The sequence below is a fragment of the Artibeus jamaicensis genome, unplaced genomic scaffold, assembly GCF_021234435.1.
Source record: "Artibeus jamaicensis isolate MK-2021 breed Jamaican fruit bat unplaced genomic scaffold, CSHL_Jam_final contig_447, whole genome shotgun sequence".
Taxonomy (NCBI): Eukaryota; Metazoa; Chordata; class Mammalia; order Chiroptera; family Phyllostomidae; genus Artibeus; species Artibeus jamaicensis.
In genome coordinates, this window is record NW_026521834.1 from 4,489,705 (window position 1) to 4,561,626 (window position 71,922).

The 71,922-nt window shown below is 46.4% G+C and overlaps 2 long non-coding RNA genes across 5 annotated transcripts; one reads left to right on the forward strand and one right to left on the reverse strand.

Annotated features, from left to right (window-relative positions):
* Nucleotides 1–31,878: 31,878 nt before the first annotated feature.
* On the reverse strand, nt 31,879–40,318 carry LOC128627569 (uncharacterized). 3 transcript variants are annotated; one of them, XR_008391822.1, is made up of 3 exons: nt 40,262–40,318; nt 35,177–35,282; nt 31,879–32,257 (listed from the first exon to the last, which is right to left on the reverse strand). It is a non-coding gene; the product is annotated as an uncharacterized LOC128627569 (long non-coding RNA). The 3 variants fall into 3 exon arrangements; XR_008391823.1 differs by lacking the exon at nt 40,262–40,318 and adding an exon at nt 40,009–40,210; XR_008391821.1 differs by lacking the exon at nt 40,262–40,318 and adding an exon at nt 36,902–38,063.
* LOC128627568 (uncharacterized) lies at nt 32,630–33,938 on the forward strand. Of its 2 annotated transcripts, none has more exons than XR_008391820.1 (3): nt 32,630–32,858; nt 32,952–33,176; nt 33,451–33,938. It is a non-coding gene; the product is annotated as an uncharacterized LOC128627568 (long non-coding RNA). The 2 variants fall into 2 exon arrangements; XR_008391819.1 differs by having other exon boundaries at nt 32,631–32,858; nt 32,952–33,137.
* Nucleotides 40,319–71,922: the final 31,604 nt, after the last annotated feature.

Genomic DNA, 71,922 nt, shown 5'->3' on the forward strand with positions numbered 1-71,922 from the left:
AGAGATTTTGAGGCTTTATTTCCCCACACTGGGACCCTGGGTTGCGTGGTCTGTCTCGATCCTCTGTTGTTCCTCCCAGCTTATCTGCACAGAAATCTGGAACCACCCACTCCACCAGCTGCTGCCTTGCAGTGAGTCCTCTCTACCCTGGCTGCTTGTCTCTCCCCCTCCTACTGGTCTGGGTGGATGTTCCTTCTTTAACTCCTTGTTTGTCGGACTTCCATACAGTTTGACTTTTCTGGCAGTTCTGGTTGTTTTTTTGTTTTTAAAGTTGTTATTGTCTTTCATTTGGTTGTTCGAGGAGGCAAAGTGTATCTACATATGCCTCCATCTTGGCCGAAAGTCACAATTATATTCTCTTTTTGGAGTAAATGTACCAATTACGTTCTCTTCTTAAAGTAAATTACCTGAAGAAGTATTGCCTCAGACCAAAAAGATGAGACAAAATTAAGAACTTAGAATTCTTGATGATAAACAACAACAACAAAAAACAAACAAACACTTAAACACACAGGCCTAAATTATCAGAATATGATAATACAATATACTGAAAGTTTGAAAATAATTATTTCAAGAAAAAACACAGTGTATCACAAGTCATATTAATAAATACAGTAAGTGGAAGTGGGTTGAGAAAGAATAAAAGTGTATAGTAGTCTTCCCTTACCCATGGTTTCAGTTACCCGTGGCCAACGTTGGTCCAAAAATATCAAATGGAAAATCCCCCAAATAAGCAATTTATAACTTAAAAATTTTGTGCTGTCCTGCTCTGTCCCACTTGGGATGTGAGTCATTCTTTGGTCCTGTGTATCCACGTTGTCACTGCTCCCCACCCACTAGTCACTTAGTAGCCTTCTGGGTGATCAGATCAACTGTCAAGATAACTCAGTGCTTGTGTTCAACCAACTCTTATTTTACTTAATAATGGCTTCAAAGCTCAAGAGAAGTGATGCTGGCAATTTGGACGTGTCAAAAAGAAGCCATAAAGTGCTTCCTTTAAGTGAAAAGCTGAGCACAGCACCTTACCTTTTCACTTAAAGGAAGCACTTTACCTCATCTCAAAAAGAAAAAGATATTTCAAGAGAGAGAAAGAAAGAGAAACCATATTCACATAACTTTCATTACAGTATGTTGTTATAATTATTCTATTTTATTACTAGTAGTAATTGTTCATCTCTTATTGTACTTAATTTATAAATGAAACTTTATCACAGGTATGTATGTATAGGAAAAAAAAACACAGTGTATGTAAAGTTTGGTACTATCTGTTGTTTCATGCATCCGCAGGGGGTCTTGGGAATGTATGTCCCAAGGATAAGGGGGATACTTTTCTGGCAGCACAGAAGAGAAGATAAAATGACAAGCAAAATAACCAATAAAGAAAGTGCAGACAAAGGGCGCCGCCATTTCCCTGCTCTGACCCCACCTCCAAATACAGCGTCATAACCCAGGGACTCTGAGTGGCCCGGCCCAGGTGAACCACCTAAGGTGCTGCTCCTCACCCAGCTGTGAGACACAGCAGAGGGGGTCTCCATTTCCCTGCTCTGACCACGCCCCCACATACAGCCTCACAACCCAGCAACCTGGGAGTCCAAGGCACCGCTTCTCACACTTAAAGGGCCAGAACAGACCAAAAATGTCTCAAGAAGATCTCAAAGCCCCAGAGCCCATAGATCTAAGCGATGAAGAAATAGCAAAACTCTCAGACGCACAGTTTAAAACACTGGTCATCAGGATCCTCATAGAACTGGTTGATTATACCCACAAATTAGACAAATATATGAAGGTGAAACTAATTGAAATGAATGGAATTGCACAGGACACCAATAGCAATGAAAAGGAAACTGGACTCAAATCAATGGAGTGGACCAGAAGAAAGCAAATAATGGCCAAACAGAAAAGAGTCAAGAAACAAGAATTCAAAGAAATGAGGAGAGTCTTAGGAACCTCCAGGACATCTTTAAACGCTCCCACATCCGAATTATAGGGGTACCAGAAGGGGGAAAGGCACAGCCACCAGTGGAAAACTTATTTGAACAAATAATAAAGGAGAATTTCCCCAATCTGGCAAAGGAAATGGACTTCCAGGAAATCCAAGAAGGCCAGAGGGTCCCAAAGAAGTTGGACCCAAGAAGGAACACACCAAGGCACATCATAATTACATTAGCCAAAATTAAAATGAAGGAGAGAATCCTAGAAGCAGCAAGAGATAAGGGGACAATCACCTACAAAGGAGTCCCCATCAGACCATCAGCAGATTTCTCCAAAGAGACCTTACAGGCAAGAAGGGGCTGGAAAGAGGTATTCCAAGTCATGAAATCCAAAGACCTACAACCAAGATTGCTCTATCCAGCAAAACTTTCATTTAGAATGGAAGGACAAATAAAGTGCTTTTCAGATAAGATCAAATTCAAGGAGTTCATCATCACCAAGCCCTTATTATATGAAATGTTAAAGGGACTTATCTAAGAAAAAGAAGCTAAAGAAACATGAACAGTGAAAGGACAACAAACTCACACTTATTAACAACCACACCTAAAACGAAAGCAAACTAAAAGGACAGCTAGATCAGGAGTGGAAACACAGAAATGAAGATCTCAAGGAGGGTTAGCAACAGGGGAGTGGGAGGAGGAGAAGGGGAGAGAAGGTACAAAAAATAAGTAGCATAGACAGTAGATAGAAAATAGATGGGGGGGCAAGAATAGCATGGGAAATATAGAATCTAAAGGACTTGAGACACATGGTCATAAACTAAAGGGGGGTAATGGTGGGGATGGGGGGATAGGGTGGAGGGGAATGAAAGGGGGAATAGAACAACTGTAACAGCATAATCAATAAAAAAATTTAAAACAAAACAAAAAAAAAGGAAGTGCAGAGAAGAAAGTGCAGAGAAAATGCTGGAGCCAGAGGAAAACTACATCTTCAAAGAGGTTCAAACAAGTGGATATTCAGAAAAATGACTTAAGTGAAAAAAAATTATGTAATGGAGTTAGAAGCTAGAAAACATTAGTAATATAATGTAAAAAAGCATAGGTTCTTTTTTCTTGACCAGAGAAAGAGTGAGAGAAAGAAAGAAAATACAGAGCAGCCAGGGACTTCAGAGAAAACAGAAACAACATGAAAATCATGGTCCAGAGACAAAGCACCCTGAATTGTGGCATGATTTTGAGTAACTTGCAGTAAAAGAAAAGAAGAATTTATTTGATTTTGATGTTTGGACTCTTCTATAGAGATCAGGAGCATGACCCTGGACCATTAGATCAAGCAGCATCTTCTTAGTAATGGCTGGCTACAGAGTAAATGATAATTATGCTGCCATAATAATGTAAATACTATTTTTATGGTTTTTAATTATTTTAATAAATCTATAACCAAGGCCTTAAGGTTTAATTATAATTCCAGAACTCAATGTTTCTGTTTTATGTGACAATGTAAAAGTAAAGGTGTAAGCAATAGGAGGTGGGAGGAGAAAGGTGGGAGACAGGGGAGGCATAGGCGGGGAGGCACTTGTTCAAACCAAACAAAGGGAGGCTTCGTTTCTTATTAGAAGTTACATAGGCGCAGGCCTGCGAACCACACGATCACGGTTCGATTCCCAGTCAGGGCACATGTCTGGGTTGCAGGCCAGTTCCTTGCAGGCCGGTTCCCTGCAGGCCAGTTCCCAGCAGGGGATGCACAAAAGGCAACCATATGTTGATGTTTCTCTCCCTCTCTCCTTCCCTTCCCCTCTAAAGAAATAAATACAATCTTAAAAAAAAAAGAAGTTACATAGGTACTCGAGAGAGTGAAAATAATAGAATACTTGTCGAAATTCAGAAGAAGAGAGGTAGAGGAGTTGGGAAATAGAACAAAGGCAAGGTAAATCTTTACCGTTCATTGTAGGCATTCAGCTGGTAATGTCTAAAGCCAATGGGTGAAGGGATGGAAGCATAAGCCACAGTGTTAGAATGATGGTGGTAAACAGAATGAATACAAAATAACTGAAAGAGAAATCATGAAAATGATTGCATTTGAGGAGAGGGGAATTGTTCTTATTTTCAAATTTATGTGCTTTTGTACAGATCTTCTGTGATGAGGGTGGATTACTCTTTATAATTAATAAAATGAAGACTGAAAACACAAAAGTGAAAAATGACTTCAATCTCAGACTGTACACTCTGGGAGGGCAAGGATCCTATCTGTCTCATTTGTCTGTGTTCCTCCAGTACCAAGGGCAGCCTGGCCACCAGCGGGTGCTACGTGGAGTGAATGCAGGAAGACAGATCTGGGTAGAGGGACATTCAGGAGAGAAGGGAGGCAGTAATGGGCCTCAACTTTGATCTGGGTTGGCTGGAGACTTGGGCCCTTCCCTATTGGCCTCTCAGAATCTAATCACCAAAACTGTTTTGAGGTTTTTGGATCCTCCATGCTGGATTTGGGGTGTTGGCTCTTGCTGAGAGCCCTTGAAGACATGGTACCTGTCTCTACCATGACATTTGTGGCTAGCCTATGACATCGTCTGAGGAGCCCAGAGGAGATATGAGGAGGCAGTGGACTGTAGTTGGTGATGAAGCACAGGTTACTGGGGTAACAACTGTCTTGTGCTGTGGGGAGAGGTGAGGTCTGTGCCTGCTCTCTTAGGAGGTGGGTGGGGAAGCCATAGCAGCAATTAGAAAGGAGCTATGTGTTCTGCACTTTAATAATGGGATTAATCTCTGGAAAATTTTGACACACCTTGGGAGTGGATCCTCTTTGTCTCAGTGAAGTTTACAGCAGGCGTGACCCCCTCCTGACCCTGGGACCAGCCTGCCGCACTAGCTAGAAACTCTCCTACTATGTTCACCCTCCCTTGTTGCTGGACAGTCATCCTGTGATCACTCTGTTCCATTAACCCCCTAGCTGGCCTGAGGAACCCAGGAGAAGGAGGGGCTATGGCCCTAACCACAGAGTGACCTGCAGGAAGTTCCAAATTTAAGCAGGGAGGGCCCTGTCCTGCTCTGAGAGGGAGACAGCCCCTGCCCACTGGAGTTTTTGGCCTAATGGTAAGGTAGGGGTTCTCTCTGGGGGGGTCATAGCAAACCCAAAATGGATCCCTCCTTGTTCTTCCAGTCTGATGCCAAGGAAATAATGTTTCTTTGGCCTCCTGGGAGGAGGAGTTGGATGGTGGGACAGAAAAGCAGGCAGGACAAAGGGAGCTGGCTGTATATAGTCCAGGGTCATTATCAAGATAGGCCCAGGATAGGGGCTGGCAGCAGTATTCCTTTCATAGGAGAGAGAGCACGTGGATGAGGGAGGAAGTAAGAAGGGATGTTGGTGTAGATCTACCTGCTCTCAGAAAGAGGGTGGAGAATGGTTTGGTGAGAGCTGTTGGACACAGAGGTGAAGGGAGCTAGCAAGGGTCCCCACCCCCTGCTTCACACCTGGGGTTGGCAGAGGAGGGTGCATGGTTTTCTGGGCTGCCCCCTGCAGGGCTCTGCTCACCAGAAATTTGTAGTCTTTGTCTTACTGGATTCTGGGTGGGGTAGGTTGACTTTTCTTCCACCTCCACCCACTCCTAGTAACACCTGGTTTTGATGAAGAATATATTCTTCTAGTGCATTCTGTTTTTTCTCTGACCTCAGGAAAGTCTGCTGGCTTTCTTTCTTGACTGTTGAAAGCCCTCCCTGAGACTCCCACTTTGAAATATTTAGCAATGTCATTGGCATTCCTAAGTACACTATGTTTTTCATGTGTTGTGTTTTGTTATGGATGAAAATTGAGAAAGATATTGAATTTTGCACATAACTCATGGTATAAGACAGACATTTCATGCATGAAAACAGCTTCCAGAGGCAGAGATTAACAAGAGAATGTTAAGTCTCCTAGAATTTATAGGAGTCTTGGGGAGTTCTTTGGACATATGTGTATGGAATCCAGATAGGAGTGGTGCTGGCAATGGACAGGGAGACCCCTTTTGACACTTAGGCAACAAATGTAATTTAGAAATTTTACTGTATAGATTCTGGTTGAGTAAAATATATAAAGACAAAATATTTTGGATGTAGGTGCTGGAAAAGATTGAAACAGCTAGAGATGATGCTATTTGTGGTATTACAGATGGATGATGTTCTAAGACAATTTTCAACCTTTTTAATCTCGTGGCATACAAACTAATTACTACAATTCTGAGGCACACCAAAAATATATTTTTTGCCTATCTGACAAACATAGGCATAATTTTTATTCATTCTCACCAGGTGACTATTGTTATGTTGGCTGTTGTCATTTTTTTTCATTTAACAATCTATAGGAAAAGAGGTCAGTGTCCCTGACAAAATAAATAGTCAGGTATTGCATATTTTAAAAATTCTTGTGGCACATTGTTTGAAAATCACTGCTCTGCTCTATGACCCATGAGCAGCAAGTTCCAGAAGCTGCCCCTGGTTTGTTAAAGACATTAGTTGTTATTTACAAGGTGTGTTTCTTTGGGTGAGGGCAGATTAGATCTGCATTGGGAAATTATTGGAGAAGTGTTGTTCACAGATAAAATAGTTGTGAACCTGTCCTTCTCTGAGTCAGGGTTGAAACAGGCAAAGACTACTCCCACATGCCGGAGAATCTGCAAGCCAGGGCGACCTTTATGTCCTCTGTCCCATGGGGCTATGACTCAGGGAGTAGGGTTCTGGTTTTTGTGATAGGCAATAAATGTTTGTAGTAATTAAATAATGATGATTACAATCATGGGCTTAATGATGAGGTGAAGGAAGTAAAATCTCAAGCTGTGGTGAAAGAGGTTAAGAGGAAGTTGCTGTGGTTAGGGAGGCTCTGCAGAGCAAGTGGAACATGATATGAACTTGGAATGTGGAGGTCCTGGGTGGGCAAAAGGCAGACAGAAGGGCATCCCCTCAAGGGCACAGCCTAACGGAGGGCATGGGGTGGGATTGTGAGACCTGTCACACCAGAGCAGAGTGAGCTGGAGTGGGCTGTGAAAGGCCTTGGGTATGGGAGGGGGTTAGAACTGAAATGGTCAGAAGTAGCGACCTAAAAAGGAGGAAGTTACACAGTAAGAAGTCACATTTAGAAGATAGTAGAAATATATTTATATTACTTAGAACATAGGAAGAATATGATACCAAGTTGCATCAGTGGAAAAAGCCAAACTGGATAATTCAGGGGTCACATTTCTGTCTATCTCATCACCCCAGATATCTGTCTGGAATCTGATGATTTGATTCAAGGCTCAGGTTCCCATGTGTTTGCTCTAGCTATTCTTTGGTAAGTGATATAAGCAGGAGGCAGGAGTAGAGCCCAAGTGGACCCCTTGGCTGGAGAGTGTTTGGTTGGGACTTCTAGATGATGTCTGATCTCTGGCTGCTATAAGGAGGGCTGATAGAGATCGAGCGTCCCCTTATAACTGGTCTTGGTAAGAGGAACTTTGACTGGGGACTCAAGAGTTAAAAAATTTTAGTTTAAGTAATAGCTAATAAGCTTAGTAATCAATGCATGTAAAAGTTATTGTTACAGGAACTGAAGGTATGACCCATCCTGACTCCAGGAGATCATAAGCAGCCCCACTTTTGTGCCCCAGTAGGATTGCAAACAATTAAAGATGATATCCAGAGTGAGATGACCACTGCCCAGGACACACATGAAGACCACCACCAAGGGGAGAATACTGCAGGTTTTTTTTTAATCCAATTAACTTTTCCCTGAATTTTGAACTCCTTATCTATACTTTGTTCTTTTTATAAAAAGGGCCATTTAAAAATGGAATTTAAGATGGTCTGTTAGGGTATGAACCTGCCGTTCTCTCAGATCCCTGGCCATCTGAATAAAGTGCCCACAAAGATTCAATCCCTGTCTCTGCTTATTGGATTCAGTATGTGACAGGCAGCATGAATGTTGGTCTTTTCTGATTTCAATTTTATCCAAATTGGGATCCTTTTGGTTGCAAAACCACAGAATAGCTGATTTAAGGTGAATTATAAATAGAGACTTATTATCTCATATAACCAAAAACCTAGATGTCAGAGGTTCCTGGTTTGGTTAATCCTGCTGTTCAGTTATGCCAATTTCTCTGCAATCCTTTGTGCTCAGCGCAAGAAAGACACTCCTGCAAATAGCATAGCTCCTCCAATGACAAAAGCTAAAATAAGAAAGGAGGGCAGGAGACATATTCTTCCAGTATCTTTTTCTTACTAAAGTGGGAAATCTTTCTCATAAACTGTCCAGAAGACTCTTCTTTCATATTAGTGGCCAGATCTGGTTCTATCAGCCCCTTCTAGATGCAAAGGAAGCTTTGAAATGTTTTTGGCATTTCAGCTTTTGTGATGGAAAGTGGGGTCCACCAATAAGCAGGAAGATGGGGGAGGGGATTGGTGGATGGTTGGCCACTGATGGTGACTGCTGCAAACCCCAAGGACAAAGGGTTGGTGGAATTGCTACAGAAAAGAGGAAGAAGACCAAGTCTTTGGGACTTGCAGGAGGAAGAGAGGGAGAGCTCTTGGGGTTAAGAATGGCTTATATGGGGTCCACAGCATAACTGTGGATTGTGTATTGGGTATGAGGGATGCCCCACCTGTGCATCACCAGTGCTAGGGTTTACTTAAAATCTGAGATCAAAGCTACCACAGTCTCTGTTTTTCTTCTTGCTAGTTTCAACCTCAAGGGCTCCCCTTGAACCCACAGGGTGGAGGCAGGCATTTTATTATTGTATCCTCCTCTGTGGGAAAACCCCCTGGATGCCAGACACTCCTGCAAAAGGGTGGAAATGAAGAACTGGGACCAGAACACATCTCTCTCCTGAATTTTCAGATACAAACATCTTGCCCTTAGTAGCAGGAGGAGAGCAGTGCAGGTAGAGCAAAAAGCAGAAGACCGGTGGGAAAGAAACAGCCACACACTCAGGCTGTGTGGTTCTCATGGGGACCCAGTGTTCTGATAAGGCTTGGGCTGGAAGCCAGGGGCCTCACTTGGGGAGGCTTTGGGGGGACTGAACATCTAGATGGGGGTCCTAGACAGAAGGAGGGGATCAGATGTACTCAGCAGGAAAAAGGCCTGACAGGGTAATTCAAGGAATGGATCAAAAGGGTGAGAGTTTAGGCAGCAAAATAGTGTCAAAGTGAGAAAACTACAAATCTGTAACAATTTTATGAGTTTGAGACAGACAATTGCCAGGAAGCAAAATCTCAATGGATTGAGAAAATGCTCCAGAGAATTGTTAGGCAGAATAGATAGCAAACCAAGGCAGAGAGGGGAAGAGAGACATGTGTCACCAATTAACTTAGCAGCCTACAACCTGATCAGATAAGATTTCCAGGTGCTCTGAGGATCACGAGAGGGACCATGATGGTGTAGGAGGAGGGGAGCCTTTGAAATTCTGTGTGTGTTGTTTCCACTAACTGGGAAAGGAAGCCTTTGAAACTGTATGTTCATCCCAAGGTCCTGAGAAGGGAGAAGGAAGGGGAAACTAGAGACTGGCTACATCATAAAATTCCACCTGATGGTGCACTCAGACTAGCTGAGTGCCACTTGCATCTTTGTGCTCAACAGTATTTCATAAATAAATGTGCTGTCTCATTTCCACTATTCATGTTGTCTCTTGCCTAAATTTATCTCTCACAAGCAAGACAAGAACCAAGGAGGGGGAGCTCCCTAATTCTGTTACTCCCTGGTAATAGAATTATGTTTTGAACCTTATTTTATACATTACAATTAAGTGTAAGGAAGGAGGTTACATGAAATTCACTGGTAATAGATTTGAGAGGCAAGAAAAAGCAAATATGGGAAATCTCTGGGATTGGATAAAAAAATAAAATGAATAGACTTATACTTCTTTTATATAGGTGGCTATAGGATAGTTAACAGTCAACAATTAACAGGAATATGAACAATGAGGGGATTTGTGGTCTCTGCTCTTGTGGTTGTTGTGTCGTGAGGGGTTACTGGTGGAGGGAAAAAGAAAATTACCCTGACATTCAAAATGTCTGTTATGTAGATGCAAAAAAGACAATAAACAGGCTCAGTTAAGGTGAAGAGTGACTTTTGTCATGGAAGATACTAGCCTAAGACATGACTACTCCCTTGATTTGCTCTTATTTAAGAAGTTTTAATCTCAGACCATTCTATATTGTTACTTAGGTCTCTGAGTTTGTAAGCCCCACCATGCAGGCTCCCCTGAGCTTGTCAGGTTTACAGGTTTAGTACGTGGCCCTTTTTTGTCCACAATAGGAAGGCTCCTAAAGTCAGTCCATTTTGCCATCTCAGGAGTTCTCAGAGTCCCTGTGAGGCCAGTAGGCCTGGGTGAGGACCTAATCCTCACTCTGCACCTAGAACAATGGGTGTGGCTGTGCCCCCAGGGCCTGGGTTGAGCATGGAATTGGGTAAAGGTGAGGTGAGTCACCTTGAAACCAGGCAGCAGGAGATTCAGCTGCTTGTTGCCTTGTATATGCATAACATGAATATTTGTGGGGAAGGAATAGGTTTTTATTAACAAGGTTCCCAATTTGAGGGGGCTGGGAGCATTCCCACTCCAAGCTGACTGAGCCAACCTCTCCCATAAAGCACAGAAAACCAGCCAACCCCAGGAAGATTAAAGTCCAAATCCAAGCCCAGAAGTTCCCCATTATTGCTTATCTGTAGCCAATGGTTGTTACTCAAACGGCCTCTGGCTCTATAGCTCCAGGCTCTCTCTCTGGTGCCACAGTTGCCATTAACTCAACAGCTCTCTCTCTCAGGGTCTGGGGTACACTGCCAGGTTACTCCAGCAAGTCATGCAGGAAAGGCTCCATTCACTGGGAACTTCCCAGCTCATGACCCCATGTATTGCTCTCAGGACAAGAGAGTAGAAGCAGTCCAGTACCCATGTGCCATGCTACACTGCATCATAGCATCCTAAGGTCTGGCACCTGGTGAGACACACAACCCAGTTGTAGGACCCTGCCTCTGGGAGCTGGCTTCCAACCTTGTGAAGCCTAAGCCCCAAGTGGTCCTGGTGTCTGCTGCTCCTGCCTGTGTGGGGCAAAACAAGAGTGAGGCTTCTGCCCACCTTCAGTTTAAAAGTACTCTCCCAGGACTTCCGCCAAGATGGAGGCATAGGTGGATAAGCCGTGCCTTCTCACACAACCAAGTTAAGAGACAACTAAATATTAGCAACAGAAAACATAGCCAGAACACAGAAAATTGAACTTTTCGGAAGTCTGTTAACAACAAATTCTTCAGCCTGACTGGTAAGGGGCGAAACCAGCAGCTGGTGGAGCGGGGTTGCATGGGAAAACTCAGTCAGACGGACTCAGGCGCGTGGAATCCAGGTGCAGGGTTGGACCTAGTGAGAGACCCAGCGACCACCAGGAAACAGCGAGGGAGCAGGGCTGCGGGTTGACTGTGGTCGCGCATTTGTGCACGGATAGACAAGCGAGGGAGTGGGAGATTGGACGGGACCCAACGGGTCCCGCGGCAAGTGGCAGTGGAGGGCGCCGCCATTTCCCCGCTCTGACCCCAGCTCGACATACAGCGTCATAACCCAGCGACTCTGAGTGGCCCGGCCCAGGTGAACCACCTAAGCCTCTGCTCCTCACCCAGCGGCACAAAACGGCAGAGGGGGTCGCCATTTCCCCGCTCTGACCACGCCCCCACATACAGCCTCACAACCCAGCGACCTGGTAGTCCAAGGCTCCCCTCCTCACACTTAAAGGGCGCGAACAGACCAAAAACGGCTCAAGAAGATCTCAAAGCCCCAGAGCCTATAAATCTAAGCGATGAAGATATAGCAAAATTCTCAGATGCACAGTTTAAAACACTGGTCATCAGGATCCTCACAGAACTGGTTGATTATACCCACAAATTAGACAAATATATGAAGGCGAAACTAATTGAAATGAATGGAATTGCACAGGGCGCCAATAGCAATGAAAAGGAAATTGGGACTCAAATCAATGGAGTGGACCAGAAGAAAGCAAATAATGGCCAAACAGAAATGAGTCAAGAAGCAAGAATTCAAAGAAATGAGGAGAGTCTTAGGAACCTCCAGGACATCTTTAAATGCTCCAACATCCGAATTATAGGGGTACCAGAAGGGGGAAAGGCACAGCCACCAGTGGAAAACTTATTTGAACAAATAATAAAGGAGAACTTCCCCAATCTGGCAAAAGGAAATAGACTTCCAGAAAATCCAGGAAGCTCAGAGAGTCCTAAAGAAGTTGGACCCAAGGAAGAACACACCAAGACACATCATCATTACATTAGCCAAGATTAAAATGAAGGAGAGAATCCTAGAAGCAGCAAGAGCTAAGAGGACAGTCACCTACAAAGCAGTCCCCATCAGACTGTCAGCAGATTTCTCAAAAGAGACCTTCCAGGCAAGAAGGGGCTGGAAAGAGGTATTCCAAGTCATGAAATCCAAAGACCTACAACCAAGATTGCTCTATCCAGCAAAACTTTCATTTAGAATGGAAGGACAGATCAAGTGCTTCTCAGATAAGGTCAAATTCAAGGAGTTCATCATCACCAAGCCCTTATTATATGAAATGTTAAAGGGACTTATCTAAGAAAAAGAAGTTAAAGAAACATGAACAGTGAAAGGACAACAAACTCACAGTTATTAACAACCACACCTAAAACGAAAGCAAACTAAAAGGAGAGCTAGATCAGGAGTGGAAACACAGAAATGAAGATCTCAAGGAGGGTTAGCAACAGGGGAGTGGGAGGAGGAGAAGGGGAGAGAAGGTGCAGAAAATAAGTAGCATAGGCAGTAGATAGAAAATAGATGGGGTGGCAAGAATAGCATGGGAAATATAGAATCTAAAGGACTTGAGACACATGGTCATAAACTAAAGGGGGGTAATGGTGGGGATGGGGGGGTAAGGTGGAGGGGAAAGGGGGAATAGAACAACTGTAACAGCATAATCAATAAAAAATTTTAAAAAACATTCTTAAAAAAATAATAAAATAAAATAAAAACCCTATGAACAGTAACATGACAACAAACTCACGACTATCAACAAATGAAAATAAGAAAAAAAAACATAAAAGCATGAAAACAAAAATTAAGCAAACAACTAGGACAGGAACAGAATCACACAAATGAACATCACATGGGGGTTTTCAGTGGGGAGAAGAAGGGGAGGAATAGGGGAAAATGTACAGGGAATAAGAAGCATAACTCATAGGCATAAAAGAGACAGGAAGAGGTAAAAAATGCTGTAGGAAACAGAGAACTCACAGAACTTATATGTACAACCCATGGATATGGACTAAGGGGGAATGCTGGAGGGTTGGGTTGCAACCCCTGGGGTGCAACCCTCCAGAGGGGGGATAAAGGAAGAAAAATTGGGGGAAAATGTAAGAGTATAATCAATAAAATATAGTTTTAAAAAGTAGAATTAGAAATTTCAAGAAGAGCTGATCTTAAAGAACAAAAACTTAAACACGAATACCCACAGCAGCCACAGAGCAGAAACAGCCCAGTGACCACTAACCGATGGATGGACGAACAGACACCGTGGGGCATGTCCATCCAGTGGAACGGTACTCAGCAATAAGAACAAATGAAGTACCGACAGATGGGCATTAAAAACATGCTAATTGGGAGGAGCCAGACACACAGACTTCATCCCTTATGATTCCGTTCTATAAACTGCCCGGCACAGGCACATCTGTGGAGACAGACAGTAGATCAGTGGTTGCGGGGGCTGGGGGTGGTGGGGAGAATGGGGGGTGACTGCCCATGGGCACAGGGTACCTTCTGAGAATGAGGAAATGTTCTAAAGAGAGCTGTGGAGTATAATAAAAACCACTTCACTGGGCACTTGAAATGGGCAAATTGTGTGGCAAGTGAATTATATCTCAGTAGCACTGTTAGGGACTTTTGAGGGAGTGAGAGAGAGAGAAGGAGCTGCAGAGAGAGCCCCGTGCTGAGCCTTTCACTATGGCCACCGAGGAGAGAATCCCCTAGTGTGAAACTGTGAAGACCCCGGCTTACCTTCTCCCCCTTCTGTGTAAGGAAAACCACCCAGTTCTTCCCTCTTGTGTCTCTCTTCACTCTGGCATGTCAGGTCACCAAATGTGACCAAGCCTTTCTCCCCAACACCACCTGGGCATCCTGCCATTTAACTGGGTTCTGACACTGTCTGCCTGGAGCTAGCCTCAGGTCCCGCAGGCTGGGGGCTCAGTCCCACAGGCCAACTGCCAGCCTCTCTGGACGCCAACCACAGGGCACAAGTGCCCAGGTGAGCCACAGCTTCTGTCCCAGTTGGCTACAAAGCAGAGGTTCCCATGACACCCTCCTCAGCTTCAGTTAATTCGCCAGAGCGGCTCACAGAACTCAGGGAAACAGGTTTGCCAGTTTACAAAGGGATGTATGTTGTGAAGGGCACCGATGAAAAGCTCCGTGTAGAGAGATACACAGGTGAGGTCCGGGAGGGTCCCAAGCACAGGGGCACCCGGCCAGTGGAGTTGGGGAGGGTCACCCTCCTCGTGCAGACGTGTTCACCAGCCTAGAAGCTCTTTGAACCCCGTACACCCGGGGTTTCATAGGGCTTCCCCATGAAGGCACAGGCAATTATTAAGGCCATTTCCAGCCCCTCTCCCCTCTCCGGAGGGTGGGGTAGGCTAGAAGTCCCAAGTTTCTTACTGTGGCCTTGATGGTGAACAGCCCTCCCCAGGAATCACCCAGGAGCCCACCCGGAGTCCCATCAAAAGAACGAAAGATGCTCCTCGTGCCTCTGTCACTTAGAGAGTCACAGAGCAGTGCCAGGAGCTGGGCACAGAGACCAATGTATACTTTCTTCCATGGGGGCATTTCATACTGGTCCAGGAAAACTCATTCTGTCTCAACATGCAAAATAAAACAGGGGCGTGTCCTTCCCGTTTTCTGGCCCAAAACGTTCATCACAGCTCTGAGGAATCCACCGAGGAATTGTGAGTTTTACAAAATCCCGTGGCTCACTGATTGAGAACTGCCAGTCTGGGCAGTGAAAACCAAAGACGAAGAAATTCTACAAAGTTCCAAGAATAAAGAAACATCACATACAGAGAAACAAAGACAACGGTTACAGTAGACTTTTTATGTTTTAATATATATTTTATTGACTTTACTATTCCAATTGTCCCATTTCCCCCCCTTCACTCCCCTCTGCCCTGCACAACCCCCCCACTCACATCCCCCCCTTTAGTTCATGTCCATGGGTCATACATGTAGGTTCTTGGCTTCTACATTTCCTACACTATTTTTGTACTCCCCTGTCTATTGTGTTGTGGCCCGGTTTTAGGTTCTAGGAGTTGTAACTTGACCCCCTGTGACTAAGGGTGAGCGACGACCATTAGAATGCCAGCCACAGGAGACAAAGCTTGTGTATGGTAGCAAATGCTGCCTCAGTTTCCTCTCCCTGCCCCTACAGCTTGGTCAGAAGCCAATGACGGGTAAGACCCCCTCAGAGCAGGGGCAACCTAAGCCAGACTTGATCACGTGGGAGGCCATCATGGAAGGACTCAGGGGGCTGCAACAAAGAGGGAGCAATGGACTCTCGCTACCCCCCCCCCGCCCCAGGCTTTGACAAAGCTGGAAGCATTTCCTGGTTCTAATCCCCTTAAACCTGAATACCTGTTGGGAAAGGGTGCAGCTCCTTGCTTTGCCAAAGCCTGGGGCAGAGGGGGGAGGCAGGTGGTGGAATCTGGCATCACGAAGACTTCCTGATACACCTGTGAAGTCTCCTCCGCTAAGAGTGCTTTCATTCATGTTAAGGGTACAAGCAGGAAACTCTAAAACTCTGTTCCTGACAGACTCTGACTCATACTAAGCCCTCAGATTTAATTGAAATGTTATCTACTGTTTGATCCTTGCCACCCTGTATTCCTGTGTGTTAGAACCCAATAAAAGCACTTGGAGGAAGGGGCTCAACTCCTTTTTCCCCTGAGAAACTGGCCACTGCTAAAGGCCTTTTTCCTCTGGGAAAATGGCCATCTCTCCTCCCCAAGCAGTTCACATTATGTCTCAGTCATGTTTACTCTCATCCATGGAGGCTTGGGGAACTTGCAAAGAAAGTTGCCCCCACACTGTTTTCTACCCACTCTCTATGCTACTTATTCTCTGTACCTTTCCCTCCTCTCTCCCCCTCCCACTCCACTGTTGATAACCCTCCATGTGATCCCCATTTCTGTGGTTCTGTCCCTATTCTAGTTATTTGCTTAGTTTGCTTTTGTTTTAGGTGTGGTTGTTAATGATTGTGAGTTTGCTGTCATTTCACTGTTCATATTTTTTATCTTCTTTTTCTTAGATAAGTCCCTTTAACATTTCCTATAATAAGGGCTTGGTGATGATGAACTCCTTCCTATAACTTGACATTATCTGAGAAGCATTTTATGCGCCCTTCCATTCTAAATGAAAGCTTTGCTGGATAGAGCAATCTTGGATGTAGGTCCTTGCCTTCCATGACTTGGAATACTTCTTTCCAGCCCCTTCTTGCCTGCAAAGTTTCTTTTGAGAAATCAGCTGACAGTCTTATGGGAAGTCCTTATCTCTTGCTGCTTCTAGGATTCTCTCCTTCATTTGAATCTTGGCTAATGTAATGATGATGTGCCTTGGTATTTTCTGCCTTGTGTCTAACTTCTTTGGGACTCTCTGAGCTTCCTGGACTTCCTGGAAGACTATTTCCTTTGCCAGATTGGGGAAGTTCTCCTTTATTATTTGCTCAAATAAGTTTTCCACTTTTTGCTCTTCCTTTTCCCCTTCTGGTACCCCTATAATCAGATGTTGGAGTGTTTAAAGATGTCCTGGAGGTTCCTAAGCCTCTCCTCATTTTTTTGAATTCTTATTTCTTCATTCTTTTCTGGTTGGATGTCTCTTTCTTCCTTCCAGGCCACTTCATTGATTTGAGTCCCAGTTTCCTTCCCATCACTATTGGTTCCTTGTACATTTTAGTTTATTTCACTTAGCATAGCCTTCATTGTTTCATCTAATTTGTGACCAAATTCAACCAATTCTGTGAGCATCCTGATTACCAGTGTTTCGAACTGTGCATCTGATAGGTGGCCTATCTCTTCATCATTTAGTTGTATTTTTTCTGGACCTTTAATCTGTTCTTTCATTTGGGCCATTTTTTTTTTGTCTTGACGTGCCTGTTCGGAGTGAGGGGTGGAGCCTTAGGTATTCACCAGGGTGGGGCAACCCATTGTCTGAGTTGTCACACTGTTTGTGGGGGAGGAATCCAAGAGGGAACAACAGTGCTTGCTCCACTCTCTGCCGAATTTCAGTCGCTTCCCCCGATTCCCACAAGCAAAGTGGGCCCTTCTGGTGCTGATTCTCATGTCGGTGGTTTTGTGTACATACTAGGACCCTGGGGGTCTCTCCAATGAACTCTCCTGTGAGACCTGGAGATCCTCCCACCACTGTCGAAACCCCCACAGGTGTTTTCAACCAGTGGTTTGAGGCTTTATTTATCTGCTGGGGTCCTGGGTTGAGCAGTCCTGCTCCCCAGGTTTCCTCCTGGTTTATTCACTGGGGAATGTGGGACCACCCACCTTGCTGGCCAGCTGAAGCCTTGTGCACCCCACTCCACAATCTGCCACCTCACTGGGTCCTCCAGCCACTGCCTTGCCCCAAGTCCTCTCCACCCAGATGCCTGTCTCCACCCCTCCTACTGGCCTGGATGCATCTGTCTTCTTTAACCACATGGTTGATGGACTTCCTTTCCATACAGTTCAATTTTCTGTCAGTTCTGGTTGTTTTTTGTTTTAAAATTGCTGTTGTCCTTCTTTTGGTTGCTCGAGGATGCACAGTGTGTCTACCTACACCTCCACCTTGGCTGGAAGTCTTACAGTAGACTTCTCATTGCAAAATGAAACTTAAAAAAATAATAACTCTCTCAAGAAGTTTGCATCATTCTCTCAAAGAAAAGTTTCCCAATTCCAATGGGTTCCATAATTTCTACAATATTAACCATTACCTGCTCCCTTTACAAAATTCACTCTCTAAGTAACTTGTAGGAAGTCTAAGCCACTCATTTGGAGTCACAAAGCACCTTGAATTAGAAATTCTTGGACATCTGGAATGCAGTTTAGCCTTCTCAACCTCTTTAAATTCTTTCATTGTCTGCATGTTGCCTGCAAGAAGGTTGGTAACACAAATCAGCTCAGTGGAACGCAACTCCCGTTGCTCTTGGGTCCTGGAACTGCATAACAGTTAGAAACGAAGTACCAGCCTCACACTGAAGAAGAGTTCTTGTTTCCTCATCTTTGTCATACTGTGCCTTTTTCAAAGGGTCACAAAACGGTGGGATGGTGACCTACAAGAAAAGCATTTTGTTAAGGACTTGGTTTCAGGTCTTTTCCAGTCTGTCCTGAACATCCATTTATGGCTCTTATGCCAGAAGAACCCTGACCACGGGAGCTACAGGCTGACGGCAGTCTAACCATTACATGTATTGAACATATAATCAAGGGATGGGGCCCTGTGCGGCTTCACTCAGTGAGCCTTCCAGTCACGTTAGCCCTTCTTTTATGGCCTCTTCAGACCGTGCGGCTGAGTCTCAGGCACTACACCCCAACTCAGCAAGTGGTAGTTTCTTCAGGATTAGTTAGAATGTGGGATCTGAAACCATACCAACCAACTATTCAAACTCCGCTATGTTAAAACCCATTGGTCTGGGGGGACGGGGCTGGGATGGGAGTAAAAACAAAAAAAACAAAAAAACCCAAAACAGAAAACTGTATTTGAACAATAATTAAATTAAAAAAAAAACATTGGTCTGTCTTGAACTTTGAATGAATCGTTTTAGCACGTCATGGATCGGTTGTTTGGAAAAAATCAGGTCCAAGTCAGGTGAGATCTTCCAAATGTTAACACACTTCATTACACAGTAACCACATTTATTGAACCATCACCAGTCTCACCAGCCAAGCCTCTGAGTATTGGAATGCTGTCCCACTCAATAGAATTTTTCCAAAAGTCTAATGTTTGCTTAAAAGCTCACATTTTATCACTGGCAACAAATACTGCCTGTCATTGTTCTTAAAGTGCAGACTGACTTGGATAACCTTCCAGAAAATGTCTGCCAAACACCCAAGATTAAACACCATGGTTTTGTCGGCCCTTCTTTCCTGTAACGAGAGCGTTCCATGGAAATCCCGGCCAGGCCAGCTCACAGCGCGACCATCACACTGGATGGCAGATGTGGTGGAAGTGCCCTCCGCACGCTTCCTGTTCACCACCCGACGCTGAGAAGACATGTACTCAAGGACCAAGGTCTAATACAATTAGTGATTTTTACCGTTTGGTCCAGGATATTCTCAGGGAAATGGAGCTGTTTTCTTGCTGGGAGCACAGGGCCACAGAGGCCGGGACGCCCAGCAGCACATACGAAAAACTGCTATTTCTCCATTTTCATAACAAACCTTCCACAATTAAATACATAACAGAAAATATGGGAGGTTGATTTCTAACATACATGTGAATGTAGTTAAGCTCACTGAGTTGTACTTTTAAAAACTGGTTAGAACTTCCAGTCAAGATGGTGGTGTAGGTAAACACAGCTCACCTCCTCCCACAACCACAGCAAAAATTACAACTCAATGACAAAACAACTATCATCCAGAATTGCCAGAACATCAAGCTGAGTGGAAGTCGACCAACCAAGGAATTAGAGAAGACACATTCATCAAGGCGGGTGGGAGGGATGGAGGCATGGAGATGCACAGAGACCCGGAGATATGGAACCTGTGGTCCCACACCCATGAGTGGTGGATAAAAATTGGGAGGGATACCTCGGGAGAGAGGGATTCCTTCCCAGGGTTCCAGTGCAAGGAGAGAAGACCCAATTACTTCTGGCTGTATAAATGAGTGGGCGTTAGGGAGTCAGAAAAAACCGCAGAATTCTCAGGTGTCTCCTATTAAAGAGCACCTAACTGACTGAGGACTGGACTTGCACAGACTCACTCCCTCTGGGCTCCAGCACCAGGACAGCAGCTGGAAGGGCACCACAGCATAGCGGGAAAACTGAAGTGTGTGGCATCAGGGCAAGTGCCAGGGGACAGCTTCCTCCTGGACAAAAACTCCAGAGGCCTGGCAGCGACCATTGTCCCCTTTCTGAGCCCACAGTTTACCAGTGCGCTTTTCTACACTAGGCCAGGCTACTGAGACAGGGAGTCAAAGCAGCTCTACCTAATCCAGAGAAACAAACACAGGGAGGCTGCCAAAATGGGCAGACGAAGAAACGTGGCCCAGAAGAAAGAACAGAACAAAACCCCAGAAATAGAACTAAACAAAATGGAGTTAAGCAATCTGTCAGATGCAGAGTTCAAAACACTGGTTAGCAGGGTGCTCAACAAACTCATTGGGTACTTCGACAGCATAAAAACAACCCAGGCAGAACTCTCAACTAAGTAGGAAAAAAAGAAAAATTTACAGGGAGTCAACAGTGGAGAGAATCAAATCAATAACTTGGAACATATGGAAGAAAAGAACATTCAATCAGAACAGCAAGAAGAAAAATGAAACCAAAAATACAAGGATAGAGTAAGGAGCCTCTGGGATATCTCCAAACATACCAGCGTTCAGATCATATGGGTACTGGAAGGAGAAGAGGAAGAGCAAGAAATTGAAAACTTATTTGGAAAACTAACGAAACAAAACTCCCCTGATTTGGTGAAGGAAATAGACATGCCAGTCCAGGAAGCACAGAGAGTCCCACACAACATGGATGTTTTGAGGTCATGCAAGGTGCCAGCAAGGGCGAGTGGCCTCCGTGGCCTGACAGATCCTCACATGCCCGCGTCACCACCCACTTAAGCAGCAGAGGAGACAGGAAGTTCAGTTACAAAATATGATCATTAAGTGACTGGGATGTAACTGGTAGAAAGTGTCACCAGTGGTTTCTAATCTGAGAGACAGGGAAGGGAGGGGGAGGAGGGAAAGGAGAAGAGGAAGAGATGTGAGGTGATAAAGTGCAAAACTCTGGAAAATTGGGGGAGACCGCCATTCTCTACAGTGAGATCCGTTTATGTTTGTGTTAAATACGAGGGGATACAGTATCTACACAAACCTGAAATGAAAATTAACAGGACAAAGCAAAACTAAGTTCTGGCATAAGAGTAGCTATTCTTACATTCTCAGGCTTTAGTCTATGGGAACCTTCAGATTAACTAAAATGCTTCCAATAAATACCTTTTTTTTTACACTAAAAAATACTTTATAAGCCCTGACTGGTATGGCTCAGTGGGTTGAGCATCTCCCCACAAACAAAAGGTCACTGATTTGATTCCTGGTCAGGGCAAGTGCCTGGGTTGCAGGCTCCTGGTTGGGGGCATGCAAGAGGCAACCAATCAATGTTTCTCTCACATACTGATGTTTCTCTTCCTCCCCCCACTTTCCCTGCTCTAAAAAGATATAAATAAAATCTTTAAAAAAATACTTGATAAGGACAGAGTCTTTTTGTCCAGCACAGAATCTGCATGAATACTAAAGGACCCATGTTTTCTCCAAACCATATGTCTGTGTGCCCTTGGGGTCCAGCCCAGGGTGCCCCCTGGTCTGGGACATTGCCGTGGCTTCGGAGTCCGGGAGGGCTGGGACCCGTGTGGACGGAACTGCAGGAGGTGAAGCTCTGGCAGGGGCACAGTGTTAGCTCACCACCAGCACCTGCAGGATGAGGAGGCGCAAAAGCTATGACCCCACATCCCTTAGAAAGAACTGCCCCGCCAAGAAAAGGAGGCACGAGAATCTGGTCTCCAAGGAGTTGGACAAACCTGGACGGCTGCTCTAGGGCAGCTGGGATTTACTCCTCAGGACTGATCTGGAGGCAGGAAGACACCCCGACAACCTGGGCACAAACTCAGGGGGAAGGGATTCGAAAGATGACTGAGCAGCAGCAACTGGAAGCCTCCCCCTGGGCAAAGGGAGCAGTGGGGGAGTGTTTCTGCCCCACCCCCACCTCCTGCCCTTCCAGCCAGTGGAGCCTGATCCACCCAAAGGGCCTGCTGTGTGGTTGGAGCCCTGATGCTGGAACCCATAGTAGCAGAAGCTTCACCCGTGTCCCTCATCACAGCAATCCCAAGGTCAGCAGGGCTGCCAGCCTCATTTTACAGGTAAAGAGACTAAAGCTCCATGAGAAGTCATTTGCAGAGGTACCAGGCATCTCATGCTTCCTGCCTGGAGTGTAGGTCCCAGTCCTCTTTCATGGTGCTGGCGGGAAGGAGTCCCAGGTCCCAACAGACAGGCACTGGCATGGTGCCCAGGCTCACCCATGGTGACAGCACCTTCTCCCTCCTGCCTTCCCACCTGCACCCCGGCTCCAGCCTTACCCCCCCAAACATGCCTCTTCTCTCCCTCCTCCTTCAGGACCCTGTTGTCTGCAGAGCAGGGACCATGAGGGCTGAGGCAGTGCAGATGGAGGGCAGACTCATCCCTTCCTGCCACCCCCTCAGCAAGGACCCCAGAGGGCCTGGGACCTGGAAAGCACAAGGCAGGCAAGGCCCTGACTGCACGTGGTGGCAATTCCAGGGGACAGCAGCAGGGGGGAGAGGAGATGGTTGTGCGCCCCAGTGTCAAAGGGTTTGGACAAGAAGAGAGAGGTTCCCTCCAGCCTCTTCCATGGTCAGCTAAAGTACCAGGCTGAAGCAAATTATGTAAATGTATTGAAACCCTGCATCTGTAAATGGGCTGATGCCCACCACCCACATTGCTGCTGTTGTCTCCTCTCAGTGAAGAAGTTGTACATGAGCGGGAGGTCGTGCAGGTGAGGGAGGGAGGTCGTGAAACCCACACACAGGGCTTGTGACAATCACCAGCTGACTGACAGGTGTGGTGGGACAGGGACAGACAGAGGACATGAAAGGCTGCTCTGGGGTTGAGAGGACCAGAAACATCAATGCTGACTCCTGCTGGAGATGGTGTTGGGTGCAGTTGGAAGAAAACCTCCCAAGAGATAAGACTCTGAGTTTCACTGCAGCCTGGGGCTGTGGACAGGAAATCAGTGGCTACTGTTAATGGCCTGGGGGAGGAGGTGAGGGTCCAACCCCAGGGCTGCTACTGGGAAGTGATTGCTCTGAAACAAAGGCTGTCTCCTCCATGATAAGGGCGTCTGAAGGGGGCCCTGGACACTGCTCTGGTCCTAGCTCAGTGTCCAGAGAGCTGCTCAGTGACTCGGGGACAGCTGAGCACATGGCCGGCCAAGTCTGGCCACGTGAAAGAAAGAGGGCCCCAGGCAGGGCAGGCAGGGCAACCTCTCCATCAGTCTCGGGATCACAGAGTCTCGTCCGAATGCTCTTCTACCCGAGTCAGGGGGGTAGCTGGCCCCACAACACCATGGGGGCCCGGGCAGCTGCTGTTTCCTGTGGGTCTTCATAGCCATGGCTGAAATGTCAGTAAGGAATGTGGATACTTTTTGGCCTGGCATCTGCCACTGTGCCCCTCATTCCTGCTTCCCAGACACAGTGCGGAGCTCCTAACAGACACCTTCTGCAGGACCGGTTCATCCAGGTTTTCCCAACAGAGCCCTCGCTGCATCTTAGTTTTTACAGTCTCACCTTTGGAAGGAAAACCCATCCCTCTGCAGAACTGCTTTTGGATCGGCTGGTGTTTGCTGAGGACAAGCATTTCCCGAAGGGAACAGCACCCTGCTATGGGCAGCTGTGTCTGCCCCTCCTGCCTCCAAAGCACCTGCTTGCTTAATCCCAGGGAGACCAACAAGACGCCTGACATCACTCTGTCCCCGACACTGTCCCTGACAGCCTCAAACAAAACCAGTAGGGAGCTGCCATCAAGGGCATGGCCAGGCAACAGGCCGGCTAGCAGCGGCTTCAGGAGGGGCTGCTCCACACTGTCCACTCCCCACACGGGCCTGCAGCCACGACCCACAGCATCCGAGCTGCCCCTACTTCCGGTGGCCATATTCCTCATCCCCAAGTAAGAAAGAACCAAGAATGAGACCTCAAGGAGTTAAGGTCACCAGGGCTGTGATGGCCCAGGATGGGAGGCCCCCAGCCTTGCCAGAAGCCACAGCAGGCGGGTGACCATGAGATGAGGCGTCAGGAGCACCAAAGGGCCGGCCTGTGGGAATGGGGACAATGGCACATCCTGTGAGAGCCTGGTCTGCAGGCAGGACCTGCCCCCTCCAGGAGGCGGCCCAGTGGCACCTCTGCACCAAAATCTGAGATGCAGGTTTGACAAAAAAGTGAAAAGATTTTTTTTACTTGTGAATTTATTTATTTGAGATGCTTTAAGACATTTGAGGAATCATATGTTCATGAGTCAGTTTTATGACAACAGTCGAATTTTATGAAATCAGAAACATGAGTGGCGTCCCCTCCTCTGTGGCCCCCTTCCAGGTGCTGAGAGGGGCGGGGAGACAGACAGGTGGACAGAATGGCACTGTGTCTGGGAAGATGCCAGGAGCCAGGAAGATACCAGACTCAGGCAATGGGACTAGGGAGTGAGAGGATGACAAGGGTCTTCCCCCACAGCCCTGAGGAACTCAGAAGGAGCTCCCTCAGCACAGAGGGTGCACTCCCAGGTGCTGTGGCAAGAAAAGTGGGGTTCATGGGGCTGCGCTCCACCCCAGAGGCTCCAGGAAGCCTGGTCCCTTGCTTGTGGGGCGCTGGCAGCATCCTCTCCTTAGGGGACTGCTCCCTTCCATGTCCCTGACAAAGCCACTCCCAGCTTCCAGGGGCCCTAGAAAAACTTGGCCTGGGGTCCCTTCATCCAGCCTCAACTGGTTACCTTGGGCCCCCTGGCTGACCCAGGACAGTTGCTAGGATACCTCTATGACCTGTCTTACCATTGTGACCCGTGTTACTTCTGTGACCTGTTGCCACCTGATACCAAACAGTACTGGGCTGGGGCCGCTGCAGGGACTCCCCAGCAGTGGCAGGGAAGGGCTCCCCAAGACCTTGTCATACTTAAAGTGAGATTTGGCTATTGAGACAGAGCTGGCCCCATGGAGAACTGGGGAAGCCACCCCCAAAGCAACAGCAAGTGCCCCCAGCAGGGGACAGCCAGGCTGGCCGGGGTTCAGGGCAGGGGGCAGGGCGGCTACAGGGCCTCTGGTGGGTGGAAGAGGCCATCACAGCCATGAAGGCTGTAGGCACGAGAAGGGCATCATCTGGTTTATATTTTTAAAGACCACCCGGGATTTGACATTTAAATGACATCTGAGATCTGTTGTGAGAGCACAGGTCCAGGGGAGACAGATAAGGAGGGTGAGACGTGTGCTTCGGGTGCAGATGGCGGGCACGGCCCGCGGCCCGGAGGCAGGAGATGTGAAGATGGAGACCATGGTGCAGGCCCCAAAGAGACCTGTGAGTGACGGGACAGGGACAGGACACAGAAGACCCACCAAGGAGGAGAGAGTGGAGGGGGGACAGGGGACCCGCCATGGAGGGGGCAGGGCAGGGGGATAGGGACCCTCCATGGAGGGGGGAGGGGAGGGGGATAGGGACCCTCCATGGAGGGGGGAGGGGGATAGGGACCCTCCATGGAGGGGGGAGGGGGGGATAGGGACCCTCCATGGAGGGGGGAAGGGGAGGGGGATAGGGGCCCTCCATGGAGGGGGAAGGGGAGGGGGATAGGGACCCTCCATGGAGGGGGGAAGGGAGGGGGATAGGGACCCTCCATGGAGGGGGGGGGAGGGGGATAGGGACCCTCCATGGAGGGGGGAAGGGGAGGGGGATAGGGACCCTCCATGGAGGGGGGAAGGGGAGGGGGATAGGGACCCTCCATGGAGGGGGGGAGGGGAGGGGGGATAGGGACCCTCCATGGAGGGGGGAAGGGGAGGGGGATAGGGACCCTCCATGGAGGGGGAAGGGAGGGGGATAGGGACCCTCCATGGAGGGGGGAAGGGGCGGGGGATAGGGACCCTCCATGGAGGGGGGAAGGGGAGGGGGATAGGGACCCTCCATGGAGGGGGGAGGGGAGGGGGATAGGGACCCTCCATGGAGGGGGGAAGGGAGGGGGATAGGGACCCTCCATGGAGGGGGGAGGGGAGGGGGATAGGGACCCTCCATGGAGGGGGGAGGGGGATAGGGACCCTCCATGGAGGGGGGAGGGAGGGGGACAGGGACCCTCCATGGAGGGGGAAGGGGAGGGGACAGGGACCCTCCATGGAGGGGGGAGGGCAGGGGACAGGGACCCTCCATGGAGGGGGAGGGCAGGGGGACAGGGGACCCTCCATGGAGGGGGAGGGAGGGGACAGGGGACCCTCCATGGAGGGGGAGGGGAGGGGACAGGGAACCCTCCATGGAGGGGGAGGGCAGGGGACAGGGGACCCTCCATGGAGGTTGGGAGGGCAGGGGACAGGGAACCCTCCATGGAGGGGGAGGGCAGGGGACAGGGGACCCTCCATGGAGGGGGAGGGCAGGGGACAGGGGACCCTCCATGGAGGGGGAGGGCAGGGGACAGGGGACCCTCCATGGAGGTAGGGGACAGGGGACCCTCCATGGAGGTGGGGAGGGCAGGGGACAGGGGACCCTCCATGGAGGGGGAGGGCAGGGGACAGGGGACCCTCCATGGAGGTTGGGAGGGCAGGGGACAGGGGACCCTCCATGGAGGTTGGGAGGGCAGGGGACAGGGGACCCTCCATGGAGGGGGAGGGCAGGGGACAGGGGACCCTCCATGGAGGTGGGGAGGGCAGGGGACAGGGGGACCCTCCATGGAGGTGGGGAGGGCAGGGGACAGGGAACCCTCCATGGAGGGGGAGGGCAGGGGACAGGGGACCCTCCATGAAAGGGTGAGAGCTGGAGAGAAAGGGGAGGAGGGACAGGTGACAGGGAAACCAGCCCCCTTTTATGGAGAGTCCCCTATCCCCCCTTCTTTACCCCTGTCTCTGCTCCCCTGTCCCCCCACCCTGTCCTTCCTGGCCTCTCATGTCCCCCTTCCTTGTCCCTCCTAAGGTCCCTGTCCTGACCCTTTCTCTGTCCCCTGTCCCCTCCCATTCCCTCCTGCTGGGCCTTCTGTTTTCCTGTCCCCTCCCCTCGCTCATGGGCCTCTGCGGGGCCTGTGCTGGGCCTCCAGTCTCCACCTCTCCTGCCTCCCGGCCACGTGCCCGCCCTCTGTGCCTGAACCACACCTCACCCTGTGCATCTGTCTACACGAGCGATTTTCCACGGGCGTGCCCGGTCCCCGGGGGCGCGGCACCGAACTGTGCAGGCTGGGCACAGGCCTGTCCCCTTACAGTGCCCGATAAAGTATGACGCCCTGGCTTCAAGTTGGGGCCTAAAGAAATGCTGCTTGGCCGTTTCAGATCTTAGAAAACGTAAAGCACAATTCCTTAGAAAGAAGCACCTGAGAAAAAAGGAAAAAGAGAAAAAAGAAAGAAAGAAAGACAGAAAGAGGAAAACATGGCAATAGCCTTGGAAAGAAGGCAGTGCCCTGAATCAACAGTCAGGTGTGGGGTGTTTTAAAAACTGCTGCGCCACACGAGTGGGCCGAGGCACATGTGTTGGAAATCGCAGCTCCATGGCCTGTGCCCTCGACACGCATCTCAAACATCATTTTAAATGTCAAATCACCGGGTGACCTCCAGGGGGTGGGGGGAGGGGAGAAGAGGGTCCAGGGGGGAGGCAATGGTGATGGAAGGAGACTTGACTTGGGGGTGAACAGACAGTACAATATACACATGAGGTTCTGTGCAACTGTGCTGCTGAAAACCAAATCCTTGTGTGAACCAGGGGCACCCCAGTGAGATAAATCACAAATAAATAAAAGGTGGGGCCTTTGAGGGGAGAGCCCTTGTGAATAGGATGCACACCCAGTTGAAAGACACCCCTACTAGACTTACTGGGGAGATCACTCTGTAACCTTAAAATGTCTAACCACTACATGGTGCACCTGAATCTAAAACTAGATGTCAACTCTAATTGAAAAAAACTTAGATTATTAAAAATACATAGACATATACTGCAGAGTGACCTTTAAAAAGTATAAATCAGATCATGTCAGTGTCGTGTCTAAAGGCCTTGCTGGCTCCAGCAGCCGTCAGCAGTGCAGACGGACCCACTGCTGGGACAGACTCACACAGCTGGGAGAGAAGTGGCCCATCTCCTCCCCCGTGGGGCCTCTGTCCTGTCCGGGTGGCCTCTCGTGCTGGTGCAGGCAGAGCTGGGCTGCCCTGAGAGGGGGCTAAGCGCTCACTCGGCTGCTTCATTCTAGAGTGGGAGCAGACACAGAACAAAATTTTAAAAACCCTTAATGATTCCAACAGCATTTTTACCCCACACAAAGGATCCTTAGCTGCCCACCCACCCCCCCTCCCATGCACCCCAGCCCGCCTGGCTCACCCAGCCCTTAGGGAGAGGCTGGGAGGAGACTGCCCGGGCAGCCGGTTACCACGCTTCTGCTAGGACATCTGAACACAACTGCACTTCTCTTAAGAAGCAAATGGAGGGAGGCATCTGCCAGGATCCGCACATACGAGGGGACAAACCTCTTCATGACACAGTGACAGGGTCACAGCCCCATGACCCCAGCATGCTCTCGCCCCACCACCACATCCCAAGGACCCAGGATTCACCCGCAGCTGGAAGCAGCTCCCTGGCCTCTGAGAACCCAGGGACCCTCTGCAGAGCCCTTCCACATGGCTGCTCTCACGGGACTGCGGGGCCTGGACTCCTGAAGTGCGGGCATGTGGCCTACTTGGACTTTTTAATTCCACTCTGGCAGAGAAAGCCAGGCCTGGGCCTCATGTCCTTCACTGCTGCAGCTGCTGTGAGGAACAGCATGGAGGTTCCCCCAGAACACAACAAACCCCAGAACTACCAGGTGCTCCAGCACCCCCGCCCCTGGTGGTTCATCAAAGAACTGAAGGCGCATCTGGAAGAGATGCGTGCACAGCCTTGTTCACAGCGGCGTTTCCCACAGTGGCGAAAACGTGGACGCAACTCAAGGGTTCCACTGACAGGTGAATGAGTAAACACAATGTGGCCGATGGATAAAATAGAATATTATTCCTCCTTAAAGGAAGGACATCTCGAGAGATCCAGTATGGCAGAGGAGCAATTGCATATCACACTTGCCTCCTTTGAGGACCAAAATGAAGGTACAATTAAAACAGAGAGCCAGTCACCAGAACAACCAACTGAAGACCAGCTGAAGAGAAGTCTTATAACCAAGGATTTCAAGAGGCCGCCACAGGGAGGCCGGTCGGAAGTGCAGAGACACGAAAAGGGGACACGCCCCGCACCTCCCGGCTCCCAGCTGTCCTGCCCCAGTGACCTTGGCCTCCCAGCAGAGTCTTGGACTGACTCAGGGCCCTCAGGACCCACACAAGGGACGTTCCTGGAGCACCCGACTCAGGCGATCAGGAGACTGTACCACTGGGTCCCACGGGACACCCACACCATGAGGCCGCCCTGCCAACACTGGGGATCGTGGCAGATCTACCTAATACACAGAAACAAACACAGAGAGGCGGCCAAAGCGGGGACACAGAGCAGCAGCCCAAGTGGAAAACAGAAGGAATCTCCAGAGAAACAGCCAAATGCAGTGCACGCCGGAACTCAACCAGAGAGAGTCCACAGCAACAGAGCCCAAGGATACTCCCAAAACTGAGGGGAAGAGCGGACGCAATTAGGACTGAAACGAAGAGATAGTAAGCATGAAAAAGGACAGAGAAGCAGTAAAAAAAAATAAGTTAGAAGTGAAGGACATAACATCTGAAATGAATATAGTAGAAGGAACAAGTAGTTGGATGAAGGAGAGGATCAAACCAGCTATTTGGAAGACAAGATGGCAGGAAACACAACCAGAACAGAGAAAAATATTTAAAAATGAAAACAGTTGAAAAGACCTGCGGGACGACATGAGGCGTAACAACACCCACATCACAGCGGCACCAGGGGAGGAAGAGGAAGAGCACAGGACAGACACCTATTGGAGGTGATCATGACTAAACACTTCCCTACCCTGGCTCTGGCCGGGTGGGCCAGTTCGTTGGAGGGTCTTCCACAAAGCTGATGGGTTGGGTCCCCAGTTGGGGCTCACACAGGAGGCAACCGATCCATGTTCTTCTCTCCCCGTTCTTCTCTGTAAGCATGTCTTCAGGTAAGGAAAAAAAAAAGCCCTGGCTGGTTTGGCTCAGTGGACTCAGTGCCAGCCTGTGGACCCAAAGGTCACTGGTTCAATTCCCAGTCAAGGCACATGCCTGGGTTGGGGGCCAGGTCCACAGTTGGGGACATGCAACAGGCAACTGATGGATGTGTCTCTTGCACATCGATGTTTCTCCTCTTCTTTTCCTCTCTCCCTCCCTCTTGCTCTTAAAATAAGTACAGAAAATATATTTTTTAAACTCCCTAATCTGGAGAAGGAAAAAGATACACAAGGCCAAAAGCACAGAGAGTCCCAAACAAGTGAACCCAAACAGGCTCCCACCAAGACACATCATATTTAAGGGAACAAAGATTAAAGACACAGAGAATCTTAAGAGCAGCAAGAGACACAGCCCTACCTACAGGGCGGCTCCTGTAAGTCTGTCAGCTGATTTCTCAGCAGACATTTTAGGCAAGAAGGGTTGGCCCATAATAGTCAAAGGGATGAAAAGCAAGGACCTCCAACCAAGACTACTCCACCCAGCAAGGCTGTCATTTAACACTGAAGGAGACTTGCCTTGGCTGGGAGCTCAGTTGGTTAGAGTGTCGTGCCAACATGCCAAGGTTGCAGGTCTCATCCCTGTTCAGGGCACATACCAGAAGCAACTAATGAATGCATCAATACGTGGAACAACAGATTGATGTTTCTCTCTCTCTCTCCCTTCTCTCTATCTAAATCACTTAAAAGAAAAAGAAAAAAACACAGAACCCAAATAAAATCAGACATGAAAGAGAAGTAACAACCGACTCCACAGAAATACAAAGCCGTGTAAGGAAACAGTACAAACAACTACAAGCCAACACAGTGGACAATCTGGACAAAATGGGTGAAGTCCTTGAAACACACCACCTTTCCAACTGAATCGGGAAGAAGTGGAAATTCTGAATAGACCAACTCAATAGACCAATGAATAAAATTGAAGTAGTAACAAGAAGCAAAAGTCCTGAACCAGAGGGCTTCACAGGTGAATTCTACCAAACACTCAAAGAAGTCTTTGAACTAACACCCGTCTTTCTCAAACTATTCCAAGAAACTCCAGAGGAGGGAAGACTCCCAAGCTGCTTTTACAAGGCCAGCATTGTGCTAATTCCAAAACCAGATAAAGACACGACAAAGAAAGAAAATTATAGGCAATATCCCTGTTGAGCACAGATGCTAAAATTCTCAGCAAAATTTGAGCCAACCAGATCCAGCAACATGTATAAGATTCTACACCACAATCAAGTGGACTTAACAAAGCTCCTTGCAGTCCAAGGATGCAAGGTTGGTGTCATATCCACAAATCAGTAACTGTGATACACCATATGAACAAAATGAAGGGTGAAAATCACCTGATCATATTGACAGATGAAGGAAGAGCATTTGATAAAACTGAGCACTGGTGACAAAGAACTCTCAGCAACAGGGATGAAGGGGACACACCTCAACACAAAGGCCACTTAGGACAACCTCATGACCAACATCATACTCAGCAGGAAACAACTGAAAGCGTCTCCCTTAAGACTGGGGGCAAGGCAGGGATGCCTGCACTCACCACCCTCATCCAACACAGCGCTGGGGTCCTAGTGGCAGTAGCTGGACAAGGGGACAAGGGCGTCCACATCGCAAAGGAGGAAGTGACACTGTCACTACTTGCAGGTTCTGTACACAGAGACCCTCAAGGTCCACCAAATGCTCCTAGAACTGACATGAATCCGGTAAAGTAGCAGGACACAAAATAAACACCCAGAAATCAGCTGCATTTTCAATGCACCAACAACGAACCACCAAAAGGGTGGTTCTCTTAGTTAAGAGAACAATCCCATTTACAGCTACATCAAAAAAAAAAAAACAAAAAAAACCAAAACACCCTAGGAGTAAACTTTACTGAGTACATTAAAGACCTTCTGGGCACCTCGGCTGGGTTGTGAAGGATGTCAAGGAGCAGTGCCTGTGAGTGATGCTCCTCAAAGATCTGCGATGATCGGGCGGCACCGTCGGTGGAATGAGTGCTTTTTAATCATCGGCAGATCACAGCTGCAGACGCGATACTTATACTGTCCAGGTAAGGGGTGATTAATAATTTTCTTCTATGTACTTGGCAGAAGGGTGCTCAGAATGAGGGAATGATGATACCTCATCTTCATATGCGTTCTCCTTCCACAGGTGGCTTCGATTTATCTTCCAACGTGGCAGAGAAGAGGGACAAGCAATGCTGGTGGGTGGAATCAACACACCCCATTCAGCCAGGGGCTAAACGAAGATGAGGGACACAAAGTGACTCATCAAAAGTCTGACACTTACTCAGCAGTCAAGCCAGGGAGAGTTGAATTGCCCATCAGTGACTCTGCCCATGAAAGTCATAACGGTAAGTGGTCCTAAGTAACTTTTCAGCATTTGAACTCAGTGAAATCTACTTGGTCCTTGTGTCCCACGATGTGGGCCAGGGAGCCACCACGGCTCATCCTCTCCACACAGGGACTCAGGGACCCAGGGCTTCTCTGCTGTGTGGTTCCACCAAGTGCCCCGGAGGCTTGCTGTCCCTCTGAATTCAGCTGGCAAGGAGCACAGACCAGTGGTGTGCAGGACAGACGGACAGGTGGTGTCGGGAAGGCCTGGGAGGACCCACGACGGCTGGTCCCGCCTCTGTCCAGACCTGAACTGCCTGGTGAGAGGGGCTCAGACACGGAGCAGCACGAACACGGTGCGTCTGGGCACAGGGACGGCACGCCCACCTTTCGGTCCCGGTGCGGTGCGTGTGCAGCCAACTCCGTGCACCCTCTTCAGGAAGAGCAACCAGAGGAGAAGAAAATAAAAGTGCGTCCTGCCAATCAACACAGCACTTCAGAGGACTGTGAGTAAAGACAACACCGGGCACTGATTTCTGCACAGCAGAAAGTCCACCTGCTGTCCACTCACTCTCTTCCTCCCCTGTGTTCCTTTAAAGAGACCACATCGTTCTGAAGCCACCAGCATGGAGCAGGTCCAGAGCCAGCCGCCCCCTCACTGATGACAACCAAGAGCTCAGGACAGAACAGAGAAGCCGGTGTCCATGGATTCTAGAGCGAGCAGCAGCGCACAGACTGGGGATGGAAGTCAGGACTGGACGAGTGACCAGCATGGCAGTGACCTGGTGGGTCCCCGCCTGCATCTAAGCTCTGTCCTAAAGGTGGTGAGTCTCAGCACTGCTCCATGAGCAGGGTGGGAAGGATGCAGAAAGGACTGGACAGGAGCCTGTCAGAGCCACAGTGGGGGCTGCTGGGCACCCTTCCCCCTCCTCCTCTCCTGGCCCTGCTGCTGCCCTCAAGGTGCAGCCATGGCCAGGGAAGAAGATCCTGAAATGCAAAGGAAAAACCCTGTCTCTGGCGAGGACCTCAGAAAATGGGCTTTGTGCTACACAATTTGGGGAATCCCGCTTATTTTCTCTCTCTTTTTCCTCTTGCCAGTTAGCCCTGAAAACCACCCAGTTCTGTGAAGGGTCCACGCAGTGCATGAAGAGCTTCTGAGAGAAACCAGAGCTTCCCACTAAAGGACAGGGAAGGTGGCAGAATCCAGCACAAGATGTGCTGATGGTGAGCTGGGGCTATGAGAGCGCACCCTGGAGGCCACCTCGGGCTCTGCGCCACGCTGGTGCTGAGGTCAGCCCTGCAGACACTGAGACAGGACTCACAGACTTAATAGGTGGTGTCACCCTCTGCTGTGTAGTGGTGGGGAGACAGACTACACAACCCCGTTTGGAAAGGAGAAAGGGCAGCACATCCATAGGCAGCTTCATCCGAAGTTCGGAGGGAGAATCTGATTGAATGTGAACAGGCACAGAGGTCAAGCAGAAGAAGGCCAGAGTCCTGGAGCCTGGCCTGCAGCCCTGCCCCGCCCCGCCCTGGATTTTAGATTGGAGAACAAGCTCATTTTGGCAAATAAATGGATTTTTCTTTTGTGCTTTCAGTTTTTCCTGTTGCCTATGTTATGGACTAAATTTCTTGTCTGAAAGGTAAACATAAGCAAGTGAAGAGCAGCTCTCAGGAGCCCCCGTCTGCTAGGGAAGTGCTGATCCAGCAGGTGCACAGGCCCAGCCTGACCTCAGCGCCAGGGAGACCAGGCGCAGTTTGGTGCCCCTCAGTGGGTGCGCCTGGTGGGGTCGGGCTGTGCCTGCCGATGGCCCAGCAGTCCTCCCGGTTCTGATGGAAAACGTGGAGACACCATGACCAAATCCACGATACAACCAAGGCATGGCACCTGATTTTAAGTCACACGGGATACACTTTGTTGCCGTTGGGGGCAAGTGGTGTGTGTGAGTAACAGGCCTCCACCAGGAGCTGGCCCGCCCAAATGCTGTGCCTTCCATGACACATGAGACAGTTCACCATCAAATCACACTCAGGACTAGGGCGTCAGAACTAACGCCTGCAAGGCCGTATGGTCCCTTCTCTGCCCGTGGTCCCAGTCACCCTACTCTATGTTGTACCTACTTCTACAGACCACCTCACCTGCCCAGAGGTGGGCAGGACGCAGAGACAGGGAAAGAGAAGCGGGGAGGTTTCCCCTCCGCAGGAGACCTGGACAGCCGAGCATTTGCTGGGGGAGAGAGTCCGCAGCATCTGAGGCATTTAGAGTGTGGCACATGTGACCACCAGGGCACAAAAACCTCCTACTCCTCCGAGGTTTGCTGGCCTCCGCTCCCCCTCCGTGAGACCCCTGCTGTATACACTGGTCACTTTGTGGGTATAACCGTCACGCACCTACGGGGGTAGGAAGTACCAGACAAAATGAGCTCAAATTCAAGGAAAAATAATAACCATCCTCACAGGTGTGTTTGGGAAGTCAGCCCACCTCTGACTACACACAGGTCTCACTTGAAAACATTTGAACACTATCACTTCATAGGAATTCCTTTGACTTTATCACCCTTACCCCTGCCTGCTGTCAAACAACCAGAGAAATATGCCCGGTCTTCACCGTGGGGCACTTCCCTGGGGGTACTAGAGTGGGAGCCAAACCTGAGGAACTGCAGGGACAGGCAGGAGGCAGCCCCCTGGCACCGGACGGCCCCGGGTGTGAGGGACTAAATGCTTTCATTAAGAGACCCTCCACCCTGCCCAGTGCCACCCTGATGTCCTCTACCACAGTCGCTGAATTTATCGTTGCTGGCACTTTAAGTGGACTGCAGCTTACCTCGAGCTGTGAATTCAGCAGAATTTCACTCCATTCACCCCCACTCTGCTCTGCAGATTCAGGTCTATTCCTCAGCTGATTCCAAGGCAGTGAATCAGAATTCTTTCTTTTATAACGAGAAAAAAATTACTTTAGCCACAGAGCAAAAGAGAATAAATGAGAATTCTGTTTCACCTCCAGAAGGGACAGACAAGGGGGAAGGTACTGATTTACATACATGAACAGTTTATGTTATGCCGGGTGCTGGTTCTGTGATTATACTTTTAAAGTTAGGAAACACTTTGGCCCCTGAAATGGCCAGGGACAGGCTCAGCCAATGGAAATCTCCAGAGTGTTCACTCGGCTGCCTCGCACAGAGCAGAGGAACATACCTGAAGTCGATGTTTTATTGAACCACTTTATTGGCTTTTTCTGAATCTTGGGCATAATCACCAACATCAGTGGTGAACATTTTGATAATTTTTTGATTTCCAGGGCGGTGGGTACCCTAACCCCAGCGTGCTCAGGAGTCAAGGGCACCCACGGGAACAGCTTTTCAAAGAGGTGCCATTTCCTGAGGTTCTGGGTGCAGCCCAGCACTGTTCTCTCCCCACCAATCACAACAGTCAGCCTGACAGCAGCATTATACACGGAGGGACTATTATCGCTGCTGTACACATGAAGACACAGGCAGGCAGAGGGCGAGTCCCAGTCAGGGCACAGGCCTGGGGTACAAGCCAAGTCCCTGGTGTGGGGCAGGCAAGAGGCAACCACACACTGATGTTTCTCTCCCTCTTTTTCTCCCTCCCTTCCCCTCTAAAAATAACTCAATATAAAGATATAGGTTTTTTTTTAGATTTTATTTGTTTATCTTTAGAGGGGAAGGGAAGGAGACAGGGAGAGAAACATCAATGTGTGGTTGCCTTCGTGCATCCCCTGCTGGGAACTGGCCTGCAGGGAACGGGCTTGCAACCCAGGCATGTGCCCTGACTAAGAATGGAACCGCGACTGTCTGGTTCGCAGGCCCATGCACAATCCACTGAGCTACACCAGCCAGGGCAAAGATATAGATTTTGCATGATGGCACATGGCTGTCAAACAGAACATCTCTCTGAAGGCTGGCCTGTTTGCTACTCTGGCCACTGGGTGGGGACAGTGTGAAGGAGAGGTTCGAAGAGCTGGACAGGACGGTGGCTGGCCCAGCAGCACCACCACAGCTTGTGCCCTGTGCCTCCAAGACGCACCCTCGTTGTGCGTCACCATCTTCGGTGGTGAGTTAAGTGGCCAGGCTCCTGTCCAGATCCCCACAGGTGACTGCCTCGGGGTACCTGTAACAGACCCGGCCTGTGCTGCAGCATCCCTTCCACAACCACAGTGTGCCCTTGGCCCCCTTGAACTTTTACATGCTCTCCCTTCCCTTAACAGCAATACAGTTGAAGTTTAAATAAAGCAGCAACCAACACTCTTTCTTCCGTTTGGTCACAGCCAACCTGTTGAACATTTCACAGGGAGCACACTGTTAACAGTTCCAAAGCAGGAGGCAGGAAGGTCGCATGGATTTGTCCCTGCAGCAGGAGGTCGATGCGGCCTGACTGTCATGAAGACAGAGAGCTCGGGGCTGCGGGGCCCAGCAGCTCAGTACCCTCTGACTCTCTGCAGCTGCCACTGAAATGGGGCCTGTGCTGGGCTCCGGGACCACCCGTGTCCCCCAGACTCCTGCACAGCAGCTGAGCTTGTCTTACTCACCCTGGGCCTGGGCTCCAAGATCAGCCCTGGATCCTTCCAGAGGCTGCGGGCGGGAGTCTCATGTGCTGTAGGGGCGTGAGGAGCTGGGAGGAGGGGCAGAGACCTCAGCCTCCCTTCTCTGGCCGCCTCCCAGAGGCCCCAGGAGGCTCTGGGGTCCCCAGACTCAGGTTCCGACCCCTGGATGTGAACACCCTTGCTGACACCCTCCTCCGCTCTTTTAAACAAACATGTTAAATCACTAAACTGGGAGTCCTTCCCGAGAGGACAAGGTTAAATTGGCTTGCTAGTCTAGTACTTCCCATACACCTGAAGCCCAATATGCTGAAGGAATAGCTTCAAATACTACTTGTCCATGACCCCGTGGGACAGGGTACACACGGTCTATAAAACTCATCCTATAACATGTTAGTAGATTCTGTTGAACGTTTCTTAGTTAACTATCCCATCACCCATCTAAAGCCTCAGCCAAAACCAAAGATTGCTCAACACACTGCATACAGCGGGCACGTGATTTACTTTGCGTGTCTGCCAAAATCTGTAGCAGTGGGCACTGACTACATCGGTCCCTGATGCAAATCGAAACATTACAGGGTAGAGGTGTTTCTTGTTTTAATGTCCAAAATAACGGGAACACTACGTACACCAAGGGCCTCCACGTAAAATATTAGGTAAAATTAGGTATCGCTTCAGTTTTAAAACCGTAACAATATGAATTTTAGGACTGAAGCTGTCTGTTTGTAAACTGCCTAACCTCAGGATGGACCAAACACTGCACTTAGGTATTTCAGCTTCACAAACCATTGGAGTGAGTTAAATATTTTATTTATTTATTAAACTTTGAGGGCAGAAGATACAGCCACATTTTAATGTTTACAAAGAAGTTGATTTTTACCCAAAGAAAACTGGCTTTTCATACCTGGGAAGTTACTTGTTCAATTTGAATCAAAGTGACAGCATGTGCTACACATCAGTATTTCTGAGTTTATGAAACAGATATTTGATACCAAATACAAAGAACACACAATTGATTTTTTAAAGATAATGCTAAATTTACTATTTTAGACATACTCTTTCTCTCTAGAAGTCTGTAAAATCACCTTTAATTACTAACCTGTTCCTCACCCTCAATATAGTCAATGAAAATCACAATTGGATTAGAGTCTGAGGTTTAAAAAGAAAAAGTAAGACATTTACTAAGGTTTCCTTTTTTTTTTTCAGCTTCTTAGCCAATCCCTAATCAATCATGGTCCAGATGTTTTTCTTAACAGAACCCTACACTCTTCATTATAAGTCAAAAACAATAGTCTAATGTTAAAATAATAGTGGAACCGCTGGTTCACTTTGAATTCAACAGCTTTCCAGTTTTGTTATAGAAAATAATTTTTTTAAAAATGTATTTGTGCCCTGGCTGGTGTGGCTCAGTGGATTGAGTGCAGGGCTATGAACCAAACAAGGGCATTCCCAGTCAAGACACGTGCGTGGGTTGGAGGCCAGTTCCCAGCAGGGGACATGCACAAAACGCAACCATACACTGATATTTCTCTCTCACCTTCCCTTCTCCTCTAAAGATAAATTAATAAAACCTTTTTAAAAAAATGTTTAAAACATATGTTTGTGTGATTATGTGTCTCAATCCATAAATCCACTACTCCAGCCCACTGTTTGGATAAATACAGAGATTCAAAGAAGAAAGTGACCCCAGCTAATTCTCTTCTCAGTATTTTTAAACAATGTCTCTGCATTAAGGGAGTGTGCCCACTACAAATTATACCAATAGTTACTATTTACCTAGCCCCTCCTATGGACGGGCATGGGTGCTGGTCACTTCCCATATATGCTTTTATTTACTCCTCAGAGAACCCCTGCAAGAAAGATATTATCTCCACCTCACAGATGAGAAAACAAAGACAGAAAGAAGATACAAGGCTGCAAAGTGGCAGAGCCTGCGTTGGTCCACTTGGAAGTTCATGCCCGTTATATTAAGCTACAGTGTCTTGAGCTCCTCAAAGATGTACTAAAGTTTTCTCTAGGTTTCCCAAGCAGAACTATTTCTCTGAGACCAGTACAACTGTTTGTAGTAATAGGCTATCTGCACCATCAATTAATGCAGTCTTGCCAAAAGGATAGGACTGACAAGGAGTAAACAATTCTTGTATCAGGGGACTATCAGAAAATGCAGAGTTAACTCAACACACAGGAACTCCGGCTGATCTTTTCCGCATGGCACACGAAAGTTCTACTAGGGATAATTAGCCCCGAGTTTTTCCATATTCATTTTAGTGGTATTAGATACACATTCCACCCTGCTACTTGTTGAAATATAGTCACCTCGTGCGAAAAAACAAAAAAGAAAAATCGTATTACAAAAAAGCCAAACAAATAGGTAAATAAATGTACACTTTAGGCAACACTCATCTCTTTTCCTCCAAGCTCTACTCCTTCCTGTTTCTCCAGCAGCACAGCAGTCACATGACGCCTATTCGCCCAATAAGGGAGCTGGGTCTGGAAACCAGTCCCAGGACCACAAGTGCTGGGCAGCTGGCCCCAGGGAGGGAGGGGTCTGGGTGGGCTCCGAGGCCGAAGAGCTGCTGCTCTCTGTTTTCTGAACAGGCCACACTCACCCTGAGAAGGACCAGCCCCTGCCCCCTGAGACTGAGCCAGGGCAACTGCGGGCGTTAAAGGGCGATGAGACTCTTTCCCTCTGATTTCTTCCCTAACCAACCAAACCACCATAACTGAACAGTCACCCTTGCCTGCAGCCACTGCTCAATCGACACCGCGTTGCGCATGGGTTCCCGGGGCGAATTCCCTCCCAGACGTCCACTCCCGGGCCTGGAATCAGTTCTGTCCTTGCCCAGTCCCCTCTGCCCTTCCACAGAATACCCCGCCCCTCCCCCCCCCACCCCCCGCCTCACACCCCGTTTGTCAAGGCGGTTAATTCTCCGCGGACTACAGATCCTCTTCTCCCCCACCGCCCCCTCTTGAGACCTGGAAAAGCAGAGTATCCCCCCCCCCCCGCCCCCGCACTTAATAAGTGCTTCTGGCATTCGGCTGGGACTCTGTTCCCAGCGTCCAGCGGTCAGTGCAGCAGCCACCAACAAACCGACCTCGGTCCCCTAGAACGAGTGCTGTCCCCATGACAGGGGCCAAGCTGCGCACAAAGTCCAGGAAGGATCTTCTCCACCGTCCAGCTGGTTCACGGGACCAACGACGTGCCCCTCGGGAGAGCTTGGGGCTGGAGTTAACCCTCCCGGCGCCACCGAGCAAGCCCCGGGGAGATGCCAATCCCCCAAGCACTTTGAATGTGCTAAGAGCCCAACTTTGCCCTTCTCGAGCCCCCCCACTCCCACCCCAAACTACGCGGGGCTTTTCAGCCAAAAGGAACGAACCCTTCAGCTGCCAACCGCAGCTACCAACACACGGGACACTCCCCGGGCACCGGGGAGGGGAGCGCATAGGCCCTCGAGCCCCCGTTGCGCGCCCCCACCCCAGGCTGCTTGGAGGGGAGGGGCCCCACCTGGCCATTGCTGGGGGTGCGTGGAGGCTGCACCGGGCTGACGCCAGAGGCCCGCACTTTGATGACACTAGACTCCGAGGAAGGCGGTCTGGCCCAGCCCTGCAGCCCCACCTCCTCCCTCCAGAAGAGCCCGCGGCACCAGTCCAGCCCGCGCCGCAGGACACAAGCATGAAGGCTGCCTGGCCGCGGTTTCCGCACCAGCTGGCCTGGCCCCGATGCCCCGCGGCTCCTCGGGCATCACGCCAGCAGACTCTGCAGCTAGGAGCCTCAGGGATTCCTAGGACAGGCCCGAGGGGTTCCCAGGACAAGACCTCTTATCATGCTGTCCACCACCCAGCTCTGCTCCCAGGGAAACAGCCGGAGGGCCAGGTGTTCCTGCCGCCCACGACGCCACCTGCTGAGGCTTCGGCGAAGGACCGTGTGCCAATGGGGATCCCGGGCTCCTTTCTACAAGACCCTCCTTCGTTCTTTAGTGTTGGTTAAGTCATTCTTCCCACCGTGTTTATTGACTGTCTACTCCGCGCAGAAAGACGTCAAGACTGGGCAAGGGGGGAGGCTGGGGAAAATCGGCATAAAAATCCCTGTTCTGCATTTATGGTAATAGCAAAATGGAAGCACAAGTGTTTATGAGTAGGTGGTTGATTAAATCAACTATATAGTATGTCCCTAAGAAGCAATACAAAGCACTGTAACAAAGATGAAGTTCTCTATAAAATGATATGGAATAATGTCCAGGAAATAGTTTCAAGGAAACAATGCTAGGTGCAGCCTATGTATATAATATTTTTGGTGTAAGTATGAAAATAAGACTATATCTGTACATATATGCACATATGTATATATTTGCATAAAAAATACTGGAGGACTAATCAAAATAGTGACTTACGGAGGTAGGGAAAACTGGATAGCCAGAGGCAGGAATGGAAATGAGACTTCTCTAGGTACATTTTAATATCATTTTGACTTTCAACCATGTAAATGATTGCCTGTTCAAAAGTTTAACCTAATTTAAAAGTCAACAAAAATATCTGCAAGGCTTTCAAATGTTTAAAAAAATTTCTACTCAAGAGAAAAATAAAATATCTGGGAATAAACCTAACCAAGGAGGTAAAAGACCTGTATGCAGAAAACTACACAACATTGAAGAAAGAACTTAGGGAAGACACAAACAAATGGAAGCATGTACCATGTTCATGGATTAGAAGAATTAACTTCATCAAAATATCCATACTACCCAAAGCAATTTACAGTTTCAATGTAATCTCTATTAAAGTACCAATGACATATTTCACAGATACAGAACAAACATTTCAAAAATTTGTATGGAACCACAAATAACCCCTAATAGCTGCAGCAATTTTGAGAAAGAACAAAGTAGGAGGAATCACAATACCTGATATCAAACTGTATTACAAGGACACTGTAATCAAAACAGCCTGGTACTGGCATAAAAACAGGCACATAGACCAATGGAACAGAACAGAGAGCCCAGAAATAAACCCAAGTCTCTATGGGCAACTAATATTCGACAAAGGGGGCAGTAACATAAAATGGAGTATAAATAGCCTCTTCAACAAATGGTGTTGGGAGAACTGGACAGCTATGTGCAAAAACATGAAACTTCAGCACCAACTTATACCATACGCCAAAATAAATTCAAGGTGGATAAAAGACAAATATAAGTCCTGAAACCATCAAAGTCCTAGAAGAGAACATTGGCAGGAAAATCTCAGATATTTCACCCAGCAACATTTTTACTGATATGTCCCCTAGAGCAAGGGACATAAAGGAAAGAATAAACAAATGGGTTATCATCAAAATTAAAAAGCTTCTGCATGGCTAAAGAAAACAGTATTAAGATAAAAAGGGAACCAACTGTTTGGGAAAACATATTTGCCAATGATACCTCAGACAAGGGTTTAATCTCCAAAATATACAAAGAACTCTCCCAACTCCACTGTAAGAAGACAAGCAACCCAATTAAACAATGGGAAAAGGACTTGAACAGACACTTCTCCAAGGAGAACATACAGAGGATCCAGAGACACATGAGAAGATGCTCAATGTCACTAGCTATCAGAGAGATGCAAATTAAAACCACAATGAGATACCACTTTCCACCAGTCAGAATGGCCATCATAAACAAAGCAACAAACAACAAATGTTGGAGAGGGTGTGGGGAAAAGGGGACCCTAGTTCACTGTTGGTGGGATTGCAGATTGGTACAACCACTATGGAAGACACTATGGAATTTTCTAAGAAAACTAAAAATGAATATGCCTTTTGACCCAGCAATTCCACTGTTAGGAGTATATCCTAGGAACCCTGAAACACCAATCCAAAAGAACTTACGCACATCAGTGTTCATAGCAGCACAATTTACAATAGCCAAGAGTTGGAAGCAACCTAGGTGCCAATCAGTAAATGAATGGATCAAAAAACTATGGTACATTTACACAATGGAATTCTATGCAGCAGAAAGAAAGAAGGAGCTCCTACCCTTTGCAACAGCATGGATGGAACTGGAGAGCATTACGCTAAGTGAAATAAGCCAAGTGGTGAAAGACAAATACCATATGATCTCACCTTTAATAGGAACCTAAACAACAAAACAAACAAGCAAGCAAAATATAACCAAAGACACTGAAATAGAGAACAGGCTGACAGTGACCAGAGGGGAGAAGGGAGGAGATTTCAGGGGAAAAGGGGAAGGAGTCACAGTTACAAGTATAAAGGACACATGGACAAAAACTAAGGTGAGGGGGTGGAAATGGGAGGGAGGTGGGGAGCACTGGGGGGGAGGGTTAGATGGGAGTAAAAACAGAAAACTGTACTTGAACAATAATTAAATAATTTTTTTTTAAATCCCTGCTCGTGAAGGTTACATTCTAGTGAGGAGACATGTCATATAATAAACAAATAAAAGACATACTGCCTTGCCCTTGCTGGTGTGGCTCAGTGGACTCAGCACTAACCTGGCATCCAAAGGGCAGCTGGTTCCATTTCCAGTCACCCAGGCAGGTGGTGCACAAGAGGCAACCACACACTGACGTTTCTGTCCCTCGCTTTAAAAATAAATAAAAATAAGATCTTTTTTAAAAAGAAAAGATATACTGCCTTTATGGGTTGGCTTGTGCAAGCCCTCCCCTCAAAACAGAGAAATCTTATAGTTCTAACCCCAGTACCTTCCAAAGCAACCTTGTTCAGAAATAGAGCCATTGCAGATGTAACCAGTGAGGGTGGTCCTACTGGAGTAGGGTGGGCCCTTCATCCAAAATGACTGGTGTCCTTGTAACAAGAGGACAAGAGATACAGACCCAGGAGGGGAGAGGGCAGAGCCATTCTGGAGGATTTGCCAGCAAACTGCCAGGAACTGAGGGAGAGGCATAGACAGGCTCTCTCAAGAGCCTCAGAAGGAATCAACCTCACCAACACCTTGACCTTGGATGTCAAGCCTCCAGGACTCTGAAACAATTCATTTGTAGGGATTTAAGCCACCCAGTCCGTGGTCCTTTGTTACAGTAGCCCTAGCAAACCAATACACAGGGAAGGAGCAGAAGCAGTGAAGGGTGAAGAGGCTATTGTGTTAGTTTGAGGGAGTGACATTGGAGGCTGGGACTGATGACTTTATAGGCACTTAGGTGTCAGCTGTCACAGAGCTTCCATTCAAATGGGAAAGGCAGACAATTAAGAGTAAACAAATAAATAAGCTAATTGCACAATGAGACATGGAATAGTCCTCAGAGTTTACAGTTATCGAGATTCCCTTCACCACTACAATCATTAGTTAATGGAAAAGCCACTTCTCACCTACAGATTCTAGTTTCCCATTTAAAACACTTTACAAATTACTTTTTTATCATCAAAACACAATTTGTAAAAATTCAAACAGTACAGAGTTCTGATAAGGACAAGGTCGTCTATCTCTTGGCTCCTGCAATCCCTGTCTCTGAAGTAATAGTTTAATATGTAATAGTTATATTCCTAGGTATACACTTCAAAACTCACACATGAGGAGAGTTCCAGCCAAGATGGAGGTGTAGGTAGAAACCATTCCTTTCCTCATACAACCAAAAGAAGGATAACAACCAATCTGAAAACAATAAACCACAAGAAGTGCCAGAAAATCAAACTGCATGGAACTCCCACAACCAAGCAGTTAAAGAAACAGTCAACCAGACCAACCAGACCGGTACGAGGGGCACAGTGAGAACCTGTGGCGAGGTGGTGGACCATGTGGGCAGGGCTGGCTGGACCGGAAACAGACTCACAGCTGACTGTAGACTATGGCAGGGGTTGCTGTTGGGGGAGAAATGCCCAGTCTCACTTGAGGGTTCAAGGGTTCGTTGGAAAGTGGGCTAGAGCCCAGCAGGTGAGCTGCATTGTTCTCTCTCTGGCCCCTCCCCCACAGGCAGCACCACAGCCCCAGCAAAGAGGGTTGCCCTGCCAGGGTGAGTACCGAAGGCCCTGTTCCCCTACAACTTAACAGGTGCACTGAGACAAAGAAATATGGCCCAAATGAAACGAGAAAGCAAAACTCCAGAAAGAGAGCTAAGCCACGAGGAGACAGCCAACCTATCTGATGGAGAGTTCAAAGCCCTGGTAATCAAAATGCTCACAGAAATGGTTGAGTTTTGTCACAAAATGAAAGAACAAATGAAGGATACCCTAAGTGAAACAAAGCAAAATTTCAAGGAACCAACGGTATCAGAAAGGAAACCAGGACTCCAAGAAACAATTTGGAACAAAAGGAAGAAATAACCCTCCAACCAGAACAAAATGAAGAAACAAGAATTGAAAAAATGAGGAGAAGCTTAGGAACCTCCAGGACAACTTTAAACCTTCCAACATCCAAATGATAGGGGTGCCAGAAGGAGAACAAGAGCAAGAAATTAAAAACTGACTTGAACAAATATTGAGGAAAACATTTTCCAATCTCGTCAAGGAAATAGACTTCCAGGAAGTCCAGGAAGCTCAGAGAGTCCCAAAGAAGTTGGACCCAAAGAGGACCTCATCAAGGCACATCATCATTAAGTTACCCAAGATGAAAGATAAGGAGAGAATCTTAAAAGCACCAAGAGAAAAGGAGACACTTATCTACCAAGGAGTTGCCATTAGATTGAGAGCTGATTTCTCAAAAGAGATCTTACAGGCAAGAAGGGACTGGAAAGAAGTATTGGAAGTCGTGAAAGGCAAGGACCTATATCCAAGATTGCTCTATCTAGCAAAGCTATCATTTAGAATGGAAGGGCAGATAAAGTGCTTCTCAGATAAGGTCAAGTTAAAGGACTGCATCATCACCAAGCCCTTAGTATATGAAATGCTAAAGGGACTTATCTAAGGAATTGAAGAAGATCCAAACCTATGAACAGTCCTGGCTGGTGTAGCTCAGTGGGTTGAGCACAGGCCTGTGAACCAGAGGATCGCAGTTTGATTCCCAGTCAGGGTACATGCCTGGTTTCAGGCCAGTTCCCAGCAGGGGATGCACGAGAGGCACCATACACTGATGTTTCTTTCTCTCTCTCCTTCCCTTCCTGTCTAAAGATAAATGAATTTTTTAAAAAACCCTATGAACAGGTACTTCCGCCAAGATGGAGGCATAGGTGGATGTGCCGTGCCTTCTCACACAACGAAGTTTAGAGACGACTAAATATTAGCAAGAGAAAACACAGCCAGAACACGGAAAATTGAACTTTTCGGAAGTCCGTTAACAACAAATTCTTCAGCCTGACCGGTAAGGGGCGAAACCAGCGGCTGGTGAAGCGGGGTTGCACAGGAGGACTCGGTCAGACGGACTCAGGCTCGCAGAATCCAGAGGCGCGGAATCCAGGTGCGCGGAATCCAGGTGCAGGGTTGGACCTAGTGAGCGACCGAGCGAGTGACCAGGCGAGCAATTGAGGAGGAGATAGCAGGGGAGCGAGGCTGCATGTTGACTGTGGTCCCACATTTGTGCGCAGGTGGACGGTCCCTGGTCTGACCCCACCTCCACATACAGCGTCATAACCCAGCGACTCTGAGTGGCCCGGCCCACGTGAACCACCTAAGGCTCTGCTCCTCACCCAGCAGCTGTGATAAACAGCAGAGGGGGTCGCCATTTCCCTGCTCTGACCACGCCCCCACATACAGCATCACAACCCAGCAACCTGGAAGTCCAAGGCGCCGCTTCTCACACTTAAAGGGCACGAACAGACCAAAAATGGCGCAAGAAGATCTCAAAGCCCCAGAGCCTATAGATCTAAGCAATGAAGAAAGAGCAAAACTCTCAGACGCACAGTTTAAAACACTGGTCATCAGAATCCTCACAGAACTGGTTGATTATAGCCACAAATTGGACAAATATATGAAGGCGAAACTAATGGAAATGAATGGAATTGCACAGGAAACCAATAGCAATGAAAAGGAAACTGGGACTCAAATCAATGGAGTGGACCAGAAGAAAGCAAATAATGGCCAAACAGAAAAGAGTCAAGAAGCAAGAATTCAAAGAAATGAGAGTTTTAGAAACTCCAGGACATCTTTAAACGCTCCAACATCTGAATTATAGGGGTACCAGAATGTGAAAAGGCACAGCCACCAATGGAAAACTTATTTGAACAAATAATAAAGGAGAATTTCCCCAATCTGGCAAGGAAAATAGACTTCCAGGAAATCCAGGAAGCTCAGAGAGTCCTAAAGAAGTTGGACCCAAGAAGGAACACACCAAGGCACATCATAATTACATTAGCCAAAATTAAAATGAAGGAGAGAATCCTAGAAGCAGCAAGAGCTAAGAGGACAGTCACCTACAAAGCAGTCCCCATCAGACTGTCAGCAGATTTCTCAAAAGAGACCTTCCAGGCAAGAAGGGGCTGGAAAGAGGTATTCCAAGTCATGAAATCCAAAGACCTACAACCAAGATTGCTCTATTCAGCAAAACTTTCATTTAGAATGGAAGAGCAGATAAAGTGCTTCTCAGATAAGATCAAATTCAAGGAGTTCATCGTCACCAAGCCCTTATAATATGAAATGTTAAAGGGACTTATCTAAGAAAAAGAAGTTAAAGAAACATGAACAGTGAAAGGACAACAAACTCACAGTTATTAATAACCACACCTAAAACGAAGGCAAACTAAAAGGACAGCTAGATCAGGAGTGGAAACATAGAAATGAAGATCTCAAGCAGGGTTAGCAACAGGGGAGTGGGAGGAGGAGAAGGGGGGAGAAGGTACAGAAAATAAGTAGCATAGGCAGTAGATAGAAAATAGATGGAGGGGGCAAGAATAGCATGGGAAATATAGAATCTAAAGAGCTTGAGACACATGGACATAAACTAAGGGGGGGTAATGGTGAGGATGGGGGGGTAGGGTGGAGGGGAATGAACGGGGGGGAATAGAACAACTGTAACAGCATAATAAATAAAAAAAATTTTAAAAAAGTACTCTCCCAAAATCCCAGGTACACAGGAAGCCAGTGGGAGTATCCATCTTTTTCAACCAATGAGGGCTAATGTTGGCCATGATTGCCTTTGCCCCTCTTCCAGCCGCCATGTTGCATAAGGGGGCCAAAGTCTTGAAATGTACATTGTACAAGCTCCATTCTGCTGAGTCATCAGCTACTTGTCTGCCTCTGGCAATCTGCCTCCTCCAATGGCCCCTCCTTTCACAGGGAGGGCAAGGTGCTTTTAATCTTCAATTCTCCTTTGGGGCTTTTCTCCCCACTCCCTGCCTTTTCCAGTGATTTGGTCTGACCACTCTGTTACAGCCTTAGGCTTGAGATGGGGCCCTTTAAATATGTTGAGATGGGGCTCTTCCAAAACCCAACCTCCATAGGCGGGGACCTTTCACCCCAGGGCCCCATCTTAGGGCCCCCCTCTCTAATCTTGTGTGTCAGCAAACTTTCTTGTCAACCACTAAGTGGTCAACAAATTGCATAAGTGTCAACTCTCTTGGGAGTTAATAGAGTCCCCCACATCCCAAAGAAGGCAGGAGTGCTGGGGTTAGGGTTCAGGAACTCTGTTAAGACTTGGTTCTGCCTCTCACAAGCAGTGTTGCCTTAGGAGAGTCACTTGATCTCTCCCAACCTGGGTCTCACCACCTGTAAGCTAGCAGCATGTCTCTGGCAGTTGGAGCCACAGGTCAGCCTCTGTATGACTTCAGACAGATTAACCTCTTTCAACCCTTGGCTTCCTCATCCAGAAATGGACACTGGATTGTTTAGAGAGTTGAAGAGGTGCCTGGCACCTAGTTGGCACTCTGTGAATGTTACTCCCCCTCCTTCTTGCTGAGTTTTGTTCATAGTTTTTAGCCATCCTCCTCCTCATGCTATTGTGCTATCTACTGCCAGGTGCAGGGTTAACAATAGCAGCAGCAGTGAAAAACCAGAGCAAAGTGAAAAAAAAACAGAACAAACCAGAACATCTCATTTAGTCCTGAAGAGGAATTAACATTTGACTGTGGGTCTGGTTTAGAACAGGGTCAAATTATCCTGACAATTGTCAAGAGACTAAATGGGATTAAGAGGATTTATAATCTGTGAAGAGCTACCAGGACCAATATCAGAATTAATCTCCAGGAAGGAAGTCATAGGGTGGTATTTCCACGTGACTGTGTTTGATCCAATTCTCTGCCTAGTTGTGATGAAGGAGGAATGTGGGGTTGCGTGAGGAAGGGGAAGTAGCTCTCTGCCTCTGTTTTAGCAGTTCTGTACCTCTTCACTTTAAGGCCCAGAAGGAAAAGGACAGTTCAACTTTTAGGGTCAAGGGATAACTTTAAAGAATTTCGGGTTTGATTTTAGAGCCCTCAGGTTTTATAGTTGAACTCTGAGTATAATTAAACTCTTGTCACTATCTTCCAATGTCTACTACCACTGCCACCCACTGCCACTTCTGCTACTGTAGAGTCATGACTTGCAAAGAGGATAGCATGAAACATAAAAATAAGCATATGCAAAATGGGTATCAGAGCCCCAAAATTAAGAGCATCGACTATAGAGCTAGATGGTCTGAAGTCAAATCCAGGTTTTGCCATTTACTGCCTGTGTAATCTTGGGCAAATTTACTTAACCTTGCTGTGCCTCACTTTCTACATCTATGAAGTGAGGGGTAACAATAATAGTTCCTATTGAGGCAGAATATTAGGAAGCTAGGAAAATTCTTTGGCAAGTGGAATAGGGAAATGAGACACATAGGTGAACAAACTGACTTAGCAATTTACAGCCTGATGCAGAAGGTCACCACTGTGGAAAGCCCAGTGCCTAGCAGAGGGCAAAACTGGGGCCAGACCTCACCCCTAGGTTGGTCTTTTCTCCTGTGACATATCCTCCCCTGTTCATACAGTTCAGACCACCTCACCTTTCCTCCCTAGACATAACATGTAGACCTCTGTTTTATTTCAGGTCCAGGCCCAGAAAAGCAGCAAAACCAGGTGGATGATGCCAGGACCAGCTGCAATGACCAATGACCCTCTGCCCTGACACTAACCAATCAGGGGCAATCCCAACCCTAGAAGGATATACCTGAAAAAGTTGACTGATATTCTGCTGATATACTTCTCTAAGACCTCTCCTGAACTCCCAGCCCTTTGTTTTTTTTTTTTTTTTGAAGTTTAGAGGATTTTATTTCCTATTTAGACTGACCTCATAACTGTGAACAAGTAAGAACAGATTTTTAGTTTCAGAACTCCTCTTACTCCAATTTGGATGGATTATCCAATAAAGCAAAACCTGTTGGACAAATGCAAAAGGAGAGGAAATTTTTGCAAATTATATTTTACTGATTATACTATTACAGTTATCCCAATTTTCCCCCTTTGGTCCCCCCCCCCCCCCCCCATAGTAACCCCTACTCCCTCGGGCAATCCCCACACTATTTATTCATGACCATAGGTCATGTGTGTAAGTTCTTTGGCCACTCCATTCCCTATATGGCACTTTACATGCCCATGACTATTCTGTAAGTACCAATTTTTATTCTTAATCCCTTCACCTCTTCACTCATTTCCCCAAACTCCCCTCCCATCTGGCCACCATCAAAACACTCTCTGTTTCCATGATTCTGCATCTGTTCTGCTGGTTTGCTTAGTTTTTTAGATTCATTTAACAAATATGTATTTATTGTCATTTTATTGTTTATAGTTTTGATCTTCTTTTTATTAAATAGATCCCTTAAACATTTCATGTAACAATGGCTTGGTGATCATGAAACCCTTTAGCTTTTTCTTGTCTGGGAAGCTCTTTATCTGCCCTTGGGTCCTAAACAATATATTTGCTGGGTAGAGCAATCTTGGCTGTAGGTCCCCATTTTTCATGAATTTAATATTTCTTGCCAATCCCTTGTAGCCAGCAAAGTTTCTTTTGAGAAATCATTGACAGTCTGATGGGAACTCTCCTATAAGTAACTAACTGCTCTTCTCTTGCGTCTTTTAAGGTTTTCTTTATCTTTAACCTTTGGCATTTTAATTATGATGTGCCTTGGAGTGGGTCTCTTTGCATCCATTCTCTTTGGGACATTCTGTGCTTCCTGGACTTGTATGTCTATTTCTTTCACCAAATTAGGGAAGTTTTCTTTCATTATTTTTCTCAAATACACTTCCAATTTCTTGCTCTTTCTTTTTTCCTTCCAGCACCCCTATAATGCAAAAGGCTGGAATGCATGAAGTTGTTCTAGAGGTTGCTTACATTATTCTTTTTTTCGATTCTTTTTTCTTATTGTTGTTCTGATTGGTTGTGTTTTGCTTCCTTATGTTCCAAATCATTGATTTAATTCTTGGCTTCATCCACTGCATTGTTTTTTCCCCTGTAAATTGCTCTTCACTTAAATTAGTGTATCTTTCATTTCTGACTGAATCTTCTTTGTGCTGTTGAGGTCCTCACCAAGTTCCTTGAGCATTCTTTTTTTTAAATAGTATACTTTTTTTAAAAATAATTTTATTTAGTTATTTTTCAAGTACAGTTTTTTTTGTCTATTTCTCCCAACCCAGCCCCCCCACCCTGTGCTCCCCATCTCCCTCCCATTTCCACCCCCCTTAGTTCTCGTCCCTGTGTCCTTCATATTTGTTCCTCCACATCCCTCCCCCTTTTTCCCCTTAAATTCCCTTCCCTCTCCCCTCTGGTCACTGTCCCCTTTTTCTCTATTTCAGTGTCTTTGTTTTTATTTTGCTTGCTTGTTTGTTTTGTTGTTTAGCTTCCTGTTAAAGGTGAGATCATATGGTATTTGTCTTCCAACACCTGGCCTATTTTACTCAGCATAATGCTTTCCAGTTCCATCCATGTTGTTGCAAAGGGTAGTAGCTCCTTCTTTCTCTCTGCTGCATAGAAATTCATTGTGTATATGTACCACAATTTTTTGATCCATTCATTTACTGACAGGCACCTAGGTTGCTTCCAACTCTTGGCTATTATAAATTGTGCTGCTAGCTATGAACATTGTGGTGCATAGGTTCTTTGAAATTGATGTTTTAGGATTCTTGGGATATAATCCTAGCAGTGGAATTGCTGGGTCAAAAGGCAGGTCGATTTTTATTTTTCTGAGAAAATTCCATACTGTTTTCCATAATGGTTCTACCAGTCTGCAATCCCATCAACAGTGAACTAAGGACCCCTTTCCCCCACAACCTCTCCAACATTTGTTGTTTGTTGCTCTGTTTATGATAGCCATCCTGACCGGTGTAAAGTGGTATGTCATTGTGGTTTTAATTTGCATCTCTCTGATAGCTAACGATATTATTGAGCATCTCTTCATGTGTCTCTGGATATTCTGTATGTCCTCCTTGGAGAGGTATCTGTTCAAGTCCTTGCCCATTTTTTAATTGGGTTAGATGTCTCCTTAGAGTGGAGTTGTGTAAGTTCTTTGTGTATTTTGGAGATTAAACCTTTGTCTGAGGTATCATTGGCAAATATGTTTTCCCATACAGTTGGTTGTCTTTTTAATTTAATACTGTTTTCTTTAGCCATGCAGAAGCTTTTTATTTTGATGAGATCCCATTTGTTTATTCTTTCCTTTATATTCCTTGCTCTAGGAGACATATCGGTAAAAATGTTGCTGCATGAAATATCTGAGATTTTCTTGCCAATGTTCTCCTCTAGGATTTTAATGGTGTCACAGCTTATATTTAAGTCTTTTATCCACCTTGAATTTATTTTGGTGTATGCTATAAGTTGGTGCTCAAGTTTCATTTTTTTGCATGTAGCTGTCCAGTTCTCCCAACACCATTTGTTGAAGAGGCTATCTTTACTCCATTTTATATTACTGCCCCCTTTGTCGAGTATTAATTGACTGTAGAGAGTTGGGCTGATTTCTGGGCTCTCTGTCCTGTTCCATTGGTCTATGTGCCTGTTTTTATGCCAATACCAGGCTGTTTTGATTACAGTAGCCTTGTAATACAGTTTGATATCAGGTATTGTGATCCCTCCTACTGTGTTCTTCTTTCTCAAAAGTGCAGCTGCTATTCGGGGTCGTTTATGGTTCCATATAAATTTTTGAAGTGTTTGTTCTATGTCTGTGAAATATGCCATTGGTACTTTAATAGGTATTGCATTGAATCTGTATATTGCTTTGGGTAGTATGGACATTTTGATGATGTTAATCCTTCTAATTCATGAACACGGTACATGTTTCCATTTGTTTGTGTCTTCCCTGATTTCTTTCTTCAGTGCTATGTAGTTTTCTGCATACAGGTCTTTTACCTCCTTGGTTAGGTTTATTCCCAGATATTTTATTTTTCTTTTTGCTATATTGAATGGGATTTTTTTTCTTGATTTCTGCTTCTGCTGATTCATTGTTAGTATACAAAAATGCCTTTGATTTCTGGATATTGACTTTGTATCCTGATGTTTTGCCAAATTCATTAATTAGTTTGAGCAGTTTTTTGGTAGAGTCTATAGGATTTTCCATGTACACTATAATGTCATCTGCAAACAGTGACAGTTTTGTTTCCTCCTTTCCTATTTGGATGCCTTTTATTTCCTTTTCTTGCCTAATCACTGTGGCCAAAATTTCCAAAACTATATTGAATAGAAGTGGTGAAAGTGGATATCCTTGTCTTGTTCCTGATCTTAGTGGAAAAGCTTTTAGTTTTTTCCCATTGAGTATGATATTGGCTGTAGGTCTCTCATATATGGCCTTTATTATATTGAAGAATGCTCCCTCTGTTCCCACTTTGCTGAGTGTTTTTTGTCATAAATGTGTGTTGCACCTTATCAAAAGCTTTTTCTGCGTCTATTGATATGATCATGTGGTTTTTGTCTTTGCTTTTGTTTATGCGATGTATTACATTTACTGATTTGCGAATGTTGAACCATCCTTGCATTCCTGGGATGAATCCCACTTGGTCAAGGTGTATGATCTTTTTGATATATTGTTGGATGCAGTATGCCAATATTTTGTTGAGGATTTTAGCGTCTATGTTCATCAGCGATATTGGCCTGAAGTTTTCTTTCTTTGTTGTGTCTCTATCTGGTTTTGGAATTAGGATGATGCTGGCTTCATAAAAAGAATTTGGGAGTTTTCCATCCTTCTGGATTTTTTGGAATAGTCTGTGAAGAATAGGGGTTAGCTCTTCCTTAAATGCTTTGTAGAATTCTCCTGTGAAACCATCTAGTCAAGGGCTTTTGTGTGATGGGAGTTTTTTTTATTACTACTTCAATTTCTTTTGCTGTTATTGGTGTGTTCAGATTTTCTGTTTCTTTTTCATTAAGTTTTGGAAGAGTATATTTTTCTAGAAATGTGTCCATTTCCCCTAGGTTTTCAAATTTCTTGGCGTACAGTTCTTCATAGTAATTTCTTACAATCCCTTCTATTTCTGTGGTATTAGTTGTAATCTCTCCTCTTTCATTTCTGATTGTGTTTATTTGAGTCTTCTTCTTTTCTTGATGAGCCTACTTAAAGGCTTGTCTATTTTGTTTATCTTTTCAAAGAACCAACTCCTGGATTCATTGATCCTTAGGACTGTGCTTTTAGTTTCTATGTCATTTAGTTCTGCTCTAATCTTGGTTATTTCCTTCCTTCTGCTTGCTCTGTGCTGTCTTTGTTGTTGTTCCTTGAGTTCTTGCAGGCGTAGGGTTAGGTTGTTTGTTTAAAATGTTTCTATCTTCTTTAGGTAGGCTTGTATTGCTATAAACTTCCCTCTCAGGAGTGCCTTCGCTGTGTCCCATTAGTTTTAGGTTTTTGTGAGTTCATTTTCATTTGTTTCCAGAAACTTTTTGATTTCTTCCCTAATTTCATTCTTGACCTATTCATTGTTTAATAGCAAACCATTCAGTCTCCATGATTTTGGGTGCTTTGGGTTTTTTCTTTTGGGCTTGGTTTCCAATTTCGGTCCCTTGTGGTCAGAGAAAATGCTTGGTATGATTTCAATTTTCTTGAACTTGTTGAGGCTTGTTTTGTGTCCTATCATGTGGTCTATTTTTGAAAATGTTCCATGTGCATTTGAAAAGAATGTGCATTTGGCTTCTTTGGGATGAAGGGCTCTATATATATCGGTTAAGTCCATTTCATCTAGGGTGTTCTTTAATGCCGCAATATCTTTGTTTATATTTTGTTTGGAAGATCTGTCCATTTTGATAGTGGGGTGTTAAAATCCCCTACTATAATTTTGTTGCTGTCAATATCTTTCTTGAAGTCCTCTAAGATTTTCTTGATATATTTTGGTGCTCCTATGTTTGGTACATATATATTTATGATGTTAATGTCTTCTTGGTGGATTCTTCCCTTGAGTATTATCAAGTGACCTTCTGAGTCTCTCTTTATGGCTCTCTTTTTGAAGTCTATTTTGTCTGATATGAGAATTGCTACCCCAGCTTTTTTTTTCTTGTCCATTTGCTTGGTAAATTTGTTTCCAGCCTTTCACTTTTAGTCTGTGATGGTCTTTTGTCCTGAGGTGGGTCTCTTGTAGGCAGCATATGTGAGGGTCATGCTTTCTTATCCATTGAGCTATTCTGTGTCTTTTGATTGGAGCATTTAATCCATGTACGTTTAAGGTTATTATTGACAGGTACTTATTCATTGCCATTTTTGTACCTGTGTTCCTCTCTGTCTCTCACTTTTCCTTCCTTTCCTTAAAGCAGTCCTTTTAGTATTTCTTGTAGGACTGGTTTGGTGGAGGCATATTCTTTTAGACTTCTTTTGTCTTGGAAGCTCTTTATTTGGCCTTCTATCTTGATTGAGAGCCTTGCTAGGTAAAGAGCCTTGGTTGTAGGCCTCTGGTTCTCATTACTTGGAATATTTTTTGCCATTCTCTTCTTGCTTAGAGTGTTTCCATTGAGAAGTCAATAGCTAACCTTATTGGGGCTCCCTTGTATATTACTTGTTTTTTCTCCCTTGCTGCCTTTAAGATTCTCTCTTTGTCTTGGAATTTTGCCATTTTGATGATGATGTGTCTTGAAGTGGGCCTCCTTGGGTTCCTCTTGATTGGGACTCTCTGTGATTCCCGGATTTGTGCGACTTTTTCTCTCATCAAATTAGGGAAATTTTCTCTCATTACTCTTTCAAATATGTTTTCTATCCTTGTTCTTCTTCTCCTTCTGGTATCCCTATTATTCGGATATTATTACGTTTCATATTGTCTTGTATTTCTCTTAATCCCCCTTCATTCTTTCTGAGTTTCTTTTCATTTTTGTGCTCTTTCTGTGAGATGCGTTCTACTTTGTCCTCCAGCTCGCTAATTCTATCCTCCACCTCATCTATTCTACTTTTGAAACTTTCCACTGTGTTCTTCAATTCAGAAATTGTATTCTTCATTTCCTCTTGTCCCTTGCTGATAATTTCTGTTTCCTTTTTCATGTTGATATAGTTTGCGGTGAGATCATTGTAGCTCCCCTGTAGTTTCTGGTACTCATTGTGAGCTCTTTGAACTTTGTGATAACCAGTGCTTTGAATTCACTATCTGATAGTTGATTAGCCTCTATTTCATCTAACATTCTTTCTGAAATTTCTGCTTTTTCTTTCATTTGGGGATTGTTTCTTTGTCTTCCCATTGTTTGTGAGACTCTGCTTGTTAGCCTCAGCTTCTAAAATTGATCTGTTATGACTCCCTGGGTTTATGTTGTGAACCTCTGTGGTATAATACCTGTGAATTTCAGTGGTGCAGACTCCTTCAGGTACCTTGATGTTCTCCGTTTCCACCTACTCCTTTTATCGTGTATGTGTAATCAGTTGTAGGAGGAGGCAAAATGGTTTATGACAGCAGAAGAGTTTTTTTATGATATTTACAGTCACAGCCAGTAGGGAGGAGATAGGCAATCTTTAGGCTATATATAGTGTTACCCGTATCCTTCAGCCCAACTTGCCACTTTTACGAGAGGAGGGACAAAAGATAAGCCTCTTGTTGGGGAGGGAAGGCTTGTTAGTTGGAACTAGAAAGCAGTGAGGTTTCAGACGATCAGATTTTGAGGTAAGGTGAGTGTAAGGAACAGTAAATAGGTGTAGTGTGTGAGCAAATAGAACTAATCACTACAGTGATAGAATTCAGGGACCTGTACAATGGGCTAAGATCCGTGAGATGTGTTGTGAAGTATTTACTATTGTATAGATCAGCTATTATTTACACTAATATTAGAGCAGCACTCATATAACAAACTCTATGTGATCTGTCTGAGTAGGGGGTATAGAGCTTTACTTAGTGTGCTAACCAAAAACAAGTGGAGTTTAGAGGATTAGCAAAGCACTGTGGAGGAAAGGACAGGGGGAGCCTGTCTAATAATACAATATAACTACTCAAGACTGAGAAGCCTATACAGAAAGAGAAGGAATACAGTGATATTATTAAAATATAAAAGAAGTGAGAATAATGAAAAAAATGCAACACCTTGTGGCTTCTCTGCTATAGGAAGGTGAAATTTGTCTCTCTGTCTCTACTGTTGAGATGGCCCCACTTTGGGTCCCATTCTGGTCCTTTCACAGTTCCTAGTTGTTTGTGTCTCTTGCAGGTAAAAGGAAACAAAGCAACAATCAAACAAAAAGGCAGGAGAAGGGAGGCGAAAGTGATGAGTTTAAGAGGAAAGGAAGAAGGACTAAAACGGGGAAAAAGAAAGGAGAGGAACAAAGTATAGAAAGATAAAGCAGTGATAAAATTAAAAATATATAGGATTACTAAACAAATGCACAAAAAAGTTACTAAAAAAGGGGGGGAACCCAAAAACCAACCAAACAACAACAACAATAACAATAACAGAGAAACCCTTGCCTTGTTGGTTTCAAACTGTCCAGACTGGTTTTTGTGGTTGCAGCAGGATCTCTCTGTGGGCTGGGATGCCGGCGCAAGTGTGCGCACCAGCCAAGCTACCAGACTGGGGTGTGGGCGCCTGCACACTCGCCAAGCTGCTTGGGACCCACGGGTTCTGGTAGTGACCTTCCCAGTCCTGTGGCAGGACTCAACCGCTTATGCGCCTGTGCACACTGGCCAGTTGAAACCGGCAGGACACTTCCCAGTCCTGTGTGGGGGACTCAGAGGCTTCTGTGCCTGTGTGCACCCACCAAGCTGTTTGGGATCTGAGAAAACAGCAAGGTGCCTCCCAGCCCTGTGGTGGTGACTCTGAAGTCTCCGTGCCCGTGCGCGTCCGCCACAGAGTCCGGACCGCGAAACCGGCAGGGCGCTTCCTGGTCTTGTGGCTGCGACCCCTAAGTCTCTGCACCCGCCTGCCAGGCAGTCCGGGGACCCGCGAAACTGGCAGGGCGCTTTCCGGTCCTGTGGCGCCAACCCCTAAGTCTCCGCATCTGCCCGCCTGCTGGGCAGTCTGGACCCGCGAAACCAGCAGGACGCTTCCCAATCCTGTGGTGAGTCCCCAAATGCCTCCGCTTTCCCCCTGGCTCGCTGCAAGGCCGGGTAGGAAGCAAGCCAAGCTGTCCTGGCAGGAGAACACCTCAGTCCACTTTAAAAAAAAAACACCCAAAACTGTCCAGACAGCCTGCGTCTCAGTCCAGCCCAGTTCCCAGCAAGACCGGTGAGGCCAGTGCGTCTTTCAGTTCTCCCAGGCTTGCGACCATAGAGTCTGCAGTTGAACCAGGCCCTGTGTCTTTGTAACCCTCCCTGATAATGCAAGCCGGCAAGCAGACAGGTCTCTGCCCGGTATTGTCCAGTTTTGCTTATACGGGGAGTGGGGGAGCTGCTGGCCTGCGCTGGTGGCCACTGGGGCCGCTGGGTGCCCAGGCTCCTGTGGTAGACACCTCTGGTCTCAGACTGATGGCTCTGGTCCCTGGCCGTAGAGGCAGCACCAGGGCCACCTGGTTGGGGGCGCCGGCCTCTGCCGCCGCTTCATCTTTACTCCGGTCCCCAAGACCCCACTGACCTGCCGCTTTCTGGTGTTTCAGCGTCCGTCTCAATCTCTGTTCTTTTAATTTCACAAATGCTGGATAACTGATGGATTAGTGTGCTGCTTCTCTATAGATCTGTCAGGATTTTCATCCAGGAGTACGGGAGCTAGAATCCGCTCCGTCCTACTCCGTCGCCATCTTCCCCTAAAGTCCTCCTTGAGCATTCTTATAACCAGTGTTTTAAACTGCATCTGATAGATTGCTTATCTCCATTTTGTTCAGTTCTTTTACGGGAGTTTGATCTGTTCTTTCATTTGGACCATGTTTCTTTGTCTCCTCATTTTGGCAGCCTCTGTGTGTTTCTTTCTATGTTTCAGGTAGAGCTGCTGTGACTCCCTGTTTTGGTAGTGTGGCCTAATGTAGTAGGTGTCCTGTAGGGTCCAGTGGCACAGCTTCCCCTATCACCCAAGCTGGGTACTAGAGGTCCACCCTCCGTGTGGGCTGAGTACATCCTCCTGTGAGCCAAGGCCAGTTGCTGCTAGTGCTGGGCCTGGGGCCACTTAGTAAGAGGTATATGAGTTGGGGGCTTGCTGAGGCTGGCTGTTGCTTTTTGTGAGGATTTAGAAAGGTCTGAAATGTGAGCCAAAACAAGCCATTCATATGGAAAAGCTAATTTTAACAGCTTGGGTGGGCTAGTAATTTGTGTGTGGTTGATCCTCTGGGAATCACCAGGGTGGTGCAAATAGTTTGAGCCAGGTTGATGGAGGGTAAGTTATGGCATCCACCTGCTGGCTCTGTGGCTCTGTGGTGGGAGGGGTCAGAACAGGAATCATGGCTTCTGCTCACAGTTCTGTCTGGACAAAGCTGTCCCCCAGCTTTTGCCCTTAAGCTACACACTTTAGTTCCCCCCTATATATTACTGGTGCCTTTCCAAGCTGTTACACCAGTGCTCTGAACTCACATCCTTTTAAACTGTCAAGATTAAGGACTCAGCATGGGCTCTTCCTCCTGGGAGCATGCCCGCCTTTCCCTTCTCCCTCTTCTTCCCTCACAGGCATGCATCTCTTAAACTCTAAGGGTCCTCATGAGACTTGCAACCAGGGAGCATGGGAAGTGGCATCTTGATCTGGGCTAACCTCCTGAACCTGCCCTCAAGGCCCTCTTTTCTCTGACTCTTCAGTGAGCTGGCAACAGCCCTGTCTCGGCTTTCATTTTTCTCAAAACATTTCTAGGAAGCCAAAGCAGCCCCACCTAGTCTCTCTCCTGTTGCTTCTTCTATCCTAAGCCCTTCCTTGTCTCACTGTTCCCAGCTTTTTTTTAAAGCATTTTTTAAAGATTTTATTTATTTATCTTTAGAGGGGAAGGGAAGGAGAGAGGGAGAGGAACATCAATGTATGGTTGCCTTTCATGCGTCCCCCTGCTGGGAAGTGGCCTGCAGGCAACCAGCCTGCAACCCCAGTATGTGCCCTGACTGGGACTCGAACCATGCTTGTCTGGTTCACAGGCCCGAGCTCAATCCACTGAGCTACACCAGCTAGGGCTCACTGTTCCCAGCTTTAACAAATATACTCTCAAAATCACCTGGACTCATACTGAGAAATATTTCCTGCACTGATGTCAAGAACCCATGCACTATGGGTTAGCTCAAGGCAGATCTGCTCCAGCCCAGTCCCTGTCTGGTAACAAAAAGACATAGGAGACACTGTCCCTGGCTGAAAAACGAACACAGTAAAGGAAACTGATGTGTGCATTCTTATGGTGAACAGCACTAACTGGGGGCCAAATGCAATTTTAATTCTAGTTCCTTTACTTCCTAGCTTTGTGACCTTGCCAAGTTACGTCTCTAAACATTAGCCCCTTACCTTTAAGATGGGGATAACAATATTCACTTTACAGAGTTGTTAAGGATTAAAGAAGACAATACTTATAAAGTGGTTAGTAAATAGTTTAATGTGTGGTGGAACCGATAGCAACAATAGCAGCAGAACAGTGTGATGGCATCAGGCTTACATTCAACATCATCTATATCTAAGCAGTAGAGGTAAAGAGCCAATTAAAATAGTGCTAGAGCCCTGGCTGGTGTAGCTCAATGGATTGAGCATGGGCCTGTGAATGAAATGGTCACTGGTTTGATTCCCAGTCAGGGCACATGCCTGGGTTGCAAACCAGGTTCCCAGTGTGGGGTTTGTGAGAGGAAAACACATCAATGTTTCTCTCTCCCCTTTTCTTCCCTTCTCTCTAAAAATAAATAAAAAATATTTTAAAAAGAAAGAAACCACATTTAAAAAATAGTGCTAGAGATTCTGCCCAGGTATGAAATGGGAGATGGGAAACCCCAGCTCTTGGGCCATCTTGACTCCCCTGGGGATCACCTCAATGAACAGAGAATATCCTTGATAATAAAAAACATTTCTCTCGTCTGACATGGCACCTCACCCCAAGCCAAGTGCCTCATCTGGGGAAACAGGACCCTTCCCAACAACTGAAAAACTTGTTTGGGTTAGACTTATTGAGAAGCAGCATGTCAGGCTCCAATGGAACCACATCCTGAAGGACTTTCAAGGACACAAATGATTAACACTTGTACAGAGTTTACTTAATGCCAAGCACTGTTCTAAGGCTTTCTATATGTGAATTCATTTAATCCCCACAACAAATTGAAGAGGTTATGTTACCAGAAAGGGACTGATCCTGGAGCGGGTCTGCCTTGGGATGGCCTGTAATATGTGGGTTCTTGACTTCAGTGCAGGACAGATTTCACAATATGAGTTCAGTGATTCTGAAAGTATGTTTATTAAAGCTTGGGACAGTGAGACAAGAAAGGGCCTAGGATAAGAAGAAGCAACAGGAGAGAGACTAGGTGGGGCTGCTTTGGCTCCCTAGAAATGTTTTGAGAAAGATGAGAGCCAAGACAGGGCTGTTGCCAGCTCACTGGAGAATCAGAGAAAAGGGGGCCTTGAAGACAGGTTCAGTGGTTTAGCTTGAGTTGAGCTGCCACTCCCCATTACTCCCCTGATTACAAGTCTCATGGGGACCTTTAGAGTTTAAGAGATGCATGCCTGTGAGGGAAGAAGAGGGAGAAGGGAAAGGTGGGCCTACTCTGGGGAGGGAAAGCCTGTGCTGGGTCCTTAATCTTGAAGGTTTTAAAAGCTGGGAGTTCGGGAGATGTCTTGAGAAAGGATACCAATAGACTATTCATCAGCTTTTCCAAGTATGTCCTTTCAGGAATGGGGTCTCCCCTGAATGGTTAGTGTCAGGGCAGGGGGTCATTGGTCATTGCAGCTGGTCCTGGCATCATCCACCTGGTTTTACTGCTTTTCTGGGCCTGGACCTGAAATACATGTTATCTGAGGCCTACATGTTATGTCTAGGGAGGAAAGGTGAGGTGGTCTAAACTAACAGGGGAGGATATGTCACAGGAGAAAAGACCAACCTAGGGGTGAGGTCTGGCCCCAGTTTTGCCCTCTGCTAGGCACTGGGCTTTCCACAGTGGTGACTGTTGAGATCTGGGAAATTGAGAACATAGCCTGACCACAGCAAAACAGGAACAAGGAACAGCATGCAAACAAAGGCTGAGCAGACATCCTGTAGTATGTGAGTGCCCTACTTAGAGCAAGATAGGCAGATTGTAATCTGTTTAGTTTTGAATTTTGAAACCCCACCGTGTTCCCGCACGCGCGCGGTCTTTGTCAGCAAATAGCTAACTGCCACATCTGCTTCTGTTCAACGCTTGCTTGCTCGTCCCTATATAAGGACTTAGGTGTAAGCACTCAGCGTGTCTCTCATCTGCAGCCCTTTTGGGCACCGTGTCTCTGGACACCCCGAGAGTTCGCCCCTGCACAGGTTAAGCTTGGCCAATAAAATAAGATCAAAACCCTGGAAGATCTTCGAAAATTATTCTTGCGTCCGGTGGATATAACAGTGACCTTCTGCATCAGGCTGTAAATTGCTAAGTCAGTTTGTTCAGCTATGTGTCCCAGTTTCCCTATTCTACTTGCTGAAGAATTTTCCTAGCTTTCTAATATCCTGCCTCATTTCCATCACAAAAAGGTCTTGCATCATGAGCCTGGCACTTGGTACATATTATATTAATATTGTGAAATCATTGGCACACCTGAACTTTCTTCTAGGGTTAGTCTGCTTTCCAGAATTTTCTTTTTTTCTTTTTTAATATATTGTATTGATTATGCTATTATATCTGCCCCATCCCCTCCCCCATGCTTTATTCTCCTCCTGCACACCCCCTCCCACCCACATTCCTCCTCTTTAGTTTATGTCCACAGGTCCTACATAATTCTTTGGCTACTACATTTTCTATACTATTTTTAATCTCCCCCTGTCTATTCTCTGCCTACCATTTATGATACTTATTCTCTGTACATTTTCCCCCTCTCTCCCTTCCACTTCCCTGCTGATAACCTTCCATGTGATCTTCATTTCTGTGATTCTGTTCAAGTTCTATTGTTTGTTTAGTTTGTTTTTGTTTTTGTTTTAGGCATGGTTGTTAATAACTGTGAGTTTTCTGTCATTTTACTGTTCGTATTTTATCTTCTTTTTCTTAGATAAACCCCTTTAACATTTCATAGATAAGGGCTTGGTGATGATGAACTCTTTGAACTTGACCTTATCTGAGACGCACTTTATCTGCCCTTCCATTCTAAATGAAAGCTTTGCTGGGTAGAGTAATCTTGGATATAGGTCCTTGGCTTCATGACTTTGAATACTTCTTTCTAGCCCCTTCTTGCTTGTAAGGTCTCTTTTCAGAAATCAGGTGACGGTCTTGTGGAAACGCCTTTGTAGGTAACTGTCTCCTTATCTCTTGCTGCTTCTAATATTCTTTCCTTATCTTTTAATCTTGTGTAATGTAATTACATTGTGCCTTGGTGTGTTCCTCCTTGGACCCAACTTCTTTGGGACTCTCTGAGCTTCCTGGACTGCCTGGAAGTAATTTCCTTTGCCATATTGGGGAAGTTCTTCATTATTTGTTCAAATAAGTTTTCAATTTGTTGCTCTTCCTCTTTCCCTTCTGGCACCCCTCTGATTTGGATGTGTGAACGTTTAAAGATGTTCTGGAGGTTCCTAAGCCTCTCCTCATTTTTTCAATTCTTGTTTCTTCATTCTTTTCTGATTGGGTGTTTCTTTCTTCCTTCTGGTCCACACTATTGATTTGAGTCCTGGTTTCCTTCCCATCAGTATTGGAAATGTATGTCCCCCTGTACATTTTTCTTTGTTTCATTTTAGTCACTTCCCCTGCTTTCCACAAGCAAACTGGGCCCTTCTGGTGCTGATTCCTGGGTGGGTGGGCTTGTGTATGTTCTAGGACCCTGTGGGTCTCTCTGACAAACTCTCCTGTGAAGCTGAGAGTTTCTCCTGCTGCTGCCTCACCCCCATCAGTGTTTTCAATCAGAAGATTTGAGGCTTTATTTCCCTGCGCTGGAACCCTGGGATGCTTGGTCTGTCTCACTCCCCAGTTGTTCCTCCCAGTTTACCTGCCTGTGAATGTGGGACCACCAGTTCACCAGCTGCTTCCTTGCCTGCCCTGGTCCTCTAGCTGCCACCTTGCCTCAAGTTCTCTCCACCTGGCTGCCCATCTCCACCCCTCCTACTAGTCTGGATGAATGCTTCTTCTTTAACTCCTTGGTTGTCAGACTTCCATACAGTTCAATTTTCTGTCAGTTCTGGATGCCTTTTTGTTTCTAAATTTTCGTTGTCCTTAATTTTGGTTTTATGAGGAGACACAGTGTGTCTATCTACGCCTTCATCTTAGCCAGAAGTCTGTTTTCTAACCGAAAGCTATGCTACAACTGTACTGGAGGAATTGTGGGGGATGGGGAAGTATATATGTATTTGTGTATGTGTTATAAAAGAACCAAATCCTCATTTTCCAATACAGAAAGGCATTAGGTAGTCTAAAAAACTGAAAAATCATCAAATAGAAATAGAAGTCTATCATATAGAAATATAGAAGTAAATATAGAAAGAAATAGCTATGAAAATTGGAAGTGTTTTCCTCAGGATTGGGAACATGAGAATGGGAGAGAGGAAGTGGAGAGTGCTGATATGAGCCTTGTTGAACTGTTAGACTTCAACATTATATACACGTGTAACTTGACTTTAAAAAAAATCCAGACTTCCGCCAAGATGGAGGCATAGGTGGATGTGCCGTGCCTTCTCACACAACCAAGTTTAGAGACAACTAAATATTAGCAACAGAAAACACAGCCAGAACACAGAAAATTGAACTTTTCGGAAGTCCGTTAACAACAGATTCTTCAGCCTGACCGGTAAGGGGCGAAACCAGCGGCTGGTGAAGTGGGGTTGCACAGGAGGACTCGGTCAGACGGACTCAGGCGCGCGGAATCCAGGCACTCAGAATCCAGGCACAGGGTTGGACCTAGTGAGCGACCGAGCGAGCCACCAGGCGAGCGACCGCGGGGGAGACAGTGGAGGAGCGGTGCTGCGTGTTGACTGTGGTCGCACATTTGAGCGCCGGTGGACAGGCGAGGGAGTGGGCGGTTGGACCAGGGCCGGGCGGGTCCCGCGGCAAGCGGCAGTGGAGGGCGCCGCCATTTCCCTGCTCTGACCCCACCTCCACATACAGCGTCATAACCCAGTGACTCTGAGTGGCCCGGCCCAGGGGAACCACCTAAGGCGCTGCTTCTCACCCAGCTGTGAGAAACAGCAGAGGGGGTCGCCATTTCCCTGCTCTGACCCCACCTCCACATACAGCCTCACAACCCAGTGACCTGGGAGTCCCAGGCGCCGCTTCTCACACTGAAAGGGCCAGAACAGACCAAAAATGGTGCAGGAAGATCTCAAAGCCCCAGAAACTACAAATCTAAGCAATGAAGAAATAGCAAAACTCTCAGACGCACAGTTTAAAACACTGGTGATCAGGATCCTCACAGAACTGGTTGATTATACCCACAAATTAGACAAATATATGAAGGTGAAACTAATTGAAATGAATGGAATTGCACAGGGCACCAATAGCAATGAAAAGGAAACTGGGACTCAAATCAATGGAGTGGACCAGAAGAAAGCAAATAATGGCCAAACAGAAATGAGTCAAGAAGCAAGAATCCAAAGAAATGAGGAGAGTCTTAGGAACCTCCAGGACATCTTTAAACACTTCCACATCCGAATTATGGGGGTACCAGAAGGGGGAAAGGCACAGCCACCAGTGGAAAACTTATTTGAACAAATAATAAAGGAGAATTTCCCCAATCTGGCAAAGGAAATAGACTTCCAGGAAATCCAGGAAGCTCAGAGAGTCCCAAAGAAGTTGGACCCAAGAAGGAACACACCAAGGCACATCATAATTACATTAGCAGAGATTAAAATGAAGGAGAGAATCCTAGAAGCAGCAAGAGCTAAGGGGACAGTCACCTACAAAGGAGCCCCCATCAGACTGTCAGCGGGTTTCTCAAAAGAGACCTTGCAGGCAAGAAGGGACTGGAAAGAGGTATTCCAAGTCATGAAATCCAAAGACCTACAACCAAGATTGCTCTATCCAGCAAAACTTTCATTTAGAATGGAAGGACAGATAAAGTGCTTCTCAGATAAGGTTAAATTCAAGGAGTTCATCATCACCAAGCCCTTATTATATGAAATGTTAAAGGGACTTATCTAAGAAAAAGAAGTTAAAGAAACATGAACAGTGAAAGGACAACAAACTCACAGTTATTAATAACCACACCTAAAACGAAAGCAAACTAAAAGGACAGCTAGATCAGGAGTGGAAACATAGAAATGAAGATCTCAAGGAGGGTTAGCAACAGGGGAGTGGGAGGAGGAGAAGAGGGGGGGAAGAGACAGAAAATAAGTAGCATAGAAAATAGATGGGGGGGGCAAGAATAGCATGGGAAATATAGACTCTAAAGGACTTGAGACACATGGTCATAAACTAAAGGGGGGGTAATGGTGGGGATGGGGGGGTAGGGTGGAGGGGAATGAAAGGGGGAATAGAACAACTGTAACAGCATAATCAATAAAAAAAATTTCATTAAAAAATGAATAAAAATTTTTGAAAAAATGAAAACAAAACAAAACAAAACTCCAGAGGGACTTGTGGTCTGGAAAAACATGAGAAGGGTTTTAGGTGGTGGGTACAATAATAACCTTAGAGAGCAGAACAAGACGGGTAGGAGTGGGATGGGGCACAGGTTTATGCTGTCTCTGCTGGAGGTCTGTGAGATGAGAAAAGGGGGATGGAGCTGTGTGGGGATGAGGGATGGGGTACAGACAAGGGAGCTCATGCAGTGGTCTGGGACCCAGGAGAAAGAGCAAGGCCTGAGTTTCCTGAGTCAGAGTGTTGGTGAACAGACGCAGGGCAGAAGGGGGAAAGGTGGACAATATACTATTGCTGAATGGACCTGCCCTTGTGCTTTGGGGGCCCCCTACCCTGTATTAGGTTCGCCTTGTCAGCCCCCAGTGAAAGACATCTCTCAATGCCAGAGACAGGTGAAAAGGAAAGGGATTATTTATTTAAAGAGTTATACAAACTTAAGAGTAATAACTTAATGTCTTCATTAAGATACCAAAGTCTTTTAAAATACCCACAAATGCACAGTCTTTCCTTCCCCTTTTGTTGAGTCCAGGGTACCATATCTCAGGAAAAGATATAGAAGTCCATGGTTCTTCTCTGTCCAAGCTGCACAGTCCCAAAAAGACACCACATGGCTGATGTACCTGGGTTTAAATCCCAGTGGCAATCTTCTTCTGCCACATCATTTCTGACTTCTCCCGCAATTGACCACAGCTGCCAGCATTCCCATATTTTTCCAGCTCTAGTGGGCTGCCATAGTAAGTCTGGGCAGGTGTGGCCCAGTGGTGCAGAGCCAATCATCTCCAAGCTCCTACGCAGGCTCTGTAACCAGGGGGAGTTTCCTCCCAGTTACATCGTGGTTTGAAGTCACTCCCATCCCCCTGGCTCAAAGCATGGCCACAGCTGTTTGAAACCAGTTAAAGGTTATAAATATGTTAAACAACTGTTCTAAAGGCTATCTGCAAAATTGTTGTACAAAATAACTCTCAATGGCCCTGCTCCATGCATCCCATCCCCCAGCTCAGACTTGTAGGGGTGAGGACAGCCTATGTATATAAATTTTTCTAATATTTCCTGGACACTGAGTTCTGGACCCCACTACAAACCCCTATTTGCCACCCCCACCCTGGCTGCACCCTGTTATAAGGGCAGTATTTAGAGGCCTGCCAAGCTCAGCTGTGGTCTCTTACTTTTGGGGAGAAGCTGGCATGGTGACAGAATGCAGACATCAGAGAAGATAAGGAAGAAGCAGTATGTAGTTTAGGGAGTTGTGAGACTAAATGAAGTTGGTTATATATTTTACCTGTGCATAGTCCTGAGATGAAGGACCTCAGATCCTTGGGGTGGGATGGCATGGAGGAGCAGCTGAGGAGACAGGTCCAGGGTAGAGATGTTGGGGCTTGGGGAGGCACTGATGGGGCTGGGCCTGGGCTGGAATACAAGGACACAGGAACTTCATAAGGAGGGGTGGGGAACTTTGGCTCACAACAGCCAAATAACTCATATAAATGTGTCGGAAAGGATCTAGAACAATGTCTAGTGCATAATAAGTGCTCAGTGAACATTTGTTGAGTAAGTTAACAAGTGATCGCATTCTCACGGATTGCCACAGTGGTGCTTTCCAGTTAGACTGGAGGCTCTGTCTCCTCAATCTCAGCAAATATTTGCCTAATGAGGAGATTCATTCACTAAATATTATTTATGTAATATTACTTAAAATTTACTATGTTCCAGGGACCATTCTAGATATCAAGGATACAGCAAGAAACAAAACAGATAGAAATCCTTACCAGCATGATATTATATCTTAGAGGGAGTAGCCAGTGATTAGAGGGCACACACTACACATTCAGCACTGTTCCAAGCACTTTATTGTATTAATAATAAGGGAACTCAAGAGTTAAAGATTTTAGCCTTTGCTACAGTCAATAGGCTTAAGTGATCAATGCATGTGGAAGGCTGTTTTTTTCCAGGAACTGGAATGCAGACTATGTGGCTCCAGGAGGCTGACAAGTAATTCAACCTTTGTGACCCTGGGATTCTGCAAGGGAGGGAAGGCCTGTGATGCAGATAAAGAATTGTTGATGGACAGATCAAGAAATATAGTGGTACCTCCATACTCATTGTTGGTTTGTTCCAGAACTTGTGATGAGTGCTGAAACCGACCAGTACCAAACAAGCAACAAGTAATGGAGAATTTTCTCGTGGAGCAGCATCATGACTCATACAAGTTCTAGCAAGCACAACAACTCCTGAGCAAATACTGAGTGCTGAAACATGTTTTTGTTATCAAAATGTGACGAATAAAGGATTTGACAAATTCTAAAGCTGGCAAGTACTAGCTGACAAAATTGTCACTGAACCACAACTCTTAACCAACTAACCTTTTTCCAGAATCCCTTACCTATCTATCCTTTCTTCTCCTTATAAAAATGTTGGCTTTAAATGAGATAAGATGGTTTTTGAGGGTGCATATCAATCCTTGTCTCTATTTATCGGTTCTGGTGGTCACAGGCAGTGTGAACACGGACTTCTAGTTTCATTAACTCACTTAATCCTCACAACATTATAGAGAAGATACTGTTAATTTTGCTGTTTTACAAATGATGAAACTAAGGCAAAAAGAAATTAGGTAATTTGCTCAAGATTATGTAGCTAATAAACACATGGCTGGGATTTGACCTGATGTTGGGGCTAAAGTGTCAAGGCTCTCCTGACACCATGCTACACACCTTTGCAATCTCACTCCTCTTTCCAAAGGGGAGAAGAGAGGATAGTTTTTAAAGACAAATCAACCATAGATTCTGTGCTGTGATGCCTTGCAGTGGGGAGAAGGCATGTCTACTTGTCAATGAATGGGAAAAACGGTTAGGTAGGGAGTGGAATTGCTGGGCCATGAGTTGATCACTTTTAGAGTCTCTAGGAGCAGAGCCATGCTGTCCTCTTGCTACAAATCAAACCCTAATCTTTACCCCTGCTTCTCCACAGTGCTGGAGGAAATGGGCACATGCATTAGAGAAAAAAAGCAACTCTTGCACATGATTGGTATGGATAAAATTTGGGTGAGGGTGTGTGTAAATTCAATGGTCAGATGTTGGTGCTGACATTATTCTAAGGATGGAAGTTAGTGCAGAGAGCAGCACAATTTATAATTTTTGTTGTTTTTTTCCTCTGGCTGATTTACATAAGTGCTTTTTCAGGGAGGGGGCTGGACTAGGGAAGTGGCCCCTTTGCTGAGAAGGATCCAGGAAGTCAAGTTCATCTCAGGACTAGGCTCTGGCCTCAGAAATGTTTGGGGTAGGGGTAGGAAGTTTGGGGGCTCCTCCTTCCCATTGTGTGGCTAACATTAATCTGTTACATTTAGCTGCTGTTACACCCTGTGGAAGCTGCAATTGCACCACCACACCCACTTCTGTAAAGTAGGATGTGGCATGTGAGGAGAAGCTGGGATTCTAAGTCACAGGATTTCACTCAGTGTCTCCTCCAGGCAAAACTGAATCTGTTTGGTAATAGTAATGAAACCCCCTCTATGCATATAGCACTTTATCTTTCTATGTGCTTTTACATCCATTATCTCATTCATTCATTCATTCATTCATTCATTCATTCATGCATTCATTCATTTTGCCATTTGGCACATGAGAAGAGAAAGACTTCTGAAAGACAAAAGAAATATGGATTTTGCCCAGTGTCAAGCAAGCAGAATCCTTCACGCTTAGGTCCAGGGCCATTCCTTCACCCCTCTAACTCCTGGCCAGTTTTGACTGCATCACACAGACACGATCTCTGTGATTTGCTGTTGTGAAGCTGTTACAGAAAACCTCCTGCCCCTTGGGGTCTTGTTACTCTGTGGTTCTTTATGCCCACAGAGAGTCCCAAAGAATTTGGACCCAAGGAGGAACTTGGACCCAAGCAGGCACATCATAATCATATTAGCCAAGATTAAAATGAAGGAGAGAATCCTAGAAGCAGCAAGAGATAAGGGGACAGTCACCTACAAAGGAGTTCCCATCAGACTGTCAGCTGATTTCTCAAAAGAGACCTTACAGGCAAGAAGAGGCTGGAAAGAAGTATTCCAGGTCATGAAAGGCAAGCACCTACATCCAAGATTGCTCTATCCAGCAAAGCTTTTATTTAGAATGGAAGGACAGATAAAGTGCTTCTCAGATAAGGTCAAGTTCAAGGAGTTCATCACCAAGCCCTCATTATATGAAATGTTAAAGGGACCTATCTAAGAAAAAGAAGACAAAAAACATCCATAGCAAAATGACAGAAAACTCACAGTTATTAACAACCACACCTAAAACAAAAGCAAAAGAAAACTAAGCAAACAACTAGAACAGAAACAGAACCACAGAAATGGAGAATCACATGGAGGGTTAGCAACAGGGGAGTGGGTGGGGGATAGAGGGGGAAAAGGTATAGAGAGTAAGTAGCATAGATGGTAGGTAGAAAATAGACAGGGGGAGGGCAAGAATAGTATGGGAAATGTAGAAGCTAAAGAACTAATGACACATGGACATGAACTAAAGGGGGGAATGTGGGTGGGAGAGGGTTGGAGAGGGTGTGCAGGGTGAAGGGGTATGAAGGGGGGAAAATGAGACAACTGTAATAGCATAATCAATAAGATCTATTTTTTAAAAAGGAGCTGTGACTCTCAATGCCAGAGTTTGGTAAAAAGGAAAGGAACTATTTATTCAAAAGTTAAACAGGTTCAGAATAATGGCCGCATGTTGCTGTTAAATCCCAAAGTCCCTTTAAAATACCTGCAAACGCACGCAGACACAGAGTCCTGCCTCCCCTTGCCAAACCAGGCTAGTCAGGGGTGCCATATCTCAGGAAAAGGAAATAGAATTCATTGGTCAGCTAGGCTCTTATTCTTAATCCAAAAGTTCATCTTTCTGGTGGGCCAGGGAATCCTTCTGTATCCTTTCAAACTGCATGCCCAGGACCCTGCACCACTGCTCTATGGTTAAGAGGCTTTTTCTTCCCCAGCTGCATGGTCAATAGCCCTGAACAGCTGCTACATCTTGCTTTCCTGCTTTCTAAGCCATGTGGTCAAGAGACCCTCTCTCTGCTCCCAAACCACCTGGTAAAACCCCCAGCAATGCAGCTGCACCTGGGTTTAAATTCCAGTGCAGATCTTCTTCCATAACCACATTTCTGACTCTTCCCACACTGGGGTACACCTGCCAGTAGTCTGGTTTCTTCTGCCTTTCTCGGCTGCCATTGTT